Source organism: Cryptomeria japonica, chromosome 11 (assembly GCF_030272615.1).
Source record: "Cryptomeria japonica chromosome 11, Sugi_1.0, whole genome shotgun sequence".
Lineage (NCBI taxonomy): Eukaryota > Viridiplantae > Streptophyta > Pinopsida > Cupressales > Cupressaceae > Cryptomeria > Cryptomeria japonica.
In genome coordinates, this window is record NC_081415.1 from 503191240 (window position 1) to 503256372 (window position 65133).

At 36.1% G+C, this 65133-nt stretch overlaps 1 protein-coding gene across 3 annotated transcripts; it reads right to left on the bottom strand.

Annotated features, from left to right (window-relative positions):
- Positions 1–22398: 22398 nt before the first annotated feature.
- Positions 22399–48472, bottom strand: LOC131068343 (uncharacterized). 3 transcript variants are annotated; one of them, XM_058003528.2, is made up of 2 exons: positions 47127–48471; positions 22399–22737 (listed from the first exon to the last, which is right to left on the bottom strand). In XM_058003528.2, exons 1-2 carry the CDS (start codon positions 48065–48067, stop codon positions 22656–22658), a joined length of 1023 nt encoding a protein of 340 aa, XP_057859511.1. In that variant the 5' UTR covers positions 48068–48471; the 3' UTR covers positions 22399–22655. The 3 variants fall into 3 exon arrangements, with proteins under 3 accessions (XP_057859511.1, XP_057859510.1, XP_057859512.1); XM_058003527.2 differs by lacking the exon at positions 22399–22737 and adding an exon at positions 26453–26905 and having other exon boundaries at positions 47127–48472; XM_058003529.2 differs by lacking the exon at positions 22399–22737 and adding an exon at positions 44003–45042 and having other exon boundaries at positions 47127–48467.
- Between the last annotated feature and the right edge of the window lie 16661 nt (positions 48473–65133).

Consider the following 65133-nt stretch of genomic DNA (forward strand, 5'->3'; position numbering starts at 1 on the left):
AGTCAAGACCCTCATCCTCTAGCACTTGATCTAGGTTTTCACTAGAAGATACGTCCTTTATTTTTAATTTTTCTAGGTCCGAGGGTGTCTAAGAGAGGTTTTCACCTAGGGACTTATGATTTTTCTTTGGATTTTCATTTTTGCGACTAAGGGAGTTGAATTGACTACCAAAGTATGCATCCCCGTTGAGATGGATTCTATTTATATATGTGTGGTCCTCAAGGTCTTGCATAGTAAGTAGTGCCAATAGGGCATTATCATCAGCATAGATGTCAAGAACGAGTGGTCCTCATTGATTATAATCAATAAGCTCAGGGTGAATGAGTTGAAGCTAAGATGGGGTGGAAGGGGTAACAGGGGTGATGATGTTAATGTGGACGTCGCCAAATATATTGTCAAGGTATTTGAAAGACATTTAATGGAATTCCTCTTCATCAGAGTCTTCGATTTCAGTAGAAGGGTCTATCAAAGCACCCATGAGAGTCATCTTAGGTATAGGTGAGCAACCCAAGCCCCTATTGTACTTTTAGGAGATTGGAGAGATGGGTGCCTTTCTTCCTTGTTCTTGTGGTCCAAGACCATGTCCTTTATATCCCATCTTATCTACTATGGCAGATGCCTAGGATACATTTGATTGGTGATGTTTGCTGGTACTTCATTTTCTTCCTGGTACAACCAAGAAGTGACATCGGTTTCCAAGATCTCTTCATCAAGTAAACCCCATTGCTGAAAGGTGGTCTTATTGCATTTTATGGTGGGTTGGTTTTGAATCTTGATTTCTTTAGGTTTACCATATGAATTAGGAGAGGATAAGAGTTTACCCATATAGAGATCATTTATAGGGGTGTACTCTCCACAACCATTGTCAATAATATTGACCTTGATCTCAGGTTGGGATGAAATGGATGCGACGTTTGATGGATTAGAAGGAGGTGGTGGAGCAGGTCTGTTAAGTGGGAAATGATAGGGGTGTTTCCCTTCAAGGAGCTTGCAATATTGAAAGGGTTGTGGATCAACTGAGATGGTAATCTCTCTACCATTGTAAGGAAATTTCAAGCATTGATGGTAGGTGGAGGGATAACTTGAATGGAGTTAATCCATGGGCAACCGAGGAGAAAGTTGTATGGGAGATCAAGCTCCAATACTTGACATGTCGTTTCCACCATTGCAGGGCCCACTTGAAAAGGTAGTGTTGTGGTAACTTTTGAAACCCTTTCTGCATTGTCCTACACATTTCATTGAGCTTATTAAGTGTTTTCCAACTTTCAAAATTCAGTTTGGATCAATTTATCAAGTACCCATTTCAAGGGGTGGATTGAAAGGTGTTCCATGCAAAAATTCAGATTTTACCAAGTGGCCTACTTTGAGGCTTTGCATTTCATGACCATTTGACTTTCATATTAAAAGGAATATACCCCTGAATTTTATGCATATAGGTGAATCCACATGTCAAGTTTCAAGTCCCTATGAATCCATTTGTGCAGTTTGGCAAGCTCAATCCATTTGCAGTTTGTACTGTTTGCATAATTCCCTGTTTCAATATCTAGTCAGAGCCTCACTTTCCACACGTGTAAAATTTTTCCCAGTGAGTTTCATGTGAGAATACTTCTTCTAGGCTACTTATAGTATGAAATAAAAGCTATGTTTCCATTTTGAAGCTCCTGGAAATCCGTTTGATCAGTTTTCCAAGATGGTTTCTTGAGCCACTTTATTCAGTTTTCTGCACTTTCTTTGCTACATCTGTTAAAGTGGCTATTTTCATGAGCTCACCATTTGCACCTAGTTAGCTTCCTGGTCAAACTAATCATTCCAAGGTCTTCTTTGTACTTCAAATTATGCGTGCCCTAGATTTGGGGATCTACGGAGATCATTTGATATTTTTAATGTGTGCACTTTGAGGTCCTTGCACGTTGATTTTATCAGGTTCATAGTGCTGACAGAGCCATTTGGTCATCTTTGACCTTTAATATTTCATCGCTTGGGATTCATCTTGAGAAATGGTTTGGCAGAGAGAATGCCCATATATCAGACAGTAAACCTATCAGTTTGTGAAGTCCAGAAAGGTGTTCTGACCAGTTTTAAAATTGCATCTTTGGGTTTAAATGTGAAAATGTGGCACAATTGCTAGTGAGTTGCAAAACTCAGTTCAGTGATCAGAACATTGTGTCTATCAACTCCAAAGGCATGTTCAAGGTGCCTGAGGCATTTCAAAGGTCAGTTGCATAAATACAAAAAAAAAATTAGTCGGACCCACTTTGGGGCCCGACCTGACTTGTAACTTCATGTGCCTTTTTAATCAAGGTTCAAATTGTTATTTTAAATCATATGTTATATGATTTAAGTATAAAGGAAGAGCATGGAGATGAGATATATCATAGGCAAGAAACATAATGAACATAGAGTAAGACCACAATCAGAGGAACAAAATCATGACAGTGGCAATCCTCTTCCATGTTCCAGTCAAAAGATAATGATGCAATGGTTAATGGATTCATTGAGAAAGAACATTGAGTCTGTTGAAAAGTTTCAGAAGCTTTCAAACAAGTGCATTGGTTAGGTGTAATGCCAAACTCCACATCTTTTCTTTGATCTTCCCTCAATGGCATGGTAGTTTAGAGGCCAATTAAACTTCAACAAATGTAAGGGGCTGCATCAAGTGGAGTTAGGAGATATTTAAAGAACTCTCTAGCAAATGCATTTGGCATGGTTTGAAGCCAATATCCCTTGCGAAGGAGAAGAGAGCATTTATAAAGTTTCAAACAAATGTATTGGCAACTGCAAAACCATAGTGCCACAACTCCTGCCAGCATCTCTCCTGCGATGATGCAAATGGAAGGTGCAAGTTAAGCTTTCTACAATTGCAATTGGCAGGTGTAAACCAAATGGTATAAACTTTACTAGTCCTCTACGTGGCGTGAGTTGGGAAAAGGCATTAGAACCTTTCAAGCAAATATGTATTGGCAGGCTTAATGTCAATATGCTCCCTGCATGGTATTTGAAAAGGGCGTTTTAAGAGTTTTTGAGCAAATGCAACTACATATAGGCAACTACAGTGGCACTGGGGGCATTGCCAACATAAACAAATGATAAAGGTAAAGAGCATGCAATATACTACATCAGTCACACTATTGTGAGATAAGAACTTAACTACACCCCCATAGAAAGAGCTTGCCTTGCAGTCATCTTTAACACTTAGAAACTACGTCACTACATGTTCAACAACAAGACCAAGATGATAGCAAAAATTGACCCCCTCAAATACTTGTTGTCTAAAGATGCTCTCACAGGCCACACAACAAAATGGGCATGCTCCTGAGTGAATTTGACATCGATTATGTAGACAAAAAAGCAATAAAAGGACAAATCATAATTGACCAACTAGCTGACGCACCCCTTCAAACTGATCACCCCCTCATAACAGAATTTTCTGATGACGCCACTATGACGATCAACACATCTACAAAATGGCACCTATACTATGATGGTTCCTACACACAAAATGGATTGGGGTCAGGTATCTTGTTGATCACACCTCAAGCAGATTGCATACCTAAATCCTACAAGATAGCCTTTGTATGCGCAAACAATATAGCAGGGTATGAAGCTTTAATCACTGGGCTATGTCTAGCTATTAAATGGAAGATCACATAATTGTAAGTCTATAATGATTCCCAAGTTGACATTAAGAAAGTAAATGATGAGTATCAGACAAAGGATAACAAGTTGCTCCCTTATTGTAGCATGGGCGAAGATCTCAAACAATATTTCACCTTTATTCAATCTGACCAATTTCCTAGAACAAACAACAAAGTTGTCGATGCCATGGCTACAATTGGCTCCCTTCTATAGACGCCTACAAATAGTCAAAAGTGTGAGTTCTTGGTCGAACAATTCCTAGTTCCAGCATAAGATGTCCCCGAATCAAAAATGGTATTTGTCCTCGTTGGTTCTAATTCCCCATGGTACCAAGAAACCTTTGCTTACCTTCGAGATAACATCACCCCCCCTCACCTCACTAAAACCTAGCAACAAACCTTCATCCATCGATCTGCTTACTATACCATTCATGGTGACACCCTATTTCAAAGGCATTTCGATGGAACCCTCCTAAGGTGTTTAGACAAAGAGGAGGTTGAATGGGCACAACTGAAGTGCACGAAGGTATTTGTGGAGCACACTCAAGTGGCCTCACTTTGGCTAAGAAGCTCTTGTGCATCGAATACTACTAGCCAACAATGGAAGAAGATTCTTATCATTATGTAAAGAAATGTATCCCTATTCAGAGACATGGTGACAAGATTCATGCACCCTCTCAGGATCTGTAACCATTTATCACACCTTGGCCTTTCTCTTAGTGGGGACTTGATCTCATAGGAAAAATCCACCCCACCTCATCCAATGGTCATAAATTCATATTAACTTCTACAGAATACTTCACCAAGTGGGTGGAAGTCATACCACTCACCTTAACCATTAACAAATAGATCTCCGAGTTTATCCTAAATTACCTTATCTGTGGTTATGAAATCCCTAAAGTTATCATCACAGACAATGGCAGACCTTTTAAAAATTAGGATGTAAAATAATTATGTTAGAAGTTTGTCATCCAACACCACTTTTCCACCCCTACTACCCACAAGGAAATGGTCAATTTGAGGCTTCAAATAAAACCCTTATCAAGATCCCTAAGAAAACAATCAATGAAGCTGGTCATGATTGGCAATTGCAACTCCACCCTGCCCTTTGGGCTTACCACACAAGCATTCGCACCCCCATAGGAGCTACTCCATACTCCCTAGTCTTCGGATCTTATGTCGTCCTCCCCCTTGAGATCAAGATTCCCTCACTATGGGTGTTGCTACAAAATATTTTTCCTGATGAGGAATACAAAGTGGTCAGATTAAAAGAATTGGAACTGCTAGATGAACGACATCTTAAGGCATTGAACCATCTCTAGGTATATCAAAATCACCTTTGACTAAGCTACAACAAAAAATTCAGAACTGGAGAATTTGACATTGGTGACTTAGTACTTATGGAAAATCAGAAGAATCTCCAAGATCGTGAAAAGAAAAGCAAGTTTGAGCCGAATTGGCTTGGACCTTATGTGATCACGAAAAAATACGGATCAAGAGCCTATTAGTTGGCTACACTTGAAGGAAATCCCTTGGACGAGACCGTGAACATCATGCATCTGAAGAGATTCTATACCTAGTCTTCAAAGGTTACCAGTTTTCAAAAATCATCAAAAAAAAATTTGAAAAATCATTAAATTGTAAAAACTAAAAAAGCAAAAGGTCAAGAAAAATCAATTCGTCCATCATTGAAAACCACTTTGCGGTGCTATGGGAAAGTACCTTGGTGAAAACCTGGTTCCAGGCGTCATGGTAAATAAGTCAAATCCACTATCTCTTCAGACACTCACCTTTCCCCACTTGCCTGGTCGGTATCCATATTTTGTCATGTAAGCCATTAATTGGACTCCTAGTTCCCCCACCATACCCCATCTCATCATACTTCTTATTTATTGATATCATCGATAAGACATCTTTTCTCGACATAGAAGAAATGCACATCAATCATTCAATATTTAGCCATTGCTTACTCCTTCCATCACCCCACATGGTATCCATATATTCTTTAGTCATGTAAGTCATTAAATCACCATCTATCCCATCAACTCGCACCTCCCATGTATGTAGGTCGCTCTCATATTTGTCGCTTGCATCACTTATCCAAGATGATGAGTCTATGTCTAAGCTGTGAATAAGAATTATCCCATCACACTGAGCTTCCCCCCATTTTCTAAGCTTATCCCATCAAGCTAAGCTTCTTCTTGACTTTTGCATCATCTAAACACTCATCCGCACGAGCTTAATCAAACCTCAGCAATCGGTTTCATATCTACATTCTCTTTTGCATACCCTTTGATCTATTGCCTACTCAGTCCTATCAGTTACCTTTCCCCATCGGGATGCATCCTTCTCATGTCCGGCACTATCATCCAAGTAACAATTCTACTCTTGGCAAGAGATGTTAGTTGGCCATGTTCATGTTGTTTGCATGATTTGGTCTTTTTGTTTTTATTTGCATCTATGTGTCCTATGACTACTCCTATCTACGATTGCCATGATGTTTTTATATCTTGGTGTGTGTTAGATTGGTGCATAATGGGGCATCTTTTTTGTGGTATGGCATGTTTGAGGATTTCTCTTGTACGATCCTGCAGTCCTGCATTTACATCATCACGATCTTTGCAAGCCTACGTACATACAGATACCTATTGTTTGAGAGTCTAGTACGCACCTTGGATATGCACAACATCATGATTCCTATAATTAGTGATGTAGATCATCCTTGGCAATATCAAACTAAGTTTTCTCTCCACATCTACACAACAATAAATCCCCCCCTTATTCCATTTTTCATTTTATCCCCTTCCCTTGGAGACTTCAATTTATTCATTTTTTGTCTCCCTTTCTTCTATCTAGTCCTATACCATTGTATTATGGTTTGCTCATTATAAAAAATTGTGCATTTCCATTAGCATGTGTATATGCATGTAGGATATCAGGTAGTTGCATTTCATTATCTCATCATTGAGTTATCATTATCATTTTCACTTAGGATTACAATTACAATTTCTATTTTTTTTCAACCTGTCACATTTCCATTATTATTTTCATCTAGTTACCATTATTATTTATCATTCATACTCATTTAGTTATCATTTTCATTTACCATTCAATTGCATTGTCATAATCATTCTCACATTACTATTTGCAGTCCATCACTTAGTTTTCAATTACATTTTCTACTTAGCTTCATAATCATATTCATTATCATTTAACTATCTTTTCATATTGTATCCCCACTTATATATTACATGCATTTCCATTGCATCCATTACATTCATTTATTAGCATCATTTAGAAACATTTACATGTAGAAATCATATGCACATCATGATCAATCACAAGTATATTACAAGCTATATTTCAACTCCAATGTAATAAAGGCATGATTTTAAATAATGTTTTGTTGAAATTTTGCACACTAAGCTCATCCATTACATCGCATTTTAAACATCATTATAATAATTTCATACATAAATATTCATTTCCCTACTTCATTGCAAATAATATCACACATTAGGTCATCATTCCATCTTGCAAACATCATAAGTTAGACATAGTGATTGCATATCACATAATCACACACATCACATAAATCATATGCATCCACCTTGCATCCATAGCATGTCAGAAACATCATAAATAAACATGTGCATGCCTATCACATAGCCATACATCCTGCATCATAAACATGTTAGATAATATGCATCATCATAATCATAAATCAAGAATCATCAACCATCCATCACATATCCATCATAAAGTCCATAATAAAGTACACATGCATCTCGCCGCCAAAATCATGACTCATATATATCTCAAAAATCATAATGAGACAAATCATAGTAGAGTGATAGCCCTCAAGGGTCAAAATGTCACACAATAAAGCACTAGATTGTGATCTATCTATCTCATGCACCAGAAGGTCCTCCCGGAGGTGGTCGTGGCACTCTCATCCCTGCGGACCCACTTGACTGCTAACTCTGAGCCTTGTGTGACCTAGTACTATTTGCATAAGAAGGAGCTCTCTGATCTCTTGGTACCACCTGATAATAGAGGTCCATGTAATACTGTTTCTATCGGACCATCCTCTCTACCTGATGTCGAGCACCTATCACCTTTGCAAAAATGGGACCCAAGCCTCCTAGAACCAGTAACTATTGAGCCACGTCTCTCTCCCCCCGTAATCTAACAGCATCTACCTCTGCCATCTTCAATCTATCCCGGAGAGTCTCAAGATCCTCATCCATCCTCCGCATCTCCTCCCCCATCTTCCCAACGGCTCCCCCACACTTGACCGCCTCTAACAACTTTGAGGTAGTCTCGGCCTCTGTCTTGAAACTATCTCGCTCTGAGATAGCCGCCTCAGATCCCTTTGTAGTACATCGCCCTCCTCCCTGACCTAACCAAATTCTGTTTGCAAGCTATCCGCCCTAACCTTCTCCTGGTCAACACTTTATCTCTCCGCTACCAGCTGCTCCTCCAAACTCTGTGCTCGGACCCTCTCTGCGTGTCTATTTCTCGTTTGTTTTACCAGTTTGTTAAGATGATACATGTTTCATTGATATACATGTTATGTTGTTTCAATAGCCATTAGAGGTGGCTTCTGACATTGTTTAAGACATTTCATGGAGTACATGTTTAGAATGGCAATGTGATGAAAATACACCTAAAGTAAAAAAAAAAAACTTACAGGATGGACCTCTTAAAGTATTATATAACAAGTATTGAATTCCAAATTATCAGAAATTCTAGAAGCTCAACTCAAAGAATAGGGGTTTTGAAATATCATAAGGACCAAAAGACAAAAGGAGTTTCCCTTGCAAGGCTCAATTCAAGATTATTCACTGCTAAGTGCACTATTTTTTTTTTTTGTTACACTTTCTTTTAGAACTTTGGCTTATATGAATCTTTCCACGAAAATTTAGTTCCCAAAAACATGAGTGCAAAGTATATTAAAATATAAAATATCTAGTAATCTTTACTCTCATTGCTCCTGTTCAATAGCAACCTTCTATTCCAAGTGTTGACACGCCTTCTAAAGGGATTTCCCCTCTTGATTCCACTTGTAATGATGCTCCTAACAATAGTAATGCTTGGATTTTTGTTTCTCGTAGGTGAAAAGGTAATTCTCCCAATACTCTTCCTCAAGTTGTGGATGTTTGTTGCCACTCATGAGTAGGGATCCTAGTTGTACTGCTAGTGTGTTGTTGAAGGTCTATTTGGCATTTGTTTTAGACAGAGGTCTTGTGACCTATTGCTAATGGCATGTTTGACTTGAATTTGTATAGGTTTGGCACCCTTGTCTTGTTGCTTATTTTTTACCTATGGGTTGTTTTTATACAGGGTCAACACCCTTGTTTTGTTGCTTTTAATAATCAAAAACATAGAACGTTGAACTTCCTTATTTCATCATTATTTCTCAATTCTATTGATTGCCCCTTCTTTAAGTAGTATGCAATTATTTTAGGATTTAGAATGCAAACCATTTGATTTCATGTATCTTATCCACTTAGATTTATTGACATCAAGTGAGATTTAAGCTCAACAAACACCTTTGCTAATTGTACTTCTTTATGATCTTAAAATATTTGAACAATATTTAACAAAACATAATGTTTAATTTAATCACTATATTGATGTTCTTCTTTGTAAGCACATTACTCTACTATTATTTGAGTACATTCTCTAGTGTTTAGAGTGAGACCAATGTTAAATAAATAAAAAATGCATTTTAACTAAATGTAAATTGGTGATCAAATCAATTGAGAGTAAAAAAATGGTAGATTCTTTTGAATTAGTTAACTACTTTAAGAAAAATGGGTACTTCAAATGCTTTCATCAATAGATACTATCATAAAAATAAATATTATAGCAATAGAAATAATCAAGGAAAACATATCCAAACCAATAATTGAGCTATCATGTCAAGTGAGAAATCCCTTGGCATTGGAAGTTTAAATGTTCAAATGAGAATTTGCTCCATAGATAGCAATGGTAAGGTAATATTGGTTGTAAACGAGTACAAGATCTTGTCAACAAAGGAGGATTGTTTACAAGAAATGTGTGATCTTATTCTGCTCCATAACGAGATAGATTAAAGGAGAATTTAACTCCCTTTTTAGGGAAGATGAAAGTGCATTGGTTAATAGAGGAATATCAAAAGGGCCTATTGCTATCAAGTAGCCCATTTTTGCAATGATTTTTATCTTTCATGTTTTTTGCAACAAGGCAAGGTACGTGTTTTCCAAGTTGTGACAAAGGCAACACACTTAGTTTCCCTTTCCTCCTTAGGGCAAGTTTGGGCACTTGGATTCGAAGGATTCTCACCGTCCAAAGCCTTTGCTTCCTTTCTTCCTCATTCATATAAGACTTATGGTAGTTTGTAATTTTTTATTAGGAATATCCCCCTTTTCCTATTAGAGTATCATTTGTGCTTTCTCTGTGAGGATTGTGTGGAAGCTTCCTCTGAGCTAATCTTAGTGACTGACTAATAGTCTATATAAGTTCGTAAGCAGTTTTTTATCACACACTTTCAAATGGATGAGAATTTCTTGGCCAAATATTGAGTTCCATATATTTTTCACTGTCAAACATGGATTCTTTTTGTTGTAGTTTCCATCAATAGGGAATTTTGCTTAGAATCTAAAGAGTCGTGGATATTTGGAAGCTTTAAACTATTTCTAAGACATTAGCTTCCCTTATTTGATTTGTCAATGGTGTCTCCTCCACAAGTTTCCTTTTGGATTCCTATATATCACATCATCTTAATTTGTTTTTTATTAACAAAGCAGCATTAACTAGGGTGTCGACCCTTTACATAGTCCAAGACTATCCACAAACCAAAAATACAAAACAGACTAGGAAGGCAAAAGAGGCCTGCAAAAACAACACAAAAACAACCCAATCAAGGGGGGATAGAAACATTCGAGCCAAGATTAAGGAGGAGGTGGGGAGAGGGGAAGGAGCTCCCCTTCCGTCGATGACAAACCACCGACCAAGCAACAGAATCAACAAAGCAGGCATGCAAAAACATCACCTTAATTTGTTGACTAAGCAAGGTTATTCAACTATTAGCAAAGCAAACTGAAATCTTTATTCAAATTGGTGGTGACAATGATGGTTTTTTGAAGCTTTGCCAAGCTATGTATAAGATTTTTATTGTCCAATTACTTATGCTATCTAAATTCGATCATCTCTTCGATTTTGGCTTCACTATGTAGATTCTATGAGTTTAACCCTTCAATTTTTTTATTCTAATAAGCTTAAACATTGAAAATTGTATTGTCATTCTTTTTAACAATCTTCAACGTTAGGTTTTCAAGAAGGGTGTTTAGATGAATTCCAAGTGCTTTTTTACCTCCCTATAGACCCCTCAAGTCACTTCTGAAGGTCTTATATGTGCACTCAAAGGTCTAAGGCTAGGGCTCCTATCTAGATTTTTTTCACAGTATTCTAAATCCTAAAGCTATTGGGTCAAATAGTTATGTCCTTATTTAGGGACAATAATATTCTTTTAAGTCTTCAAGTGGGGTTAAAAAAAATTGGATTGTGTTGATGCCATATGTTTTACTAAGTTCAAACGTGTGGAGACACCAAAGAAACATCAACAAAACAAGCCAAAAGTAGAGAAGCTTAAATTGGAGGCTCCAAAACCTATAGTGTTTGATACCTAATGGATTATGAAAGGCTAGCTCTCCCAAGGGAGCAAGAGTTGGTGTCCATTCTAACCTATGTTTGCACCCACTTGGGTTGAACATGTTTTACTTCAAAAAATTTCCCATGTTTTGCAATGCAAATTTAAATTTTTGATATATCATTCTTCTCTAATTTCTTGTTTGTCTCATTTGATGTTTATATTCCTCACATTATCCTGATAAGAGACCCCAATAAAGCCCAACTAATTAATTTAATTAAAAAATAATAATAATTAGTAGTAGTGAGTGAGTGTGAATCTCGTGCCAATCTAACCCATCACAAGGAATGACAAATCAAACCCACAATTTACTCAAAAAACATCAAGTTATTCAATAAATCACAAGTAAAATGTTTTTTGTTAAAAAAAAACTTTTTATGGTTATCAAATCCTTGGTATTTCTCAAGGTCATTATATTCTCATTTAAACAAGATAACTATGAAACAATTGTAATTTGCAAACATAATCCAAATAGGCTCTATGCATACAACATATTTTTACCAAAACCTTGACTTGTAGAATTACACGAATTCCTTATTTTAGTAGGCTAGTAGACTTTTAGCCATCTCCAATATGTCCTTGCTGGTGGAAATGTGAACAATATTTCTCTAATGGATTATGAAAACCTGTGTAACCTATATTAGTCATCTTTTTCAAAATCAAATGGCTAAAAGGGTAATAATGGTGATAATGACAACTAGAAATCTATGTTGTTAAATGTATTGTAGTACTCATTGTGTCAAAACTTAAGATTGGATTATGGCATGTATCCTTGAGGTGGATATCCAAAAGATAAATAATTGCATCATTAAGCCCATTTTTTTTTATTTGGATCCATCAATTTTAACAAAGAAATCAGCTTTTATCAATGTAGCTACATTTTATGTCAACGTTACTTTTGTTGGTACTCAAATCTATAGTGTGAAATTTTTGCTCAAGTCTCATCCATTAAGTGTGTTGTCTTGGTCATTTACTGCTTAATTGTTTATAATCAGTTAGAGAGATCTTAACTAGATCCTTATATTCAACACATCTATTTCTTTTGTGTTGTTTTCTCCTTTACACTTCAGTCAATCGTCTAATTTACCCAAATTCAAAATTGAATAAAGGTTTGCCTTTAATTTCCTAATGAATATCAAGACATAATTAAAACACGGAACCTGATGTTCCCAATCTCCCGCTCCCCCTACAGAATTTTTTTTTTAATTCCTTTTAAACCTCGAGTCCCTAAATAACTTAAGTCCCTTCTCACACACAAACACACATAAACTCATTATACTCTAGAACATCAAACCAAAGATACTGATATCTTCTATTGGTTCCCCTTCCATGTTCCTTCATGAGGCTCAACGCTCGCCAATTTTGTGTGCAGATCCATGCTCCCTCTCGAGACTTGAACTCCCGAACAATAATGTTGATGTATGAAAAAAGTGGAAGGCATAGCAAATAACAAGAGTGTTGCTTGTCAAAACATTGCCATGGTTTTGAAGCTTCGTAAAGTTCTCAGCATGGTTAAAATATTGAACAGGCGTTCAAGTATCGACATGAACTTAGTGTTTTATATGTTGTGAGATTTTAGGTTGTTCCTAATTTCATGGGGTTCCCACTAGGTCCTTGGAGGCTAACAAATATATAGGGTTCCCAATTTGCATGAAGTTCCCGACAAGTGTCTCACACCAGAGAAAGTTCCCAGTGAACAATGAGTTCCCGATTAAGCCCTAAACCCAAAATAGACAAAGAGTTCCAACAAAACCGGCAACTTGAACACATGGGATGTTGTTCTAAATGCTAGTGATGTGGCCGACATGGAGATATCAGGTAGAAAAGAGGTGGTCGAAGCTTTCTAAGGCACTAACAACATTCACTGAACGCTCACAATACATCTCACACGAAGAAGAAAAAGGTTGAATTTTACGCGTTGCAAGTTTGAACTAGTTTTGGAACCTCTCTAGTTTCTCGATATGGGTCGAATCTTGATAAGTTTTGCCGACATGCAAAAGAGGACGGGACATGGCTTTATCGTAAGTTTGCTTTGTTTCCTAAACCTCTTCCAGGTGTCGACACTTTTAAGAAGATGATATGTTCAAAGGAACATCACAATAATGTGTTTCAAATTATTTTGAATATCAAATATAATGGCACTGCTCTTAATCACCAACCTATCCACCATTAATGCAAAGGACCTCTCACAACCAGTTACATAAATTCCATCTACGCTTACTTATTCCACTCAACTACTTCCATACCTCCAACACTTGTTACTCAATCTTCTAGTCAATCTTCATCAAAAAGGGGATTTTTTATCATTTTCAAAAGAGGTTAGTTCTTCTAGTGATGACTAGAGACTATTCAAGTGCAAGGGTTTGTCTAAGACTTCAACCATGCCATGTCCAACTATAGCAAGGCAATGAAGGAGTGAAACAATTGAAGAATAAAATGTTTTAAGTATTGTGTCATGTCAAACTTATAATATGAGATTGTCTTGCTAATGTAAGATTTCACAATTTTATTAATCACCGCGTCTTGCAACAATATCACATACAAGGAAAATTAACAAGCATTAATTGAACATATGCTATCAAATCATCCCCTCAAAAGCAGCAATCCCACCTATTAATCGGTTGACAAGGGAAAATAACTTGTAAAAGAAATAAACAAATTAATCCAAATTAAGAAAGCATGTGGTTATGAAGGACCATCACCTAACAAGTGAAGAGACAACTCTATCTCTAACGGTGGTGTCCATAGGAAGAGGTCATAACCTTCCACCACCCAAGGAAAGATATAAAGAGTAAACCCAACAATCCATGAGGGATCAATCATGATATGATCTAATTCAAGGCAGTCATATTCAAGAATATAGAAACTTGGTATTAAATTGCAATTTGGACAAAAAGGGACATTATAAATGGTATAAGAGGAAGATTCTAACACTGAGGGACAAAAAGAAATTGATGCAAATTAGCCAAACGGCTTTGAGAGCTCTAGAGAGGGACATTACATCCTGGCAAGAAGCAAATTCATTTGTCAACACATCAACAATAAGGCCACTGTATAAAAGCAAACTAATGTCACTTAAGGTAATTAAATTAATAATAATGTAACAACAAAGAGAAATTCAACCTGAACTATTAAATAACAAAGGAAATCAAAATAGTTTAGACCTTGAAAAAAAACATGGCTCTCAACGGCTATCTCAACAACTCTCCCACCCCTGCTAGTTTGAATTCTTCCCTCCCCTCTACGCCTAAAGTTCCCCCTCATGCCTCAACTACTACAGTGGGAGCTTCCCTCCCGTCTGGGGATCCCACTCTGATTGTTGTTTCCGGTAAACACACTTCGAACATTGCTCCTCCTACAGGGAAACGCATCTTTGCTCGTTTTGCGGCTTGTTTTGCGGCTCCCTCCTCTAATGTTGTTTGCTCGCTTCCCTGTGCCAAGACATCCCTTGTGATTATTTGTGGACAAGATGTGGTGGATAACATTGGATTTTATCAGCACTGCGCCCTGGTGTGCAAATTTTCTAGGTTTTGGCCTTCTCTATTGGATCTTCATTGTTGGGTAAGTGACTCTTGGAAACCCTTGGTCGCTTACAACATTGAATTATTTCCTTATGCTAAGCGATTATTTATTGCCTCCTTTACTTCCTCGAAGGATAGGGATTTGGTCTTGGGTAAGGTGTGGGCTTGGGACACCCACGCTCTCTCAATCAAACCCTGGACTACTGCTTTTAACCCTCTCACTGAACCACTAAATGTGCGTCCAGTTTGGGTCCACCTTCCAAATCTCCCTCTCCATTTTTGGGACCAGTCATGCTATGAGGCTATTGGCAACTCTATTGGTCACTTTCTAATGGTGGATGAGGACACCTCCTCTATGGGCCATTCTACTTTTACCTGAATTTTGGTCGACATTGATATTGTTGCACCACTCCCTGATGATGTGGTCCTTATGGTTGTGGACCGGCCATAGACACAACCACTCGATTTCAAGGGCCTCCCCTTCCATTGTCAAAAATGCTTCACCACTGGCCACCTGGCCTCAAATTGCTCATTTTCCAATCGACAAGGGGTTCCCACCTGGTGGAAGGACGCTACCCTGGACCATTTGACGATTTATGCTTCGAAGGGACTCTCGAACGGCTCAAGTGAAGGTTCTCCTGTTGCTCAGCCTGATTTGCAATCTGACCTTGTCGCCCCCTTATGCCCAGATGCTACTAGTATCTCTCTTTATGCAACTTCGGTTATTGCTTCTACAGCCAACGAAGATCTTTGTTGATCAATTGACTCCTTTCTGAATAATTCAGAGTCTGTGGACCCTAATGACTTCACTGCTTGGACAGTGGTTCGTCGTCAATGGAAAGGGAAATCCTCTCTCCGCCCCTCCCACTCCTTGGTTGGATGTCTATGTGCCCCCCTAAGTGGGGCTAAGTTTGTTTTGATTTTACAAGCTTCCTTCTTCTGCCTGTTTAATTTGAATTTTTGGTTTTTTGGATAGTCCTACTTTTTAATCAAAAAAAATTGAGTGAATTAAATTATGTATCTAAGTGAAACTCTCAACAAAGTATTTAGTGATAAAGCAAATACAATAAAAGTAAGAGCTAGTTTATATCAAGCAAACAACAATTTAATGAGTTTTGATTAAAAAAGAAAGCGGTTTGTTCTGCAAATATGTGATTTGCTAAGGCAATGTTGTTTTATGGTTGGCCTTCCAAAAAGAGCAATTACTATAAGTGATATAAACTATTTTGTTTGAAGAGGTTATTCTTTAAGTGGTGTGATTTGCAAAGTGTGACTCTTCATTTGTAAAAGGGCATGTCCTATTGATAAGGAGATATATAGAGGTTGACCGATGAAAGAGAAGGGTGTGTATAGTATGTGAACAAGGCATTCAAGTATATAATATATACACCAAATTAAGAGAGAATATTATAAGAAGATCTAAGGTGAAGTATATGAAGAGTTTGTAATAGAATTTTGACAAGAGATTGTGGATGCTTTATGACAATCCTGTGATCAGATTATAGACGACTTTATAGCAGATTTGTTGAAGATTTTGTAGCAGAGTTATGGAAGAGATTTATAGTGAATTGTGGAATAATGATTACCCCTAGGGATGGAACTAGTTAAAGTTGGACGTTTTTATCGTTTGTGAGGAAATGATTACCCCAAGGGATGGAATTGAACGTTCATGTCGCTTGTGGAATAATGATTACCCCAAGGGATGGAATTGGTCAGAGTCAGACATTTTTGCCACTTATAGAATAATGATTACCACAAGGCATTACTCCATAAATATCAATGATTATTGTAAACATATTTCTATCATCATGGGATTTTTATTTTTGGTTGATCTAGAATATGAGAATAATTAGAGTAAACCAAAAGAGAGATGAATTAATTTAGGAAAGAACATTGCACTTAAGTCATAGATGTTTGTCATGCTTTTAATCCTCTCCTCAATAAATGGAAAGTTCGCCCTTGAATTGTCAATAGGACCAACCAAAACAAGTCTTACAATTAATGAGAGAAAACTTGTCTTAAGATTACAAACCTTGCAAATTTCCAAACATTAATCACATTGAATTAAAGGCAAACTTATATGCCTTGCAATAATATAATATTCATGTAGCAAAAGCTAATTATATCACAAGGAGATCTATGGATTGGTTTAGGGATGCTCATTTTAAACAAGATTCGATTAAAACTATCATTGCTTGCAGACAAGCAATTTGGGAAGGGCAAACTGTCATAACTCTTAATCTAACAAATAGAAAACCTATAATATGAAACTGTCTTACGAATGTAAGACTAGACAATTTCAGTAATCACCACACCTTGCAACATTCGCATCATACAATAGGTAGCATGCAAGGGAAATTACCAAGTATTAACCGAACATATGTTATGGATCATCCCCTCAAAAGTAGCAATCACACCAATTAATTGATTGGCAAGGGAAGATAACTTGTCAAGGAAATAAACAAATTAATCCAAGTTAAGGAAGAGTGTAGTTGTGAAGGGCCATCACCCAACAAGTGAAGGGACACCTCTACCTCTAATAATGGTGTCCATAGGGAGAGGTCATAACCTTTCGCCACCCAATTAAGGAGAGATATAAAGAGTAAACCCAACAGTTCAAGAAAGGGATCAATCAGGATAAGATCTTATTCAAGGCAATCATATTTAGGAATACAAAAACTTGGTATTGTAAGTACAATTTGGGCAAAAAGTAGGGCATTTATTAAGAAATTTTCACTCATGTTAGAGCTTCCTCTTGTCACAATTGCCAACATGATTATATTGGGCATTTGAAAATGTAACAACATTTTAAAATTTTAAATTGTAATCATTTGTTCAATTCATATAAATTCATGCAATTCAATTTTGGATTATTAAATATGCTCTATCAATAACGCTTAAAATTTGATGACATGTGCTTAGATCAATTCTTATATGTTTCTTATCATTGTTCTCCTTCCTACTATCTACAACTATGTAGCCCAATGGGATAATCATCAATCTTTAGTCCACCCAATCAATCTCAAATCATAAACACTTATCAATAGTGTACAAATAAGTCACTCAAGGCTATGCATTCATAACCTCATAATATAACCAAGTATTTATCATCAAGAAGAGAGTTATGAAATGAATCTATTTCATGAACGTTATGCTTGCACATATTTTACCAACTATATAAATATTTGAAGATAGCTAGTTGTTCTTGGCTCAATGACAAATTTTGAGGCCAAGTCAATAAGTTATGTATGTCTATCATTATTTTTTATCATCCATTTTGTTTAATTTATGTGCATGTTAAGGTATTTGCCTAGGAACACCCCCCCCTCCCGAATCCAAGTTAAACTTGGAAAGTAAGAGATGAAACCCACTCTCGTAACATTTTCTTTCAACCCTCCACGATTTGTTTATGTGTTGATTTCACTTGCATGATGATAACCATGCCCTTGTGAGTGAGACTCTATTCTTATAAGTGGAACAATGGCTTTGCAACCCAAGAGCTTTAATGGAAAAATACTTTGAAACAATGTACATAGACAAGTGAAAAAGAATGTAATTTTGTTTTTAAATTATTCTTTGCATCACATGAATGATTGCTAGCAAAACCATTAGGCATCTCATCTACCATAACAAGTACTAAATATTTTCAAAAGATATCATGGGCCTAACAAAAAAAAACAATGTTCTAGAATGTTGATGGGCTTTACAAACCATAAACACACAATAATGGCATTGAAGATGAAACACAACAGCATCGCTTCTTCAAAATGAAATTTTAATCATGAGAATAAGATACAAACATTAGCATTCATAATGGCCACTTGTGATAGCAGTGCCAAGGACCTAGACCCATTGAATCTTCCATTCAAATACGACCCAAATGCTACAAGGCCACACTCATCTCATGCTAAAAGATTCTCACTATGCAATTATCCATCAAAAATTATTCATCCAGTTTTTTTAAATAATTTTCTTCCTTTGGAAACATTTTCTCCAAGGTTATTTCTTCTCAAAAAAAATGTAATATGCTTGTTTTGAAAATTTCTGACATCTAAATATGTACAAAACTTGTCACAGCCTAATATTATTCTAATTAGAGATTTTGTTGAAATAAATAATTTATATATTAATTATTTACTTAATTGCATTAAATCACTAAATAATTTTTTTTTAGTTAATTAATTAATTAAAAATAATTAATTAGTATTTATTTCCATTCATAATGCATTTAGATTTTTGAGAGTTTCATGTGTTTAATTAGTTTATTATGTTTTTTGTGCATACATGACTAATTCATGCATTCTATTTCCACTCTCAATCATCTTGTAGACTCCACCATTTAAGGTTTCTATCTTTAGAGTTAGATTTCTTTGTAAGGATTTCATATCCTTCATTGTAATTCAAGCAATAAGCAATATAAGCAATTCAACTATTGTTATTTGTCTTCAATTATTTTGTTGTTCAATCTTCTCCCTATGTGTGACAGATATTCTTGCAAAAGATAACTGGGTTTGTGGGATTTGCATTTCACGAATTCTAACAATTTTCATGTCTACTCGGGAAAAGCCTATATCATTGTCATAACATTTATCATATCTAATTGGAAAACTCCCTAATTCAGATATTTAGAGAAAGATTAGGATTAAACAAGTCACGAATAGAAACTATTTGCATACTATATTCTCATGTACTCTCATCATGCCCATGAAGAACAGCTAATAAGATTCCATCAAGGGATAAAACAATAAGCCTCATTGGCATACGGGAGAATGGTCTCACTCTTACCCTAAAAACTACCATATATACTCACTTCTTGAGACCCATGAACAAGGCCTTGGGGACATTTGAACTATAAGCCAACAAAACCCTTACCATCTTAGCCACACGACTGAGTCAAATTAGATTTGCCAAAGTCCAATCACTAGATAGTTAAGAAGACTTGAACAACACCGATGACCAGGACTGGCTAAGAGATTAAGCAAAATGAAGTATAATACATGTAACTTTTTTCTTGAACTTGAAAAATAGAGAATGGCTTTATGGAGATCAAATATAAATAAATACACATCAACACAAGCAGTAAATCAACAGAGAGAAATCAAATAAAAATTCAAGGCAGTAAATAAGTGTATAGATTAAGTGTAGCGCTAGACTGATAATATGGTGAGGACACAATAAAAATGCAGACTAACTCAGAATTCTACTCGCAGGTGGTAAACAAGGTATTGGATTGCTCCTTGGCAAAATGTTGCAAGTCTAGCAAAAATGGAAATAGAAAGTGGATGGAAACTAGGGCAATGGATGCAACTAGACAAAATGTTTCAAGTTTGACAATAATGAAAATAGAACAAGCCAAGAAGTTAACTTGCTTCCAAAAGAATCAAACATATCTTAAAAAAAGTCCATTGCTAACACAGTTATTAACGAAGTGGTAACCAAAAGAAATCGGTGCCTTTCTGGCATGGAACGGGTTCTTAAATGTTCTGTGCAAAACAGGTATCTTGTTGCTTATATGGTTCGTAACTCACAAGGCGGCAAGGGAAATTATTTGGTGTCTCACATTGCATGCAAGATCCATGGGGATAATAGTGGATATCTAACGTGCTGAAGCCTACAGATTGCTATGATCATGGAGAAAGTCCCATCGGTGTCATAAACAGAAGACTAAATCCTTTGGCAAACTATGTAGTATAATGTGATGATTTAATCAAGATTCAACAGCATAGTTTTCTAGTCATCTTCATTGCTTGGTCAAGTTATTCAATAAGACAAAGTTGTAGTCTAGGTTTTGAAATCCATCATTACTGGGACCATAATACAAAGTTGCAGTCTAGGTTTTGAAAGTCGTGGCATTAAACATCATAAAGCAAACCTATACTTATTTGGTGAAGGTACTGACTAAAATTGACAAAATTGAGCCAGTCATGTCAAAACTGCGCAAGATGCGTGGCATTGAAAAGTCAAAAATTTGTCAGGTAAAGGTTGCACTAGTTAAACAGCAATAGTAGATTGATAGAGATGATCATGCGATTAGGGAGATCATGCAGACAGAAGCATAAAGAAAACTAAATGACTAGAGATAGTTTGCAGATTGGTTCATCAAAGTCAAGGATATTTGGCTCAAGGGTAATAATAATTTTAGCGTATATGTAGTCAAATATGGTCAGAAAGGTATATCAGACTTCAGGACTTAACAACTATAAAAAAAAAATGTTTAAAATAAAAACCAACTTGACTCTTTTCTGTTACCAATGTTACATGAAACATTCTAGATGTTGAATTAACTTGCAATAAACATATTATGCACACACCATTGTTTCCATAAAGTATTTATCAAATGAGTGAACCAATGAAAAGAATCTTCAAAATCTAATATTATGTGCTCAATTTTCACAGTTGAATTATACACGATACAAACTTCTGCCACAAGACACCAACAAAATCACATATTGAAAGTTTACATAAGAATTCATTTCTGAAGGAACTATAGCTAATGATAGAGTGAAATGACCAAATAAGTGCATGCCAAAAAAATATATTTCATGGATCGCTCATACAAGTTAAATCAAGACATATAAGATACTTAGACGTTAGTATAACATCAAAAAAAGGAATATGGAGGAGATTGCTTGTGGAAACGAATATTATCACCAGACAAGATGATTGGAAAATAATATAACAACATCATAAGCAACCAAACCACCAAACAGAAAGAAAATTAAGCAGTCTCAAGCTTACCTTGAAAGTAGGAATTTAGCCATGATCAGTGAATAAAGCACAAATAAATTGAATTCAACACATTGAACAATGAAATACTTGAGAGTCCACCAATGACTCACATCAAAATATGATTGTGATTTTTTGTGAGAATATTAAAATATTTCTACAGAATAATCAAACTTCATAGTCAGCACCTCCCATTAATTGGCCTCCAAACAAAATAACAAAAACAAAAGAAGCCAAATGTGCCCCCCTGCCTGGGCTACAGTGCAGCTGAATTTCATTGGGGAAGCCAGAGGAAACCCAGGCACAGCTGGTGCAGGTCATCCTCTGAGACTGCGTAAGCAATTTCTTAGGCAGGAGAGCAAACTTTATACCAAAAGCAACTAACAAATGAGGCAAAGCCCTAAGCCAAAGTGAAGGCCCTAAAGTGGAAAAAGATACAGCCTTCAGAAAATTAATGGTTGAAGGACATTCCACCATCATAATTGAGACCACACAATAAATCAACACTCCAAATAGAAAAATAAAAAGCATTCTAAATCAGGTTTGGGAAATCAGTTCTAAGACATTTCTTTCCACCATTTTTACACTGACGCAACAGGCAAGCAAACTTGCTAGGCAATCAACAAATTCGTTAGTTTCATAAGTTCCTTTGATCTTTACCCACAGGGACTTTGAGAACTGTTCAGAAGCACCATTGGCTATCAAAAAAACCTAATCATTTGGTCATCCTAGAAAATCAGGATACAAAACACCAAATTGGGACACTTTATAAATAATTTGGTTTGGAAAGCAAATAATTGTTGTCACATCCCATTGAGGCAAGCAAAAATAACATTACCTTCTCTAACAAGAAAGACAATAAAGTTGTAATTCTTGTGTAGCTGATATTTTTCTTGGATTTGGTAACCTAGGATGCAGGTAGCATTTGTTGGTGTCGTTCATTATTAATTTACAAATAATGACAGTGCAAGCAGTTGGAGAAAGAAAAAACCCAAGTTCAGATTCTTCTTTCAATTTGCGAGTTGCTTCACCTCCAGAATCTGTGTGCTCATTCACATTCTAATTCTCTATGCCCCCTCAGCATCTATGGCTGACTCTACTCATCAGGACCTCTCCATATGGGGGGCATTGTCTCCGGCATGCACCCACAGTTGACTCTCTGCAAAAGAGATAGAAATCATATAGATGTTATAGATTGACCTTGGCATAGACCACAAAGTACATACCAAGGAAAAGTGAACGCAGGCCTTGATAGAGGATGATTTTTAGAAACAATTATAAGGGTTAGAACACCAGTCGATCACAATCACCAACTTCCTCAAAAGTCTGGAATTCATCCCTTGGGAGGGTGTGTGGTGACTCTTCCCTCACCATCGAGATATGAGGGTGGATGAGAATCCCTAACATCTACATGCACAAACAAACAAGCGACTTCAAATGGGATTTCCAAAGAGGTGGTTCTGCATGATTAGCGAACTCCAGGTGCAACCCAAAACAGACAACACGAAAGCACGATTTTTGTGAAAAAAACTGCCAAACCCTGAAAACTGAACTTATTGTTTTTTTGGGAAGAAACAATAAAAACCTTAAAACAGGAACACCCATCATAATTTTTTTGGGAAAAATTATAAAACCAAGAATAACAAAATCCCACGCGAACAAGTTCGCGAATTAAAGATGAAACACGATTTTGAGAAAAAAAAAATTGTCAAAACCAAACACGATTTTTGAGGAGAAAAATCGATCAAACCCTAACACAAATAATTTTTTAAGGACAAAAAATTATAAAAACCAAAGAATAATTATAAAACCCAGATATAATTTTTCCAAAAAAGTGAAAACCACATTGCTCCAAAATAATGCCTCACGCTGGTGCAGGAGCACCTAATAGGTCCTCATAACAAAGAACATAAAACAATAAACGCAATACACATAACACAGTAGTACCCTGGGAAAACCTCCCTCTTGGAGGTGAAAAACCCAGCAACAATTATCTCAGTTTATATTAGATCAAACACAGTAACACAATTACAACATTCCCATGCTAGGGCAGACTTATCTGAAATGCTATGACCTTGACAATCCTTCAAATGCAGATCGCTGTCACTGTAACTTCATTCGGCAGCACTGAAGGATGTTCGCTCAGCTTGGAATACAAGTTTGCCAGCCTTTAGACAGATTCAGGAACCGATTGCAGAGATAGGAAATTCACTGATTGTATTGATGATAGAATGATCACAAATCATCTTGTATATATATGAATTAATGCCTCCAATAGATCATAGTCAGCCTTGTAGTTTTGGCACCAAGAATAGGATCAGACCTTTAATTACAAGTTACATATAGGTCGGCCCTAATTACAAGTTACATAATTGCACAAGGGGTTCGCCCATTTAGGGTCAGGCCTAAATGCTTTACAAGTTACACAAATTACATGCTGCCGCCCATGATTACATAAATAACTTAAACTAGAATCCAATTCTAGCTACATATTTCAACAAATTGAGCACCATAAAAGGCTACAAATAATGATGTTACAACTCTATGACTGATCCCAAAACATCATACGCCCATTTATGGAGAACAAGCATAACCACCTTTACTTGCTCTAACAAATGTTGCAATTCAGCAAGCTAAAAAAGAGTGAATGCAAACGGCAAAGTGAGCGAAGATGACACAAGTGATTTACTCTAGATAAATCCAAATTGGGTGGAAAAATCCAGCAAGAATTTACTATCAAGATTTGTCTTACAAGCTATGCCCTTCATGAGGGCCACTGAGAACACCATTTAGCATCCTTAATTTGCCCCTAACCTAGTGATCTCATATAATCACACAACTCAAATTATGATGTTACAACTCTGTTATTGATTTCCAAAAACATCGTACACCCATTAAGGCAAACAAACATGCCCACCTTTACTTGCTCTGACATATGTTGTATAGTACCAGGCTAAAAGTGAGTGAATGCAAACAACAACATGAGCAAAGATAACATCATCCTAGAAAACCCCAAATTGGGTGAAAAATCCAGCAAGAATCTTCTATCAAAATTTGTCTTACAAGTTGATCCGTTCATGAAGGTTACCAAAATCACCAATTAGCATCCCTAACTTGTTCCTAACCCAGTGATCTCATATAATCACACAATCTCAAGAAATATGGCAACAGACTTATACATAACATGGATTAATGCCTTTTTATGTGAATTCTATCTCTCTTATCACCTAAGAAAGTACATCTATTTGTAGGGCCTTCAATATCTCCATAGGTGTACATGATTCAAAGGGGCGTAGTTATGCTAGAGGCAGAATACATGATTCAAAATGAGGCAATGGAATGCCTTCCATGTAGAATGATAGAAGGTGAATTGTCTGACTCTCCACACAAGCCTTAAATTTTTCTGTTGCAAATGGGTTAATGGGACAATTTCATCTGTGGCCAAAGCTGTCAGCTACATCTTCCTCACATGATGACTTTTTTTGTAACCAAACATGTAGGATAAGTTTTACTGGGGTCAATCATCAGCAAACCCCTTCCTCTGTTTTGCCTGTTCCTCATCAGATTCTACCAAAGCGTCTGCTCATAGTGTAAGTGATCTTTGCATCAACTGATTTTATCTAAACGTTGTTGGATCATACCATCCCATCTAAAAAGCTTTTGGTCCCACAAAAGCTTACAAATACATTAAATTCCACAAACAAGGATCCAATATTCAGCTTTGAAAATGGCCACCAATATATTTCTCTGCTAGAAGAGAACAGAAAAACAATCTAGTCTGTACAACTTTGTACTTCTGTCTTCAGATCTTTGACAGGCTGATGAGTGGCCACAGTCAAACTAACCTTCGATGGCACTTGGACCTGGGCATTGCCTCAAGAGATCAAATTTGTGATTGCTGACTGACTGTGCAAGTGTCATTCAGATTTCTTAATCCTCCAATGAAAAGGCACCCCCCAAAAATTCTGTACGGTCACTTTGGATAAATAGAAATGGACGTTTCTTTAGAGACTGGGAACAAACATGGGAAATGGTCATGTTGAGAGCAAAAACTGCTATTTTCCAAACAAGAAATTCATTGGCAAGAAATAGCATTGATAAGTTGTTTAGACTTTAGAGCAGATAAAAAGATGCTTAAAAGACAGCCCCTTCTGATTAAGGACCATGCCCAAAAGAAAAGAGAAATAATGTCAAATGGTCTCCTCCCACTATTGACTGTCCAACCTTATAGTTTGATGGAGCCTTAAAAGGGAGTCTGGAATTAGCCAAGGTTGGATGTATACTTAGATGTCATTTTGGACTGTGTTGTTGCCTGCTCAATTACAATGCCAAGGGGAACCAACAAACAATTTGCTGGAGAGATCTTAGCAACTACCTGGCTCAAGCCTACAATGGAAGTTTGATGAAGAAATTTTCTCAGCTTGTTGTTGCCCATCAATGACTTGACTTGGTTTAAGCCAAGTTTAGCTTTTGTCTGCTATTATTCTTTTCAGTCACCAACAATTAGAGTGTAACTCACTAGTCAATAGTGCTTTTATTCTGTGCAAAAATAGGACCATGCCTGCAATGTAAGCAAAGATAATTTTTTTGTAGAGATACCTTGTTTTTGCTGACAGGAATTCTGCCATCATGTGCGAGTGCCAAAATAAATAAAAATTTAAAACCACCAAATAAACATAGAATTCATTTCCTAGTTCAAAATATCTCTACTTGAATTTGAGATTCTGCTGTAAATCAATTGAATTCACACAGATGAAACCAAACAACAAACATATGAGAGGAAAAAAGGATGCCGATAGGTCCAAAAAGATAATATTTGAGAAAGTTTGTTGGAATCTTTTAAGGTCTGAAAAAATACCAGTGCAGGATACTTCATGCAGCAACTTCTAAAAGGAAACGGTGCTTAACGGACAAATGTCAATCTGTTTTCAAATAGTTGTCAAAACGTTAAAAACAATTAAAAAATCATTTTCAACATCGAGCACATTGGGCATTACATGGCAAAATCATACACATTTTGGCTATATTCTTATATATTGGTTGGTACTGAAATCCATGAACAATAGCAATAATAATAGCTGGCTTGCATTCTCCCTCTCATCCCTCTCAGGCTTCTGCAATAAGGCTAGGGATCATGGGGATTCCTCCTCATAAGTCCCCTGCACAGTCAGCTTCCGGTAGCTTCTGTAATATGCAGGCTTCCTCTCAGATGTCTCTTTCAACTATCACTTATCACAAATATAGAGAAAGTGGAGGAGGACCATTTTCCACTACTATGCTCTGGACGTCTGATGTTTCTTTCTGTATCATGGAGGTCCTCAGGAGGTCTGAAACAAAAGGCAAGGAAAGGACAACCAAGATAAAAAGTTTTTTTTTTGTTTTTTTTTTCAAAAAAAGTAAATTCTATAGCCAAATCAATGGGTTATCTTTATGAATATTTAAGGTCCTCAGAGAAGCTAATAAGACCACAGACAGAATGAATGGTTTTGAGAAACACGACTCATTTTGAATGGTTTTGTGAAACACGACAGGTGGACTCATTTTAGGCTGGAAAAAACTGGGTTATAGATAAAAGCAAGAATTTTATGCTTTCAAATCAATAGAAATTGAATCACAAAAAAGTCTTAACTTCTAATTTATAGATAAAACCATACTATTTATTTAACGGATAACAACAGAATTGTTTTGGAATGAAATAAAACGCAAAGAAAATAATCAGGCCGCATACACATTCCCCAAAAGAATCACTGAAACCGTGGTAAGTGACTTACCTCAAGATTCTGAAAAAAAATGTGTTTATGCTGCCAACGATCCCGTTGATAAAAAAATGGGCAGAATTTATAGGAAAAGCATTACGAAACCCATAGTGAATAGGTAAGTTATGGAAGGATGAGACCTTTTGAATAGGTAAGTTGGGAGGTTTTGGTGTGGATGCTCTGCATCACATGCAAAAAAACCTTCATGCGGCAAAAAAAGGGCAACCCAAATTGCAACAAAACCCTAGGCATGGATCTATTTGTCACCAACAAAAGGGCTCGCAAAAAAAAATGTCACCATAGAAGTCATGAAACCCGTCACTGACAGCAGAACCCGTTGCTATGAAAACCTAGGTTGCTGCAAAACACTAAAACGCAAGCCAAAAGAAACATATAACACAGGAAAACAGATCGCAATGCCTTGAAATCATGGATAAACTAGAGCCGTCGCCAAAATTCCCATTCTACAAAGCATGTGCTCAAAAAAAACGCAAAAAATCTTCGTAATTTACTATAAATCACGACTGGAAGCAAAAACGATGGTGTCTGCACCAGCACCAAAAACACTTTGTTCACCCATAAAACATCGACCAAAGAAGACGCAGAAATTCATCGTACAAAAAAAACAGCACTCCAGGCATGAAATACTGACGCGTGCACCAGAAAGTTTTTGCACAGGTCAAAAATGACCCAAAACCAAGCCATGCAACCTTGAAGAAATTTCCACCAAATTCTTTCAGACACCCATGAACCTCACAAGCGATTGTGAATTACTGAATCCTCCCAAATCCTACCCCCCCCCCCAATGAGGGAGTCAAACCCAGACCGGATCCTGCTTTGATGCCATGTTCAAATAATCAATATTAAACAAAGGAGATCAAGGCTCTATAAATAGAGATTACACGACGATGTTTCTAAAAAGAAACAATCAGTTAACTGAAGCTAAAAATAGCGACAAGCTATTCTAACTCTAAGACTCTAAAAAGAACTTAAGATGACAACTAAAATGACCATTGTAGAAATAATATAATATTATTTTAATAGATAGAACCTATGATCCTAAAGATGGAGAAGGATGTCATGGGGATGCATCTCCCCTACCCAATCCACATCCCTGCCCGCCAGGCTCCCAAGTACAGAAGAACATCCCCTGGTCCCATTACCTGGGAAACCAGAGACACATCCCATGATAGCCTCCACAGCCATCTCATGGACACTCAAATGCGCCCTCAATGGTCTTAAAACATATGATTGCACACAAATGGCTGAAGAAAGCTTAAAACTTCTGAATGACTGCACACAGCTATAGAATGGAAGTATGCTACTGTTGGATGACTGCATATGAAAGTGTAATGATACTTCTTACTCTTTCCATCCATGGGAATTTGGGTGACAACATGCAATTATGGAAAGAAAATTCAAAGTCGTTCAACGACAGCATACAACTATAAAATAAAAACAAACCCCTGTTGAATAGCAACATACAGTTGGTAACGTTTTCATCAATGGCCAATTCTATGACTACATAGAGCTGTAGGAGAGCAAACAATTATAAAATGAGTGTACAGATCAAGAATGAGCAAAAGCATGATTGCATACAGTTGTAAAATGAAATCATGCATATGTCAAATGAGAGCATACAGTTGTAAGAAATGTATGTTATTGTTACAGTATCATTTATGATTTTGTATCCTTCCATCTTATTGTCATAATGAAACCATGCAAGAATGAAATCAGAAATTTCCTATTTTTGGCTGCTAGTGCTAATTTGAATCAGTGAAATATTACAGTGAATACCAAGTTTCAGAAATTATATATCTTAAAATTATTGTAACATGTTCACTAATTCATGTTCACGGCAATAAAATATACAAATTTCTGATTCCATTGTTCAGTGGTTTCGTTACCATATAAAGTTTAGATACTTAAAATAATGTATGCAATTTTATATTAATTATGAAATGGCTTTAATTAAAAATCTATGTAACTCTCTCATTAATGGACTTATTGACAAACTTAATTTTGATGGGGTCTCTCCAGAATATCTGAGGCTTGCATAAGCTGGATGCATGTTAAAAGAGTCTTCAGGTCAATTTGTTGAAGCGGAATCTTTTTTCTTGGGTTCAAAAACAAATACTGAGGAAGAAAAGCTGACAGTGATAGAAAGTTGGAATTGAGCAATTTCAGAGGGGTGCAAGAAACTTATTGTTGGAGACTCTATGTTGGTGACCAGTTGGTTAGCAATAGGGGAGATTCAGAATTGGATGCTTAGGTTCTTTATGGTAGAAGCACTTAAGCTATGCGAAATATTGAAAAACAGAAGCCTTTTTCTTCGATTGCTTTAAAGAGTGTAATAAACCTACACAGTTTTTGGTTAATATTGCAGTTAAGCAGGTCGCATACTTGGCAGAGATAAGTCATATGTTTGAGGCTTCTTGGGCTAGCTTAGTTCCCCTCTTTCGAGCAAATAAGGTCCCTTAGGCAACCTTTTAAGGAACTAGGCCCTTTGTTCTTTCTTCCCCTAAACTTTTGTAGTGACCAACATGTTATTTCAATGGGCTAAAGTGGCCAAAAAAATAATTTCACTACAATTAATGGGATGAAATCTTTAAAAATTGGCTATTAATGATCAACACATGCAATAGGGTACATTTTCCACTGAAGAGAATGAACGTTTTAACTCACCTAAGGCACCATTTGCAATGCTCTTCCTAAAAGGCAGCTCTATTGAAAATCCAGCACCATCTGTTTTATTTACAGCAATCTGAAAGAGAAGGATGGTCATACACAATTTGAAGCAACACAGTGATTGAATAGGGGACCTCTTTTACCAATGTTTCTCCAAGTTTCCAACACTGGGGTACGCAAGGGCAGCAAATACTTTCCTATATTTTGCAGATATATATATGCCACCCCTACATAAACTGAGTCACAAGGATAGCCAAATTTTGGCCATTAAGATGGAAGTTCAGCAAACTTCAAAACATTGCAAAAAAATCATTGACATTCATCCAAATATTCATACGGACATAACACGCTATCTTTTTATTAAAAAAAAAAAATTAAAAATGTTCTGTATAGGTTTTTTTTGCATTTTTTGTCTGTGTATCTTGTGTGGATCTGCACGAAGTTTTAGGCATTTTTTGCATTTTTCCCGCTTGTGTATCCCACGTGATTGTGTGTGGATGGGTCATTGAGGCAGGATTCATGGGGGAGATTCGTGGGTGAAATAAGGGGATATGTTCACTTAATTTTTTATTCCTCATGCTCTCCAAGTCAATGAATAACTCTATGCAGCACGTTGCTTAACATTTAAACCCTCTCCTCCGTCCCCAAAACTCAAATGCTACCATCCAATCACTGGTCTAAAATCTGAAAGCAGTAATAGTTGTAAAAGCTCTGAAATAGGTGGAAAACGTGGCTTTTGTTTGATTGTAGACTAACCATCAAACTGTCAAAATAAGCCAATACAAGTTCCTCGTGTTTACCATAATTTCCAAAGATGAATAGTTGAAGATTCAGAGTAGAATGGGGACCATTTTGGATCATCCAATCGTCGACGTACAAATTGGATGCAGAAAGGATACAATTTGTTATTTACTGTGATTTTATATACTAAATGTTTACATATATTTGTTGTTTATTTATATATTTATTTTATATAAAGTATATTATCATTTTTACTTAATTTCTATTTTAAATAATATAACTTATCATACACATATATAATTTCAATCAACCTGTAAGAAATTTGATTGTTTTATTTACTTTCCTTGAGCTGTGAGAGAGAGAGAGGAAGAGAGAGAATGCAGAAGAGAGAGCTTTGAATATAAAATAAATATAAATATAATATTATAAAATTACATATTTATATTATATAAATATTGATATTTTTTAATACACACACGAACCTTACCTATATCCAGGAAAAACAAAAAAATGCCTATCAATTTACCTAAACCAAGTTATTTAGCAATGTTAAACTATTTTGATAATTTTGAGGTTACATTACTTACATTTAAATAAAACTTATATAAGGCAAGGCCTGCTAATGGGCCTGGTTGGGTTAATCCATCTTCGAAGCAGAAGCCAGATAAGGAGTGGATTAAAATCAATTTTGATGGGGCTTTGAAAGGCAACCCCGGGCCCTGCCCTCCAGAGCAAGCTGTGTAGCTAGAGATGAGCTAGAGAATAGCCTGGCAATTGGAGCCCAAAAACTATGGGATGGAACAAACAATGAAGCTGGAGCCAGTGCGGCTTTACTGGTAATCAACATGGCTTGCCAAATATTGATTCCCAAACTGCACCTGGAAGGAGATTCGCAAATAATGGTAAATGCCTTGCAAAAGGGGAAACACAAAATTGTAGACTTCATGAAATTGTTAAAATTATTAGGGATAAATTTAAAATGTATTTAGATTTTAAAATATCCCATGTTAAAAGGGACAAAAATAAGGTGGCAGACACCTTATCAAAATGGGCAAAGTGCAAACAGTTTAAAGGCAGGTAATGATGAATTCTGGTGGCTTGATTTCCGAGACATGCAAATAGAGGGATTGGAGGTACGATCAGTGACTTCAAGTGATGTGAGAGCATAAAACATTTATTGCAGAGAGTAATGTCTAGCAGAAGTGTGTGAGCGGCTATAAATGGTAGCTGTTCAATGAATTTTTTCACACTGTATGCTGGTGGGTTGCAAAGAAGATGAGAAGGGATGGAGGGAAATTTCTCCTTTCGGACAGTAAAGCAGTAGTTGGTGTTCATTGGGAAGATCACAGATGATCGTCTAAGAAATATATTCTCTTTCGGTGATCCCATGCTCTTCCAATTGGTATACATGATTCTGGGGGATGAAAATATAGCTTCGTAGAGCAAACATTGTCTCACTCTTCCTAGCATGGTGCTTGGAGTTTGGGGATAAAGAGACAACACGGTGGATCATGTTGGCAGTGGTAAAGAGTGAGTGGCGCCTTGGACTAGAAGGGTTGCTGGAGCTGGAGGTTCCTGGGGACGATTTCAATGCTCTAAAACGGCAAATGGAGGCATGTTGCAGAATACGCTCTGCCCAAGTGACTGTTCCTCATTTGGAAGGGAGGGTGTGACAGAGAAGAGTGAAAAGAGGAGGCACAAATCGGTTTGGAGTTTCTAAAGGGAAACATTGCCAACTGGGAGAACAAGCAGGTGATGCAGGTTGAGACTGGCCAAGCACCTGTTAGAAAGAGCCTCAGGTTCGAGGCAAAGGACTACTGGAGAGGACAGACTTGTAAGAAAGCTCAGAGGGTTTGAAAAACCTAGTTTTTTTGTAAATTTTGTTATTTAGTACATGTTACAGAGGAAGAATCTGGACTCAAGGCCGTTTAGTTCGCATAAGTTTTTGACGTAAAGGTAGGTTCATTTGTGCCTGGATACTAGGGGATGTTTGAAATCAGGAGGATGGTAGTATGTACAGGGGTGGGTATATATACACTTCCAGAAATATGTCATATGAATATGTGTAGTTTTCTTCAATATCAATACAAATACAATATCTTTGAACAATCAAAAAAAAAGTTATACAAGGCAAATTTAATCACGAATTTTTTTTTTTTTTTGAAATTTTTCCTAAACTACATTTTAACTTTATTGTTGCCAAAAACAAACACAATTTTTTCCTAAACTACATTCAAATTTTATGGTAAGTTATTTGATAACACCATCCACTAAGGTTCAAATCGCCCGAAGGAAAGATTGCACTAAGTTCAACCCCTAGGTGGCTTTGACAAAGTAGATTCCCTACCCATGGCAACTTAGCCAAATGATGACTTCTAGTTTAGATGTATGCTCCCTAAAAATGTTGTAATCCACAATATAAAGGCAAAGATGAAAATATCTCTATATCTGAAATGATTCCATCAGAAAACACTTCAAAAAAAGGAACAATGAAGGGAATATTCATGGTTTATGACTAATGACCTTCAATATTCACATTGCTCACACAAGTGAAACACGCCTTGCTTGAGGCCAAATAAGATGACTTTCTACAAAATATACAAGTGGCTGAAAAGGCACCTCAAATAAGTTGAATACACAATTTGCTTGATATGTTTTGCTGCACTACAGACTATGTAACATTGGGTTCATATTTGACACTCTTATTCTCATTGTGTTCTAACCTTGGTGATCCTATGTTCATCAAGAGAACAATTTGGATTGTTACGTAGCACTCTTCAATTGTTTTGTCCTACAAAGTAACAGACTGGTAACTTTATATGTTCAATGCTTCTACTTCTATTTCTCAACTTGGGGCACTGTAGTTACTAAGTATACATTTACTTGTCTACCTTGTTATTTCAGATCATGATGAAAGTAATATTTGAGATCGCAAACAATGTAATAGACAACAAGCTTCTTGCCAATGTCCTACAAGTCATTTTTTTAAGCTCATCTTTGATGAAGCTTTGAGGGGCAACGCAAGTTATGTTGGGGCAGCTGTCTGGATCTAAGATTCTTTGAGCCTCTTTGTAAAAGGTAGCTCCTTTTTTGATTCATTGGGGGGATCCAATAATGAAGTACCTTTGCAGGGCCTCTAGCTTGGGTTGTAAGCACCTCGTTTTTTAGGATGATTTGCCTTGTTATCTAGGGTCTTAGCAAAATGGAGTGTCCAAGCTAGAGGCTTCAGAAATTTTTCAATGAGGCCTTGGACTTCTGTTATAGTTTTACGGACATTGTTTTACCATTGCTTCCAAGAAAGCAGCCAAGCCACAAAACTCTTGGCTAAGGAAGGGATGAAGCAATACCTATTTTTACTCTAGTTAGTGATCACTTAGATTATTCCTCCAAATCAGATAAAGTCTTATTTGATCATAGACTTCTTTAAGATTTTGCTTTTTAAGATTTGTGCCTACAAACTCTTCTGTTTTTTTCCAAAGGCAGTTAGTTCACTGTGGTAATGCCTAAGTTACCGATTCGGGTACAGATACGGATACGGATTTGCGGATTCAGCAAACAAAAAAAAATTCTTGGGTATGGGTATGGGTACGTACGTACACACACACACACACACACACATATATATATATATGTTCAAACATCAAAATTATATATATTCAAACATACAATGTAACTTTCCCATATAATGATAAATAAATGATAACAGATAAATGATACATAGTTGTTTTTTAGTTGCTTTTTAATTGTTTTTTTGACTTTTATGACCCATGGGCCCTGTTTTTGGGAACCCACGGGCCAGGGTTCTCCCCGGTCCGCCTGGGTTCTCCCTGGGTTCCACCTGGGCAGGATCCGGATGGAACCCAAGGAGAACCAGGCTTGGACCAGGACTGGGCAAGAACCAGAACCCGGACCCAGCCTTTTTCCCCAAAAACCCGTATCTCAGGGTAATGCATTTTTTGCAGCAGACTTATTGATTGTGTTGGTGGATTCTTTTATCAATTCAAATTTATTACAACAAAGAATAGTAGATTGTGTGTTTTATTTGTTATGCTCATGTTAGTCCCCATACAAACATGTATTTCTTTGTGGGCACCTCCTATTTATAGTACATCCTCTCAAATTTTCCTAGGCATTCCTTTTAGTGAGTTGTGACAACTACATCGGTCTGCAACTGGCACCACTAGGTTTGATGTAGTTATTTCTCTTATTTCTTAGCACAAATGTGGGGAGAACCCACACGCATCGCTCTACTAAACCTAGAGATCCCTCCTTTGAGCAAAAGGCTTCTTGTCTATTGGCACCACAAGGTTTGTTGTAGTTATTTCTCTTATTCTTAGCATAGATGTGGGGACAGCCCACAAGCATCACTCTGCTAAACCTAGAGATCCCTTCTTTAAACAAAGGTTTTCAATACACGGTTGTAACCATCTTCAAGTCCCCGAATAATGTTCATCTCAATTTAGTTAAGAGTATCTCTAGGCCACAGGGCTATGGTCATACTTGTTTGGTGTGTTCTAGAGCTTCAATTTTGTCAAATTTTATTGAATAAACAAAAGCATCAGTGCCCTCTCCAAAAGTTAGGAAATGTGGTTTTCATTTCCTTCTATAGTCCCCTCTTATTGATAGTTGTTTGATATTGAAGGTTATATAGAAGATGTTGATGTGTGGATCTCAAAATGATTATAATCAACCTCGTGTCCAATAATTTTTGGAGGTGACGAGTGTTTTTAGTTTTTACGTTATCATATTTTGTAAGAGGTGTGCTAGAGAAAACATCTAGAAGGGAATAGAATATTCATGAACTCGTTCCTAGCCTTAACAAATTGTGAAGGTGGATAGCTCAAAGGGTTTGTCAGCAGGTCAACACATAGGATTTTATTGTTGTGGTGTCTTGAGCTTGGTAGGCCCTTTGTTTATTTATTGTTTTTGTTTGTCCTCATGGTGTTGGGTGTTGGTCTTTGGCCTCTGTTGGCTTGTTTTCATGTTTCCCTTTATGATTTCAGCTGCATGCATTTTTATTTATGTTGGTTCAGTTGTTGTGATTGTTTCTGTCGTCATATTCAGATTTTTGTTGCTTCGTGGATGAGAGCCCCAAAAGATCCTTCTCTACATATATATATATATACATGACAAATGGCGAGACACATTCTGAGGAAAGTAGTCCAAGACGCAATTCTTTGGGGATCATAATATATATATTCACGTGTGCCTCAAGCTTGTTAGGCCCTTTATTTATCCTTTGCTTTTATTTGCAATCGTGGTGTTGGGGCTCATGGTGTTGGGTTTTGCCTTTGTTAGTTTGTTTTCCTATTTCCTCACTATGGGATTGACCTACATGCCTTTTGTTTCATGTCGGTTCAATTATTATGACTATATTTGTGGTGGTATTTAGATTGTAGTTGCTTCATGGATGAGAGCCCCAAAAGAAGCCTCTCAAATTAATCATAAAATATATTATTGACGATTGTTCAGGACCTTCTCTAAACTTTAGTTTATATATCCTATCATCTACAAAAATTTGTATCTTGGACTACCTTGCGCAAAACGTGTACCCCTTGTCATCCCTGTCTAAAGAACAATATGGAACATAGGTTTATATCCTAATAGCATTACTTATAATTGCACAAAGCGTATAAAACTAGCAATTGCACGGTTTTTTCATGCAATGAAAAGCCGATAGGTATGAATGTCTTTAACTCGGCATATCCTGCAATCATAGCTCTGATCTTTATTTAATTGCTGGTTGAAATGCATGGATGTTCTCAGAGAATAGCAACAAGATTAAAGACAAATGCTACCAGCAAACTCCATTTGGAAAATTTAACAAGCTTATTGCAAATTTATTTACATAACCATTTGACAATGTTACATTCATATTAGAACAGTATTTGAAATACACTGCATTATCTTCTATAAGAATGTATGCTTCTCAATCACAGTACTAATTATTTTTCAGAATTTTTATCAGACTTACATGATTTACAAGCCTAGGCTTGTTCAAATTGATTGTGGCTTATATAGAAGATGTCTCTCAAAACTGTATAATACAAGAGAAAGAATTTCCCGACGACTGATACTGAAACTGTGCATCTAAAAGGAGCAATATTTGTCTTGAGATGACTGAAATCTAAATCACTCTTAAAACATACCTGAAAACTGTAAGATATTTGTCCATGTTGCTTGTTTGTTATGTCAAACACAGGGTTGGTTTGGCTTCCTCGTTACTGTATCCTCCTTATTCTAGGCTTTTTTCCCAAGATCATACCAGAATCAGAAAACTAACTTTGATTAATTTAGATTTTATTTGTGTCTAATCCTTCTGCTACAGCTGGAGGGGCACGCAATTTGTTTAATTTGAAAGTAAAAAATGCACATTTATGTAAAGCAAGGTGCTGTTTTGTTTTGGCTTAAAGCAGATTGTGGGCTACTGTTGCAGCACCTGCAACTCCAAAAGACTAACCATTACCAAATAAGAGAAGATGCCAAATGGCAGCCTCAAACTCACAAATTCCCACACCCATCAACTCAAAGCTTCACCAGAAACACTCAAAATCATGGCCCCCAGATTCTCTGCAAGCATTCACACCACACACCAATCAAATGGTGGTGCCCTACACCATAAAACTCACACCTCTGTGCTGCCATGCCATAACAGATGATGCACAGCTGAAGAAGATTGCAGCTAATGCCCGGTAAAGAATGGTTCATCTTAAGATTTTGGCTTTAGGTTTAATTGGCGGCATCAATGGTATATTGTCATTGTGGGTAAGACCAAGGTCTACAAATATACTACAACACACCCCACTCTCTTCTTCTCAATCACACAAAAGAATGATTTGCTCTCATACCAAACTGGTTATGGAAAAAAACACCCATGGTTGAGCCTAGCAGCAGACACATAAGGTTAAAAGCAAGGGTTAACAGGACACAGGTAAATAACACTTATAAACAGCAAGGAGAATACTGAATATGCATTTCTATTGACACTCAAAATATCTACAAATCCTAAGACTGCTCTACTATCTATCTCCTCCCTGCTTACAAATCTCCAGTCCAATATATCCACTCTTCATTCAGTCTTGGTGACAGCTCCTAAAGCAGTTATAATTAAAGTTTAAGGAGACTTGCGGGAGAATTCACATTTAGAAACAACGCGAGCCTGCCACATGTTGATTCATTGCCATTTCACTGTTTTAAAGTGAACGATGGTCTCCAGGTATTTGCCATTTGTTTTTGTTACTCTCCCTATGCCCATGGTGTTTAACCTGGGTGGAAAACAGGCTCTGCTGCATGGATGGGAGGACACTAATGGGGTGAAATCTCCATCTAGATCAGCTTCCAAGTCTGGAATTGGATATGGAATCTATGTAAATGACAACTATAGTTCCTGTGCCCTACGGATTGTAGGAATCTCTATATAGAAATGAATCTTCTGGGGTTCTGGATCACAAACCCTAAACTCTAAAAGTATCGAAAATGATATCAGAATTCTGGATCACAAACCCTAAACTCCAGACCCCAAATACATTAAGAAAAAGGAGAATTGAAAAAGCACATGAGAAAAACCTACCTGTGTATCAAAACTCTCCAGTTATGACAAAACAAAGGAAGTGAAAGACTTCAGCCTTCAAAGCAAAAACAAAACAGAAGGGAACCGTAACAATGAAATGCAGATCGCCAAAACAGAGGGAGCGAGGTGGGCATAGCATTACCCGCCAGGTGCATATGCAGAGGAGGCCGGTGGGCATAGCACACTTTGGCAGCTGCACAATGAGAAGAAATGCCAGGTGGACATGTTTGACACTCCACAGCACCGGGAAAAACCACACAACCAAAGAGACTGACACTTATCTGGCAGGAAATCGAATTTCCGGGGAGCAAAGCTCCCAGTTAAAGCCTATTGGCTAATTAAATAGAAAACTGAGAACACATATGATGATTGATAATAATTATCAATTGTCAAATCATTAATGTTAAAAGATAAATCAAAATGAATTATATCATATTGCCATTACTCAAATTCTAGGTTAACTAGGCTAACCAAAAGAATGAATGAAATTCAATTACTACAAATTTAATTGCGAGATACTCAAGAAAATAAGTGTCTTTCATTTAGTACACCAACATTTTTTATTTTTTTATTTTCGAAACCAAAGAGGTACAAAGAGGGAGGCCCTACCAAGGTCCAAGGATAGAACCCCAAGCACATTCCCTGTCCGGATATAGACACCCATAAAAAATTAGAATTTCTTAATGTAATTTTTTTTTTAAATTATTTGGTTTTTGTTATATAAGGTTGAGCACAAACATCTTGACCTCCTTGAGACATCATCAGGACATCAAAAACAGACTAGCATCCCAAAAACGATTCTGCAGAAGGGTGACATCTCAAGAAAAATCCTCCAATTTAAACGGCATGTTGCACGTACATTTCCTAGAATTTTGACAGAGTGGGGTATGGAAGAAGATATTTTGTCCTCATCCCCAAAACATCTTTGAGCAAGGAGCAGTAGATAAAACCGAAACGATGCTTCCTTGGGGTACACTATCTTTAACATGAAAGCAATGTCTAATCACAAGCTTAGGAACATTTTTTCTGCCCACATGGGGTGACTTCAGAATTTATTAAAGCTACACTCTGCCCAGTTTGGATCAAGAACCCTGGTGTTTTCCATTCTCAAGTGTCCATTTAAGATGATTTAAAACATATAAAGAAAGTGGTTGCTAACCAAGCTGTTTCGAGAACCTTTAGTTCAATTGCAGAGGAGGAAGAGGATAAGGAAATGATGAAAGGTTTACCAAAATGCAAGAGCTGCAACAGGAAATACAATTATCTATCTGCAAAAAGAGTTGTTTTCCTACTGCAAAGATCAAAGGATGTTTGTCTGTGGCCTCAAAGTTCTTCATAAGAAAGGTCATCTAGAGGTATCTAACATGTATAAACTGCCAGGAATGTTGGACAAAAGTCAAAAAACAAGTCAAAGTCTGCTATTCCAAAGAGAACAGTTAGAAGAAAGCTCTCCTGCCAAGTCGTTCATTTTATCTACTGATTCCAGGTACGGTACATCCTGAAATTGGGTACAGCTCCAAATCCTAGAGGAATCAAACAGGGTTCATGCTTTTGGAAGTAGAAACGTTTCGACCGGTCTCTAGTTAAATCTTGAAGGTGTGGCGTTTCCAAACAAATCCTGACGCAATTTGAACACAATTTTCCTAGTTTTTTTTCAATTTTTTGAATGAAAGAAAACCCTAATTATTATTCTGCAAACTGGATTGACTTCAAATGGCATAGCAATTTACTAGCAAATATTGAAACGATTTTGCACATCACTGCTGCTTTCCGTTGCTCTCTGTTTACCCTCAACCAATGCTCAAAAAAAAATTCTTCTGGTTTTAAATTTTAACCTCGACCTACATTGGAAATTTTTTCTTTTGGTTTTAATTTCATTTTACCTTTTCATTATTTATATTTTCTCTTTATAGTTTAAAGTTTAAAATGTAATTTTATAATTTGCTTTTAATAGCTTTAGGTTTGATATTGTTAATTATAATATATTATTTTAATTTATTAATATAATTATAGTAATATATTTAATTTAATTTATGATGTTTAAATAATATTAAATATTAAATATACATTGTAAGTAGACTAATAGTTTATTATTTATTATTTATTATTTATTATTTTATAATTTAATTTATAATTATTACATGTAAATGTTTAATAATATATAATTGCTATACATGTTGTCAATAGATTATATACTCTTAATATTGTATTGTTAATTAAAATTGTTAAATACTAATATAATAATAATATATAATTATTTACAACCCATTAATGGGCCTTTATGGGCTAATCCATCTCCAATAAAGGCAAAAGAGGTTGAATGGACCAGACCAGATACAAGGTGGATTAAAGTTAATTTTGATGGGGCTTCTAAGGGAAACCCAGGGCCATCTGGAGTAGGTTGTGTGGAAAGGGACAAGCAGGGTAATCTATTGGCAATTGGGGTGCAAAAACTCAAGGATGGGACCAATAATAAAGCTGAAGTCAGTGCCGTGTTAATGGCAGTCACTTTGGCAAGCAAGTTGACGATATCTAATCTACACTTGGAGGGAGACTCATATGATAGTAAATGGTATAGCTAAGGGAGACGCACCACATTGGAAAATTAATTTAAGTATTAAAATTATAAGAGCCAAATTAGATCATTTTTCAAATTACAAAACAACTCATGTCAACAAGAGAATAAGGTAGCAAACACTTTATCGAAATGGGCAATTTCATTTAATCAATCTAATAATGAATTTTGGTGGCTAGATTTTCAAATTTTGCAATTTGAGGCATAACAGATACGGTCGGGAGATTGGAGTGTTGCGAAATAATGGTAGGTGCAAGCAGAGAGTCTAGGGTGTTAATTAGTGCGTGCGAATTAGTGTGTGTGATGAAGGGTGTTTTAATTACATTTGCATATATCTTTTTAAGTTCCATCTAGGTGTGGAAGTGTTTTCTTCAAGCGAGCTGGAAATTGTAAATTTCACAGAGGTCGGAGGTAGAGTATTCGTCCTCTCTTCAAAGTCGCTCTGTTGTAGTTTGGATTGCTTTGACAAAAGCAAAAATGGAGGCCACTTTCAGTCTCAAGTTGAGGAAAAGGCAAATCTCCTTCATGGGGGAGATCACTGACTTGCGCATGAAGAATATTTTCAAATATGAGGATCCTATTTTTTGTCAGATGATAAGAATGCTTTTGGGAGAAGATTTTATTAAGGTAAAGCAGAAATATCGCTCCGATGTGGATATTGCATCCATGGTGCTTGCCTGGTGTCTTGAGCTGGGAACGAAGGAGGAATCTTGGTGGGTGATGGATTCTTGCATGATAACAGATTGGCGTTTGGGGTTTGGGGTTTGGAGCCTTTATAGCTATGGCTAGACCCGGTGAAGGATTTTTAGCTCGAGGAGGTAGATGGTTGCAGGCTGCAGGTTTTATACCTCCTATTTAGCCATTTATGACATGGAGCTCTGATGGAAACAAAGTTGACCGACAAACTGAGGCGGCAATTGGTTTTTGTTTCATCAAAGAGTATATCCAGGAGAGGGAGAAGGAGAAGCAAGCTAAGGAAGAAGGTGGGCCAAAGCCAAAAGGCAAGAAGACCAAATTTTCAAAGGAGGATATAGGTTTTGCAACCAAATAAGGCTTAATTTCCTAGTTGATTGGGTTTTTTAGTCTGAAATTCTTTGGTCTTCATAGCAAAATGTAATGTTTATATGATATTGGTAAGACTTTCCTAGTTCTAAGCTAGCAGGAGATTTTAGTAGGGTAGTGTTTCACTGATAGATAGCAGTTTAGCATGGTAAATGGATGGAAGGCTTTGTTGGTGCAGTTGGAACTTGATATGCAGACATATGTTAAAAAAAAATTGTATAATTAATACACACACACATATATATATGTATATATGTATATATATATATATATATGTACACATACACACACATAGACATACATGCATATCATACACACACACACATACACACATGCATACACACACACACATACATACATATACACATACATACACACACACATACATACAAAATTATTTAACTATTTTTTTTTCTTATTTTTAGGCTGCAAAAATGTCCTATATTTTAGCTTTTCACATTTTTTTTGTACAGACATACCCAAATGTACCCAGCCTCCACAATTAAATTTGTTGTACCCAAGTACCACACCCACGTACCTGTACCCAGCTATGGATGAGGACCTGCATAAAACCCTCATTTACCAATCAAAAAAGAAAGTTAAAGTGATTGTTGTCGATGAACATGAAACATTTTGCAGCTATATAGATTTGATCATCACTATGATATTTGACATAAAGAGATGCTATGTGCACAAAAATATGTTAAACAAACTAGTTTGGGGTTTCCCCTTCTTAGCATATCATGAAATGTTAATCCTATAATTGGATGAAGATATTTGAGAGTTTTCATGCCACATGTAATGGACGTCAGTTTAAATCCAGGACTGCACACAAATGGTACAATTCTTTTACCTTCCTTCTTTATCAAGTTATTTTCTTAATTACCCTCTTAGTTTCGAACTTAACAATCTATATTGTTCAAATCCAAGAGTAAAATGTCTTGCATAATTTGTGAGGGCTGATGCATATCAGCAGCCTTCTTACACAGCAACATCAATCGTCAATACAATTTTCTATATTTGCTACTCAAATCATATTTTCAACGTATAGAAGTATGTTAGTTTCATCAGACATGTGATCCACTACTGCAAGTAGCAACTCTATGTTCCTGTCACCTAACATTTCTTTATCATTCGTTAGCACCTAAATGCGCATTACAACTTGATCTCTACCGCTTCCCTTTTAATGCAGGCTAGCATCACATTATTCTTCCATTCTTCCAACACATTTAATCTCCTTTGGCAAACTACGTTCTTTATTCTGAAGCTATTTAATTCTTCACAAGATTATAGAGGACATTTTTTCAACCCATAAACATTCTTCTCATTCTACAAATAAATATTTTCAATCTAAAATATGGCTAGCACATGTGTGTAGCTCATACCAAGCCCCATGTTCTTCAGGGTACTAAAATCTTGCTATTTAAATTATCTAAGGTGACAAGGGGAAGACCAAGAGAGAAAAGTTGTAGTAACCAGACAGGCCCCAATCATTGGACAGACCCTCAAAATGTAATGCTCGGAAAAAGATGCCATATAAAATCCTGCAAATGCCCAGCATCCCACTACAGGTGGTCTAACCCAATAATTTTGATTACATTCAACATTTAAATTGCAACAATTTATAACAGGTACCCTCTGATCTTTCCTAGCTCAACCTAAGGAACCTCTACAAGTCAGCTATCTATAACAACTGCTTAAATTTCTAGACTTATCAAAAATGACTACTTAATTTCCGAGTCTCAGCTACCTGAAACAATAATTTAAATGCCCTGCATAGCTGAGGTGTACAATTTAGTTCAACAAGGTTAATTAAGGAGTCCACACTCATTTGGAAATGCCAAAAGCTTATTTTTCATAATAGTCTTTTGGTCAGTCTTTTTTGAAGAACTACTCAAAAGGCACCTCAAGATGCTTTTCCTTACACAGAACACCCATCTGAATGTTAATATTACACATAACATTCTTTACACAACAATTTCCATTTTGACAGCCATTGTAAATAAGCCTAAGGAGATCAATAACAACTGGATCTCAAAAACAGTCAGTAAAAGTAGATTCATATAAGCTGTATGTATCACATCTCATAATTTATTTCTGTGCAATGGCTTTTAATGTCAGAAATGTTGCAACTGAAATATTTTCTGCCCTTTTGCATCAAAATCCTCTACAAAAGCATCTACTTGATTACAATGGCACATTATAAGGAAAAAGAGAGATACAATTGCCTTGCCTACATCATATATCAGCCTAACCTAAAGTAATATCGAGCAATTAATCTAACTACCGTTTCAGTTAGTAAACAAATATTATTAAGTCCTAAACTGCAATACAACTCAAGGCAAGATCGGTTACATCAGATTTGAGAACCTCTGTTTCTAACTAGTAGCAGCCAAGTCTCGGAATATCTTATTAGTTTAAAACCAATATTTTGTGCTACTTATGAGAGACAAGGAACTTCACACGAGCAAAAAACTTGTTTCAACGCCTACAGCCAACTAGTTTTTGCTTCCAAAAGCTTTTATAAGTTTAATCACACAATTTTGAGGCCAGGATTACATCCACAAGCTGCTTTTTAGTAAAACCCAGATACAAAATACATCATGCTGATGCAATCTTGTGTTACTAACTGAAAACATGGTTTCATTTTGATACCTGAAACTGAAAGCAACTGGTTGAAAAGTGGGAGAGGGGGAAAGCATTATTCATGATCTGCTAGAATGACCACCTTCATTGACAAATAGTCTCCAGACTGCAAATGGGTCTCTTCTTAGTGCTGCTTCAGTGATACCAAGTCGCCTTCCAACTAAGACTGTCAAGATCTCTTCATCTTCTTAGATTGCTTGGCATTTTACAGCAGATTTCCTTCTTTCCATTGCCAGTTTCTACCAAAAATAATTTGCTACATTCTTTCCAGAAAAGGAATCTTCAGAAGTATCTCAAAATCTGGGAGCTGACAAAGCGGTTGTATTACTGGGATGGTTTTTTTATAGACCTTTTATGCTTTATAAAGTTTAGACCAATGGAACATAAGGCCCAAGTTATCTAGCCATTTAACCAGTCACAAGGTTCCTGTGAGTGAAAATTTCATAACAAATTTATCAGCCAAAAAAAAAAATCAGAACAAAAAAATTTTAAAAAGTGATAAAGTTTGAACTGTATCAATTTGCATTTTAAATTGTTTTTATTTTCAAGAAACAAAAAATAAATGAACAAGAATGATAACTATTGAATTTAATTTAAAAAATTTAAATTAAACCTAATAAAAAATTGAATTTATTAGATTAAAATAAAATTGAGATGAAAAAGCCATAAAAGGATAGTACCTAATAGAAACCTGAGAATGATAAGTATAAAACATAGAAGGGGAAAGGGAAAACCATCATTCATGTGCTGAATACAATGACTACTTTCATTGTCAACCTGTCTCCAGGCTGTGCAGGAATCTCTTTGTAATTATGTTTCAGCATTAGCAAATTGTCCCCCAAATAAGAGTGTCAAGAATCAAGATATTCTTGTCTGATTAGATTGCCGAACCTTTAAAGAAGGTTTCTTTCTTTCCATCCCACTAAGGCATAATTCCCCTTCTCCCAAGAGTAAATTGCTACATCCTTTCAATAAGAAGAGAAAAAATGGATACTTTCCAGCACCTGCTTATTACTATTACCCTAGCAGCTTGTGTGTTATAACATTTTCTCAGGGTATGCTCCAGTAGATGCTGATTTGTTAGACTAACACAAAAAAAAGACATCCTCTATTCCTTAAAAAGAGACAGAGTACCAAACATAACATAAATGTAAGCCACAGCTAAAAACGTTGTTTAGTTCATATGAAGATCACATCATAACCGTTACACATCTTTGGTCAACATTCATTTTGACTTCAAATACCAGACTTTGGATCAGGAATATCAAATATAGTATACCTAGATAAATGTCAAATATGTTAAACCAATCCATTCCTAACTTAATCTATTCACAAAAGGGTTCACGATGAAGATGAAAATCAAAATATACAAGTCCTTCCCAAGTTCTTAAGTACACAATTGTGCCAATATTGTGGTATATGAAGGTTTAAAAAATTCGAAAAGCTTTTCAATAAATTTCAGACTTTCCCACTCAGGCATCATATTTCAATCTCCTCAAGGCACCACATACATGGATTATATATTTCAACTGAACAGTCAGCTCTGATGTGACTGAAAAGCACCAATAATCAAGCCTACCAACAATAAAGTGTAAGAAAGAAATGATCATAATGGTTTACAGTATAAAGGACCGCAAATATGTCAATTCTATGTCATTTTGTTCCACAGAATCATTTACTATAAAGCCCTGGATCATGCAAAGTAGAATATCATCCATAATTCATGAGCTCAGCATGACAAGAATGGAGTGCATTCCCTATTACTTACTCTTAAAGATATAGTTAGTTCAAATCATGGTTAGTACAGAAACGACCATCTTTCAAGGATAATAACACTGTTGCATAGAGGGTTAAGTTATCTCAAAGATAAATCAATATGTTGAAAGGAAAATTCCAGGGCCTCTTGGCATCACTAATTGTTGATCCTGGAGCAAAAAATGATGGTTGATCGAGTTTGTATTATAGGGCTTTTTGGTATGACTAACTGTTGGTCTTGGAGTTAAATGAAATCAATCTATCAAGTTGTGATTAATAAACCCAATATCAAGGAGTATTGTTCCTGATTTCATACCATACAATGTGATTGAAAAGTGAACTAATGTGAGGAAATGTACAAACTTCAAAACATCAGTGCAAATAAGTTAATAACTCATAATATTTGAAAAAGCTGCAAATGCTTAACAACGAGGCATCTAGTTTAAGATTTTCATAATATAAAGATACAAAAATGGATAACAAATGTGTGCATGCCGTTCAGCATAGCAAAGCACAAGTGCCCTCCAGATGATCAAAACTGAAACACTTGTCACCCATTTTGAAACCAAACAAACTACTCTTTGTTTCAAAAGGCAATGCACCTTAGGATATGAACAATTGAATCAACAGCTCTAACAGAGATTGTCAATGTTATGCAAATATCCATTTCAGGAACACGATCGAAGAATCCCGACAAATCTTAGCAAAAAAACAAAATCACTGCCCAGCCCCCTAAAAGAAAACAATTTTCTTACTTTGGAGTTTTGTCCTTCTTCTTTTTCTTGATGGAATGAGATTGCTGCTCTTCATCTGCAGCTTTTCTGCTATAATGATCGTCGCCCTCATTGGCAGGATGCTTCCCTTGTTCTGATTTTCTAGAGCTTAGTGATACCAAGATATTACCATTATCTTCATCTAGGCGATCAGGAGACATTAACTTTCTCAACTTTTTATGTGTAGCATGCGTCTCTTTGAGCTCCAAATCCGTTTGCTCTCGTAAAATTTTTAGATCCCCATCATGGTTTTCATTGTGTTGATGTTCCTTATCCTTTTTTCTCTTTTTCTTCGCTGGTTGCCCACTAATCTCAATGCCAAATTGATTCAGTGCTGCTAAAGTTGAGATATCATCATCTGGACGAAACCCGTTTGCCCTTGGCACATTTTCAAACTTCTTCTGAATAGTAGGTGTAGCGTATGAATCAAAGTCCGTCTTTTCTAATCTTCCAGCGTCCTCTTCTTCAAAATTCTTGTTTTTCTTGGACTTTCTAGCATGTTTATAAACTTCAGTTTTCTGCCTTATTACATCCTCCTCCCCCGTATCATCTGGAAGATTTTGAATAGAAAGTTTAGAAGATTTTTCACTCTTTTTACTGTGTTTCCGATCTTCTATAACAGGTGTTTTGAAGGAACTTGCTTGTGTTTGCGGTTCCTGCCCTGATCCTGATAAACCCTCGTTAGGGTTTTCGAAACCCGTGGCCACGGGAGTTTCAAAAATCATTTTCTTCTTTTTGGATTTATTGAGGCTTGAATGTGAACCTTCTCCCATGGATTCCAAAGAGCGAGCAGCACTCTTTAGAAAGCTCTTGACAGAATCATCAGTTCCTCCGTCGCTGCACAGAAACCGTCGTAGAATACGAGCCGCCTTGGAAGTTGAACATGCTTCGGAGGAAAGAATTGAACCCCTAACCAGCCGCATTCTGATCAAGGATGAAACCAAAAAAATAAAATAGATATGTTTTTAGAACACGATACCTATTTCAAACCTGAAAATACTCTAATATGAAGACTGAACCCTTCTTCGTCTTGAGCCTTTTGTAAAATCTGGACTTGCTCAGGAGAAAATATATAACTAGCTGAGCAATTTGGAGCATTTGCATTGAAGGAGTTGCGGAAATGTCCCAGCTACAGACTGCCTGATTTTTGTAACCCTAATTTTTAGTAGTAATAAGACTCGTGCTTTATAAACATTTTAACAATATCAAAGAAAATTCTCGTCTCATCCATTAAAATGTTGAACTCCTCTATAAGTTGCTGGGTTGACAACTACCTACGGTAACCAGCGCTGGCCTTCTGGGAATTCTATTTTAGTATAAATGAATATTTGAAAATCTGCTTTGGATTAAATGTTTTGATGATGATTTGAATGAAATGTATTGAGATGAATAAATGTTTTGGAAAATGGATAGAATAATAAAATTAGTTGAAAAATTATGGTAAATATTATAAATTTATTAAAGAATATAATAATTTTTTAATGAATATTTTAAAATAAAAAAATAATTTGTCATTTGTTGTAGATTGTTTTTGTAACTGTAGATTCACTTGTATAAGTTAAGATCTTTTTTGTGTTTGTAGATATGAAATCTAATAATTTTTTAAGATTAATGTTATCACATTTCCACATCTATGCTATAATTCTCTTGATGCTTCTCGATTAGATTGTGTACAAAAAGCATGATAAAAAATTTGTACACAATCTAATCCAAAAGCATCAAGAGAATTTTTAAGATGTCTATTTTAGTTTTGTTTTAAATCTTTCAATTTGTTTCTATATAATAAATAATTATTATTGTTGTTGGTTTGTATGTAGAGATATGTGCTTCCCTTATATCAAACCTTATAAGGATATTGATTCAACTACTAGATAAAATATTAAGGGTAACACTCTAAACATGCAAAATATTGTAGATGCTTGTGCACTTGAGATGCTCATAATAATGTATACAAGTAATGAATGATAGCTTTAAAAATGAAGGAAGCTAGATGTGTGTTAACATGTCCTAGTAATCTATAATGAATTAGGGTACACCTTTAAGTACCACACCAAGAGTCAAATATAAAATATTTATCACCTTGACACACAATAGTCATAAGGATAGGTCAAGTTGGACCCAAACTACGCATTTTTTAAAAGCAAATGGACTATTACCATGAATACAAAAGTGATCAAGATTACTTTTACAATTATAAACCTAACCTAGGGTAGGACAGGAGTAAATTTGAGAATTAAGATCAATCTCTAGAAATGAATGCAAATAAGAACAAATAAGGCTTAGGTTGTCTACCCACTCTTAATTGGTAATGCATCATTTGTATGTTTGTTATTGCATAGAAATCACTATATTCAAAGTGGACTCAAAACATGGGGACTAAGGCATGGGTATGCAATTTCCCCCCATTAATGGGGTTAGGAAGGATGATCTACCTCAAAATCCTCGAACTAGAAAAGTGAGGAAAGAGACAAAACATGGTTGAATCAAAGTGAATTTTGATGGGGTCTCCAAGGGAAAACCTGACCTTGATGTTGTCGGGTGCATAGCACGTGATCACACTAGTCGAGTTACTGGAGAGAAATCTAAATTCCTAGGCAATACAACAAACAACATGATAGAATTTTGAGCTGCCCTTCTAGAGTTAGAACTTGATCTAAAGCTAAATGTGAACTGACTGCATCTTGAATGAGATTCTCTGATTACTCCTCCCAATTGAAAATTGGGCCGATGGCTAAGACCAATCAAGACTCTCATTAATAGATTTACATAATTCAAATTAACTCACTCTTATCACGAGGGGAATTTTTTGGTTAATGAGATAGCCAAAAAGGCAGCTAACAATGCTCCCTATCTAACTTGGCATATGCACCCAAATGAGCGATAATTGCTTTATATGACATTGGAATATTAAGACGACATGTCTTAGGATTGGCATCACCCCATCATGAATGCAAGCATATTAGAGGGAAATAAAAAGTCAAAGGTTCTCACTCATACATGCTCTTCATAGTACCACAAGGCCATTGAGAATGCAAGCACAAACTACTTACACTCAAAGTGATGCGAGGCAAAGCTGGTGGCAAACGTGTCGATTGTACCTATTGCTAATGCACCAAAATATCATTCCTCAAATACTCGACGATCCTCAAGAATGTGTCAAGTGATTATTTAGCATTTGTATCTTGGCTTCTTTGCAGATGTGGGAGATATGATGTGATGGGGTCAAACAACAAAGGCATCATGACAAGACTACCTTGGGATAGAAGTGTATGCTATGGTGATGACAGATTGGAGATGCCTATTTATCACCCTCAATAGTTGTGGATGACTCACTTCTTTGGAATTGCAAGTATTTAGTGTTAAGTGTTGATAATGGATACCCCTATTAGGCTAATCTTAAAGAAGTGACAGATGTTATTCTCAGGGGAGGTCATTGAGAAGTGCCTCAAGATGATTCTCACCTTTGAACATTGTTTGGTAGTCCATGTTGTGGAGACCATTCTGGGTGAAAAATTTATTAGAGCTTGTCACCATTATCGGTAAACACAAATGTGATAGCCATGTTCCTAGCCATCATTCTGGAAGTAGAGGAGTCAAAGGACGAGGCTAGGGTGTTATGCTTAAAGCTTTTCAAGAAACCTTGTCTTGGTAAAATTGAGGATTTTTTGAGAATGTGGATGATGAGAAGCACATTCCTCTCCCATGTGATTACTATATGGTGAGGCATCGAGGGAAATATGTGACGGAGATGCCCTTAATCACAACCATGGACTCTATGTTGTTCGAGGGTAGGAGGACCGTTATCTCAAAAAATATCTTATTGCTAAAGAAACTGACTAACATTATGCAGAATGAGGGTGAAGAATGGATGCAAATGTATCTCAAGATTGAAGGCTTTGTCAGCGATGACGAAGAGGATGAAGATTTTGGACTCAGGACAAGGGAGGAAGGTGGGGATGATGTGAACAAGCTGGACTCATTGAAAATAGTATAGTTAGTTGTCTATGAGGATTGTGGTTTGGATTGTTCGTTGAAGACCAGAGTAGGGATGTAGAAAAAATTGAAGAATGGCTAAAGGTTTCCCCCCTTTTTTTGTATTACTGTTGATATTAGTGATTTGTTGAGTAGTTAACTTTGGTGGGTATGTAGTTGAAATGATAGTCTACTAGTGTCACCATTTTAGTTTGGTGACAATTTTGAGAGTGGTTTTAAATTGTCGCAATAATATTATGTATATATCTAAATGTTAGGCCTGTTACAAGTTAGGAGGGAGGTGTTTTGATGGCTAACCAACCTAGACTGTGAACAATGTATTTTTCTTTTTTTCTTTAATACGAGTACTACCTCTAGCAGCTATTTACTTACCTATAAAATAAATACAAATAACTAATAGGATAGAGCAAATGTGCAAACACCCATAAAAAGTATGCAAATATGGAAGTGGATTTTTCTTTGGTGATTGTTCCATTCAAACAAGTGCTCTGTCTTAAAACAACTACAAAATACAAATGAAAGAAATGAGTAGCATTACTCAAGCATGTAAAACAATATTGTGCTAGTCCATATTAAAAAACTACAAAGAAAAAGAAACTTAGAGTTAAAAAGATACTTTCCTTGTAGCAACAAGATGGCTAGATAGTACCATGGGGCACCCAAAGAGATCACTTGGTACTCCTATAACCATGTTTAGATAAGAGGAACATTAGTGCTCTCACATTTCTCTCCGATTAATTGTGCATAAAGGATGCAAATAGATTGCAGGAAAGTAGATAAAACATATAAAGATGGATAAATGTAATAAAGGTTGGTGATCATGGAAAAGATAATATTTAATGACAAAAAAAAAAATGTAGCAAATAATGCTCACAAGAGCATCATAGATGATATTAAATAACATTCCCCTAATGATACCCTTGGCAAGTCGAGAGATAATATTCATGAAGTGCTAGATAGAAGCATCCTACAAGATCAAAGCATATGTCAAATATCACCATGAAAAATATAAATCTTATAATAATGCACAAGTGTAGGAGATACGCATGATAACATAAAATGGATAAATTAAATTAGTGCAAACTTGGTATAAGATTAGCATCGAAGACAAATGATCATTTCATTGAAGAAAAACATAGGAATTAACGACACCTGTAATCAAAATGCTAAAGATAATCATGTGGATAATAAATAAATAAAATGATTGTGAAATAATTTAATCATGTAGAAGCAAAACATAAAAGTCATAGATGATCGTGTATTGGCAAAGGAGCATTGTATGTTATCATGATAATCTTAGTAGATAAAGAATAATCATCCTAGGATATAAGAATCATAGTGTGAGCTTGGTAGTCATGGAAAACCTTGTAATTGTTGCAAGAAAAAGATCATGTCAATAATGAACATAACTAAGAAAAATAATCATAATAATTGGAATTGTATTGAAAAGTAAAGAATTGTATCATCAATGTAGTATAGAGGCCAATAACATATAGATGTATTCTCCTTGAGTGGAAAACATGATCAAATAATTCAAAGTATATATTTAATATGTGTATGGAGTTTGGAAGCTTCAAATCTCAACCAACTATATTATATGGTTCGTCGTCCAATAGATCATCTTCATCCTAGGTATATGATTTCTAACCACCCTTAATTATTTCACTTTCATCGTGATGTGGTATGTCACTCTTTGTGAAATGTACTTAATATATAAAAGAAGATGGTGAAAGGAAACTAGATATTTCCTGCCCTAACCTTATGAGAGAATCAATATAATAAGATAGAATTACACAACATTTAACAAAAAAAATAACTCGCAACATAATGTCTACCTTGGGAACACCATTTCAAAATATCAAACCTCTCAAACAAACTCAATTCATTAATATGGACATAAGATTACAATACTATAGAAAGTAATAATGCTTTCAATAAGAGAAATAAGAGATATTCACAAATTTGTATGGAATCAATTCATTAACAAAGCCTAGCTCAAAAATTATTGTCATTATAAAATCCATCACAATCATCTAATAAGTAAACCAAAGATCATGGAAACACAAATTGTTTCCAAAAACCATGGTTTCAAATCATGTGTTACATTTTAGTGTAATATGTCCAAGTTGGAGTCACATGCACCTCCGCATATGTCAAATCTCCAAAGGTAAAAATTGACTATTCTCACACGTGTTTGAATCTTATAACCAAGGTGTCATGTATGGCTCGCAAGTTGTCCATAATGGACCACTTATTACTACACATACAAAACTATTACATGTAACTATTGTTAATCAAACAAAGATACTCCACCTAGTCTAATATGCAAATCCCCCTCCTACGATGTTCTTATACACATCAAAGACTATCTTATGCATCTTACAATTTCATGGATGCTCTTACATAACTTACATGACATGGATGCTAAGTTGTGGTGTGTCATCTAATAAATCTCAAGGTGTGCAATATCTAATCTTAGCATTCTCCTACTCAATGCATATATTGTAAATGAACTTAACGATTCTATTAATGAATTGATATTTAGGAGCTAGTATTTGTGCATATCCATTAGACATGGCCTATTGTATTCTCATCTGGCTAATAACATCATCAAGTAGGTTAAAATCATAACCATTGGTATTTCTTCAGCTATCAACTATTATTAAGATAACGTGTCATCTACCTTGTAAATCAAATGTCATAGTTCCCACATCCTTGGAAAGTGTCACAAGGCACTTAGGGTGTATTGGGAAAATGTTTTGTAATATTTGTTCTCACTATTGTTTGTAATGCATTCATAAGAATTGGTCTCACTAACAATGATAAAGATAGGTTATTTGGTATTGTTTTCCCCGCATGTGGATGCATGGAATGGGATAATTAATGACGTGGGAAGTGTACAGATGAATGACCTTTAGGATTCTACAGTTGGATTATTGGAAGAGGCAACATGTGTCTCTTGGTATTTCATAATTTAGTGTATTTAATGTAATATGTATCTTTCATGTTTGGGCACCAGGGTTAGAGGGAGAGTATTGGAGCTAAAATTGATGTCCTTTTCACATTTCATGGAGGAAATTCAAGAGGTTGGAATGTTTAAAATGAAGAGTCTTTTTTGGACGCCTTGTTTGGCGGTTTTGGAGCTCTTGTCATGCTATATAAATAGCTCGCTATATGTGGAAAGTAATAAGGAACAACTGAATGTAGCATTGCTCTACAAGAAAAAGGATATGTGGAGTCATAAGGAGATTGTTTGCACGTACAAAGGTGCTGCCATGTTGTAGGTAAAGAGGAGAATGGAAGTGAATATATTGTAATCTTGGTCTCTCTTCTTAACGGATTTTTTTTCTCGTAAGGATTTCTCCATGCAAATCTTATGTTACATGATATTCTTAAGTTGTTGATTTATGTATCTTTGCAACTATCTTATGGTGACATAATGCATGAATTATTACTATTGTAAGTTCATAGAAGAGATTGAATTTCCCAACAGTGTTTATGGCACTTATGTATTTTCAACATTTGGTATCAAAGTTAAAGGTTTCTTAATTATGAGTCTTCCTTTATTTTTTATTTCTTAGCTTGGAAAGATTGTGGGAAATCGTTGGAAGGAATTAAAGGTTGTTTAACCTTACATCCTTATTTTCCATCTTTGATATTGGAAGCCATGAATATTGTCAATGTCATCCATGTTGGGAATTGGAAGGTCGTGATTGTGAATCTTCATGGAGTTGGTTATATTTTCATAACTTGGAGATCTTGTTTGACAATATGTGTGTATCCTTGTATGGTGGGGAAATAAGAGGATTCACTAGTTTACTTATGTAAACAAGGAATCAAGCTTATTTCCAACCAAGATACATTAAAGGGTGAATAAGATCCTATAGGTTCAACCTAAAATTTGTGATTGAAAGGGCTTGAACACATATTGAATTTCCCTTTCCCATTTGTTTGAATTGAAATTGAATAATTGAATATGAGAACTAGGGTTGATGATGTGAAATTAACAATGATCAACATACATAGACAACTTTAGAAAATATATACAAACATGAAGCATAGATTTGTAAATGGGAGGCAGAAAGGAACCTATGGCTAAAATCTGAACTCAAAAATCAAGGATAGTGATGCTAAGAATCCTTGTCCAAAACTGTCATATGTAGGCAAATGAGTTACTTTCAAAATTAGGATATCACTCTAAGTATCTCCCTAAAAATCCATTGGAAAGGTGTTAGACACTTGACAGGTTTGCACTATATCCATTGAGTTGGCCCAATTTATCATGCACATGACCCGATTGAGGTATTCAATGGGGCAACCCTATGTCCAAATCAAAGGTTCATTTAATTATTGACCAGGGATGTACCTTCAAAGATGGTATTGGCATTGTATGTGCAACAAGGATCCTAAGTTCTCTATCATTGCATAAAAAGAATGTACTAATCTACCAAGAACATACATAGTAAACACGAACACTGTTGAATTGAGAAACTAGCTAACACAGTAGTTGTTGCAAGGAACTTTAGGAGTGGCTCAATAGTGGTTGTGGGTATAGCTATTAATGTAACCAGACAAACTAGAAGTTGATTGCAAGTAGAACTCTTAACTACAAAAATTTACTAAACATACATTATCAACTTAACATTGAGAACAATTATTGACAATAGTAAATAACAGAAAGAAGACATGAGCCTCACGTTACCTTTGTATGCTAGGAATGTAATCAAGTAAAACACCTAACACAACAATGAGACACTATATCAAGGAAATAATCAACAAACAAAGTTATAGAACACTCCCCAATGGTGTCTCGTTTTCCTTTATATCCAAGGACATTGTTGGTTTGTTAATTAGCTCTCAGCAGCATGGACCTCCAAGATGACAACCTGAAGAACGAGTATGCTATACTATGATCCTATGATCTAAATGAAAATGAGATGAATGATCATGATTATAAATTAACATGGTTGCTACAAATAAAAACTATGCAATGCAAAAACTATGGATGTTGTTATGCTTAATATGTATGCAAAGTTTCATAATGCAATATCAAGGATACAAGATTAAGGATCAAGGATCCCTCCATGAATGAAAAGTGGGGATATTTATAGCTTTTCCAAGGTATGAGCCTGGATGGCAGGATTCAAAGGTCTAGATTCAGCCTGGAGAGATGGACAATGAGAGAGGAAGAGGTTAGGAAAGGCTTGGGGAAATTTGACACTTGTCACTCTTAGAAGGACAAGTGGCAAGGGAATCTCTAATAAATGCCACACATGTCCTACAAGAGGGCGAGTGGCATGGAGGGGGATGGCATGTGGCAAGGATGCCATGTTTCCTTATGAGGGGAGAGACACTCCATAGGAGGTTAGGATAGGAGTAGTTTGAAGGTAAGGTCGGTTCAACCCACGCTTAGATACTAGGTTGGAGGGTTATGAGGGTATTTTAGATTAGGAGACATGTGACAAATTTGAATTTTAAAATTCAAATTAAGTGGGAGAAGATAATTAAATAAGATAAATTAATTAAATTTGCTCGTTTAATTAGGCAAATGGAGAAAATGATTTATGATGGGAAGAATTTTGGAAAAATGAACTAGATATAAATAAATTATTTACTTTATTTATAAGTAGAAGAATTAAGGATCCATTAATTAAATCATTTGTATTTAATTAATTCTCTCCAGGCAAATTTTCAATGTATACAACCTCATGTGGCCCTTGCTCGAGGAATGTAATCTTTGTGAAGAGTAACAATATGCTTCAACTCACAAAACAATAATCATCATCATTATTATTAACTCGTGTTAGAACAACCAGATAGTGATAATAGAGAAGATCTAGCTAGAACATAATCTATATCGTCCGCATCATATATTAAACTGTAAGATACAAAATTAAAATACATGTTTAACAACAAGAGAAGATTCTAATTGTAATGACACCTTGCCTATTTAAAGCATTTGGAGAAAGCATGCCATTATCTTCTTCCAACTTACTCTAGCCAAATGTTGCTTCTACCTAACACTGAGGCAACTTATTCTTAAGAAGAAAAATAGACTAATAGAATAACATTACAGGAATCTATTTCGTAACAAATTATTTTATGGAATAGTAACATGGAACTAGGAACATGATTGTTGCATTAATTTAATATTAATTGTTGATTCTAAAATTTGCACTTTAGAAAACAACCTTATGGGAAGTTCAGTGTGTTCACTAAACAACCTCCAAGATTTTAAAAGCCAACTCTTCAAAAGTGGAGGGAAAGGGAAAGAGTTAAACAATCTAAATCTAAGGCAATGCGCCAAAACTTAAAGTGGTATGTAGTACCTCTTAGAACCAAAGACATATCATCTCATGCTAAAAGCACATAATAGCACAACTTCTTCACAGTTAGAGAAAATATAGAGCTTATATTGATATTTAGACACATTCACACAACATTCATATCTCTCTATGAAATTCATGCATTGATGCTGAAGAGAATAATGCATACTTTACTAACTTGGGTTTTCTTACTAATATTCCAGATAAGCATGATACAACATCCATTTAATTAGGATAAGTGAGTGAAGGAGTGAAAACACATGATTCAAACACCAAACAATTAAACGAAGATTATAAGAGCTATGCAATATTCAAGAAATTTGTCATACTCACTTACACATAGAATTTTTATCATCCATTAAGATTGAAACACACAACAAAAGCAATTAACAACACGATCTGATATGCTTCTTTTTCCACTTCATGAAATGAACTAAATTTAAAGTTTGAGTAACAACTATCACTACATTGTTAGAAAAATCAGTCTTTGTACCCTCAATTCTCTATATTTTTGTTTTAAGAAGCCTTTATGGCCTTTAAAAGGACTCTGCATCTGAAATCAATCAAACCTTAAACAAAAAAGATTCTAGTAATATCTGGTGCATGACAAATCTCCATGATGTCTAGAGTAACTACCTAATATCTGGTGCATGACAAATCTCCATGATGTCTAGAGTAACTACCTTTGCAAAATGATTCAAATCTCCATGATGGCTAGAGTAACTACTTTTGCAAAATGATTCAAATCTCATCATTAGTCTGCCACCTTTCTAATAGAAAACTTTCCAACATACCTTCTTAGCTTTTCATCACAACAAAAAAGATGTGAGAACCACAAAAAATATGGACTGATATCCCTTTGACACACGACACTATCCAATATCCTCTAGAAAAACCTCTAAATAGCTTATTATAAAATGAAAACTTCATGCTCGTTATCGGGGCCTAAAACCAAATATAGACACATGGCAGGATAGTAGTGCTTTATTCTTTGCCTTTCCTTTTCATTTTTTAAAGGTCACATGGGAGCAACATGTGTTGGTGTTTTGATGTAGCTCTTGGACCTTCAACCTCATGAAAAGGCTTGTACGTTATTTGGACATGTTGTGACTGTGTGCACCACTGAGGAAGACTTGGGCTAGAGCCTCTTTCTGGATTCTGCCCAATCAACATGTGGTGTCAATGCATTCAACAACAACACAAGAAAAAGGAAAAATAAAAAAGGGAAGCCCAAGGACCCTTGTAGATTAATATATAAATTTTGGAAACTCTGTGGGGTTTCTTGCCTACGGGGAGAATTGATCTAGACCTATAGTTTCGCATCAAAATTGCAAGTTGAAGATAGGGTGATAGTGAATCACAATTTCAACAACATAGACTATAAGGGTTGCAAGTCTACATTGGATGGTAGAGTATGAATTTTAAAAGATTTTTAAGCATTATCCAACTCGATCATTTCCTAAAAAGATAAACTATGTGATATAGAAAGATTAGCCTTAACATGGAAACTTGGTTGCACTATGGGATGAATGATTTGCTCTATCTCAATCACACCAAGATTAGGACCCATGGCTTTCCTGAAGAATTGGTCTTGTTGCTTGTGTTCCAATAGTTGTCTCATATGCTCTACATCTTCACGACTGATTCAATTGACTAAAAAGGAGAAGGAAAGCCCATTTGGCCCAACTGGTCTATTTTACTTTTCACTTGGGATAGAGGCATTGTTTAATCTGCAATGATGTTGGGTGACATTCAATACACCCGCTGATCTTTTTGGCAACTTGACTTCTATTGCCAATACTTGTAGCTAGTGCAGTGTTATCGTCTTTTGTGTATAGCTTCTCGATGAGTAGCCTCGATTTTTTTTTTTAGGGGAAACAATCTACAACACCTATCCAGCTGAAAAACTCCACATCTGTTTTCAGCTTTTGAGCATTGACTATAAACTACAAGGCAGGTCACAAGAATTTAGTAGCAAATTTGATCTTCTCCCAATACGAGTTATACAACTATTGGAGCACTGGAAGGAAACCTGGTTGTTGATAAGGGGCTACTAGTTCATTATACTGATTCTAAATCTTCAAATCTTTATCTCTTATAACTTCCTTCAGCCTAGTTGCTTCCGTAGAGAGTGAGGTCTTTTCTTGAATAGCCTTGGTTAATTTTTAATTTCTTGCATCGATGACAACCTCTACACTTTATCTTCCCCATTCCACCTCATCGATCTTGGATCTACTGGCTTGTAACTCTTGTTTTAATATCGATAACCGTTGGCTTAGCTCCTCCTTTGCTTTCTGCTTGACAACATAAGCAATTTTTATGTCTTTTAGCTCAATGCTTAGTTTGTCTCTTTTTGTTCATGCTTCTCAGATGGAAGTTATTGTTCTCCTTAGCTCGTCATTTTCCAAATCTTTAGCCTTGATTTTGGCCTCTTTTATCCTTATAGTCCACTCAGCATTCTTGAACTTTTCTTCCAAATTGGCATGGTCTCAACTCAACTCAAGATAGCCAAAGGTGACTACCTTTTGTATCTCCTTCACGAACTCAACCCTATCTCGTGGACAGGTTGTATGCACGCCAATTTTCCAACTTCTTGGACTATATAATCCCTTGGGTGCATTTGTGCTTTAGCCCTGATCATCTTGGGCATCTTGGATGCGATTAGGATTACACATTGATCTTCATAGAACATAGTCCACATCCTTGTGGTGAGCTTGTCAATTTCCTAATTCCTCCTTATTGTCACTCTCACCAATCGCACCATTTTCACTACACGGAAACGGTTTCCATGTTGGTTGGTGAGCTTATTAACTACCCTACAAAAGAAAATCGATGGGACAAAGAAAATGGGGCTTGCACGATAAGTGCTTGAGCTTTGTTTCCAAAGGACAAAAGTTTTGGTAAACTCAAGGTTCCTGGAGAGAAAGTTGGGATGTACGGTGAGGTGGGCGTCATCGTAGAAAGGCTTGCCACGATTGATGAGATTGGCAGTGGACTTGGAGAGTTGACATTATAGGTGGTACAATTGTCATGACCGACATAGGAGAAGAAGGCTTAGAGGTAGAAGACACTTGGAAAACCTGGGTTTGAAACTCAACGGGTTGGTTATCATTGGGCTAACATCAAGCATTAAGACAACTTGTGTCTTAGGTTTTGTAATTAAAAATGGTCTCTCTCTTATACCAGTGAGGGGAGTAAGAGTACTAAACATTGGAAACCACTCTGGAGCAGCTAGAATAACTGGTGAGCATTGAACACAAGGAAGATGTCATGGAAGAGACTAGAAAATGAGATGAAGAGAGAAGAGGGGGATTAAAAAATACCTGCGCCAAAGAAACTATGGGAGTCTGCAATGTCCTTGCCACTTACTTTTTATTTTTAGGAAGTTTGAGATTTCCACTCCTCTTTCTTTTCCTTATCTTTGGAAGTATCTCGACTAGGGGACACTCCAATTTGGGACTTTCTTTCTTCACCCTTGGAGGGTTCTAAGTTGCAATTGTGGGATTGTTTCTTTAAACTGTTGTAGACACCTCTTCTACTTGAAATTTCTACTCTTTGGCTTCTTGCTTTGGTGCAGGCATCTCTTCTTCTATTCTCCATTGATATTCCAAAGACATTTCTTCTACTTCCTATTCATTGAATGAATTAGGATGCTCTTCATCCTACTTCTTGTCAAAAACAGCATCTTCATCAAGGTCATTAACCTGAGAAACTGCATCTCCTATTTCCTAACAATAGATCCAAAAGTTTGCAATCTTCTCGTCATTCCACCCATTATCCTTTAGTTTCCTCTTCATACTTAGTGGAATTTTACAAGACAACCTAGCGCTATCCTTGAAAGTGTAAAAGCTATGCCAAGAAGATCTTTTTTGATTCCCTGAGAAGGACAAATCCATGAGTGTTTGTTCATTCAATATGGTGGGTTTCCTCGTCTCTTCACAATATCACCTTTGGCAGTGCTGTGGAATAAATTTCCAATCCTTCAACCATCTGAATCATACTCCTGAGCATCACAAATGACATCTAGCCCAAGGTAAGTTAATTTGGTGATTAACAAAGATTTGTTTTTTCTTTTATCTAAAACAACCCCTCTGAATGTGACTGGAGTTTGGTAAAGTATGGTTTATTGTCTGTCAGCTCCAATCTAAGTATCAACTATAAAAAGCCATTGAATAACTCGAGGGCAAGGGTTATGTCTATTACATGTACATGCAACCTAAATGTTCATCAAAAAACCCGTGCACAAATATCATGGTGAAGTTTGTCCCACAAAACCAATCACAGGGCGGGGATAGTTGGGTCATCCACTACATTTGTGACTCTAAAAGCCTAGCAGGGAGCTATTGAAATTCTTAAAGGATAGAAAATAAAAAATAATCCAATAAAGCATAATAATCTTGGGTAATTGATAAAATGAGAGTCCATGAGGTCATAGGGTTTCTTTGTCCCAAGTTGTTCATAGTATCTAACTGAATATGGCCATATCTTTGAAAGAAAACAACATTTTGGTAAAGTACTAAGAGAGCTAAGAAAGAGGAATACTTAAATAGAAACTTAGCCCCCAATCCTTATAGCTTCTCAATCATGTTATCTGCAATGATGTTCGAGAAGTCCATCCAGAGCTTGGCTCTATATGTTCGAAGCTTATACCCCACAACTACATGGGTCTCTTCTATCTTCACATCAATTTTTTTTCCATAAATGAATGCCAACATAGAAAAGGTATCTTGCAGGTCTCGCAGGAAAGACTCCCTTGCTATTGAAAATTTAGGGATCTCCATCATATTATTACTCACACCAAACTATTTGTTAAAGAAGCCAAGTTTCCCATTCATATGCTCAGGGAAATATTCCAAATCATTTGGATCATATTTATCAACTCCAACTATATTGGAAGGTATGCACAACACTTCTTTGATGGCCTCTGCATTGATGACAATGCAAATCTTTCTTGCCTAAATAGCTCTTGTCTATGCAGAGAAACTCGTTGCACAAACTTGTATTGGTTCCGAACAGGGGTGAACAAAGAGAGCCATAAACCGAGGGAGTCCTGAAAACCATATTCTTACCCTTGTTAAGTCAACCTTTCCTTCTTTTCCTCTTTTAAATCTCCTCTGCAAGGCACCTTCTCAATTGTTCTTAGGATTACTTCCCAGTTTTGGGTCTACAAAATAATTTGCATAATATTTAACTAGCAATTGATTAGCCATATCCTTATGATTTATATGCCCTAAGGATTTATTCCAAATGAATATTTGCAGGCATGACAGTCGTGACATATGGGTAATTTGCAAAAGCATTTACATATTGTGGTGAATCCATTTTGAAACTCAGACTTAGGGATTGTGATAATTGGGAAACAAAAAATCTCAAATGGATATTACTTAACGGGGATGCTTTAATGCTTTTTGGTTCACACAATCTACAATATTAAGCATTAGCTTATTTCTCATCTCGATGCATACCAGATAAAACTAGGGAGTACAACCTATTTTGCATGTATAATTCTAGAGAACCACCACCTTTATGGGAAAAAATACCTCAATTAAATGCATTTGTAAAGCTATAGCATCGTAAATTATCACCAGTCCAATTTACACCTCATGTTTATGCTTCCACTTTAATGTGATCTATCCTCATCCCCTCTCTAGGTTCGATTTGTGCTAACTACCTAACTTTGATGTCATGAACAACCTATCGTGAGTCCCACAGAGTGGTATCCACCTCCCTGGCATCTTGTTTTGCTCCCCTTTGCAGTGGGACTAGGGCATGGTACATCCTGGTCTAGACCATGGTGCTCGAAAATGCCGTGGTTCCCCTCGAAGAGGCCTAAATTAGAAACATGGAAGTTGTTGTATTTCCCTGGTGGAAATTCATCCCCATGGCTATACATGACCATTGGAGGTCGGGCTAATTGGTAATTTACCTATAAACCCCTATATAAAGACATTTTATCAACCTATATTCATCTAAGCATTCTAAGTATCCATCCACATCTTACCTAAAGTATTTGTGCATCTGTGAAGAATTCATTAAGCATTTTCAGAGATCTTCAAGGCTGTATATTGCTCATTCAACCATCGTGGAGAAAAAATACATCAATATTTTCCAAGCATGTGTGTGCGATTGGGGTTTTGTGTTTGTCACACCATTTCACACAACATTTGTGATTACATTCAAAGAGCAAAGCATCATCATCAATAAATTACAGATATGAGGTATATCTATTCAACATTTATTTCAGTATTTGCATTCTTTCATTCAAGGTTAATTCTTGAGCCAAGGTTTGACTTAGGCAAACCCCTATCCCCAACAATTTCCCCCTTCTTTTTATGTGCAGGAAACAAGTACAGAGTTGCGTTCGAGAGGGTCAACGGAGTTCACTAAGATGAAGAGGTTCAACTTTTGACAATGAGAAATTTGGAGGACCATGGCAAATTAATACTACCCGATCTTGAAAAACCAGGTTGAACTTTTGGGAATAGATCTGTGACATCTTGTTTTTCCTAAATCCATGTTGGTGCCTCTGTACGATATCTATAGTTCACTGTTTTTGCCTGATCTCTTCAATAATCACCTATTTTGCCCTAACATTCAACAATCCAAAATCAATTCAATCAAGGAGGAGAAAGCCCCTATCCAAAGATCCTGAAATCTGATCAAATTCTTGGACTTGTAAGGATAGATCTATTAGACTCCTCTCCTCCCTAATGTAATGGTTAATTAGGTCATTTACTGGTTTTATTATCTTAATTTAACCCTAACCCTTATTTCGCATCATTACAACAACCAAACCACTACACCATCAAATAAGAAAAAGGAATGCCTTGGGAAATGGAACACACAACTCAAAAAGGTCGAGCAACTAAAGCCTAAATTAAAGGTAGTTGATAACACTCACTTCACTTGATCATGAATAAAAAGGGGTAGAGCGTTGGAAAAATCTCAAACTGAAACCTAGCAAGAGAATATATCAGCCATAGCCTACTCATGCTTCTTGTTGCATGTTAGTTCCAATAATGATAGTAATCCACATAAATCAACATTCATGAAATTTAACAATATATTATCCATTAAACCACATCACATATCCATACCAATATATCACATGTATGTATATTATAATTAGCAGTAATGTGGTTCTAAGGATGACTAAAAGATATAATCAACTTGATGATAAGCTAATAAAAGTTTGTTAAATTAGCAGGAAAATAAGAAAACTCAAGACATTAATGGGACTCGTTACACCCCCCAACTTTAACCCTTGCTTGATCTCGAGCAAACCATTCTCTAAGGTTAATACTTAAAACATAGAATTTATAATCTATTATTTGGGTCACTCCAGAAGTTTGATTGGAGTAGAAACCTTAGTCATCGATAATTTTATTGCAGCGCTCCCTTACTCTTTCAAGATCAATTGCTCGATTCCCTGTCTAATGTGGTAATGGGTAAATAATGAGTGGAGGATGGAATTTAAGTGGCATACATACTATTCCTATGTCGTCTACAACTCTCATGTATCTTTTAGCTCTAAGTTATAGGATAATAAAAAAAAAATACAATGAATAGGGTTCTCTTTTTTTTAAATTATTGGGGCAATTCCATGCATCTATGTTGAATATTCTCTAATGTCTTTACCTTTACTATTCCATGCAAAATTTCCCTAAATA

Bases quoted from the DNA above. Each gene is read 5' to 3' on its own strand.
- LOC131068343 (XM_058003527.2), bottom strand. From the start codon at position 48,067: ATGCGGCTGGTTAGGGGTTCAATTCTTTCCTCCGAAGCATGTTCAACT. The intron at 26,906-47,126 runs GTAAGAAAATTG...CTTTTGTTTCAG, and splicing joins AAGAAGGACAAAACTCCAAA to ACCTCCTGAGGACCTCCATG.